General features: G+C 36.0%; 1 non-coding gene across 1 annotated transcript; it reads left to right on the plus strand.

The window, feature by feature from the left end:
• Nucleotides 1-31,839: 31,839 nt before the first annotated feature.
• LOC141663174 (small nucleolar RNA R71) lies at nt 31,840-31,946 on the plus strand. Its single transcript, XR_012551257.1, has one exon. It is a non-coding gene; the product is annotated as a small nucleolar RNA R71 (small nucleolar RNA).
• The last annotated feature ends 40,143 nt before the right edge of the window (nt 31,947-72,089 follow it).

The raw sequence follows: 72,089 nt of genomic DNA on the forward strand, positions 1-72,089 counted from the left end.
ACTAAAATAAGAAGAGATATGCATGGAGAAGAATTCTATGAAGAATAGAAGACTTGGAGGAAAAGATAACTAATTGATATATGTTAGGATACAGAAGTATATTCGATATCAATTAGAGATTATCTTGAAACTGTGTGGTATATAAACACAACATAGGGTTTACACTATAAGTGTTATCATTATCGAGAATATTATTCATTGTAACTCTAGCAGCTCTTGTGATATTTGTTCATCACTGAGAGAGAACGATTCCATTGCAATACTGTTTTATTGATAAGATTATTCTTTGTTACATACTTGTGTTCTTAATTCGATTTGATTGTATTATACACTGTATTCAATCCCCTTCTACAGTGTGTGTAACCTAACAAGTGGTATCAGAGCCAATCTGTTAACACATATACAGTAAAGATCCAGAACAATTATGTCTGAAGAAGAACAAACTCCAACCAAACCCACCAAAACTGAAGAAACTCCAAAGACTCAAATCCACAGTCGATATGAGACTATTAGGGTTCCCATGCTGAGACCTTCTGAGTATCCCATATGGAAAGTGAGGATGGCTATGTTTCTGGAAGCTAGAGATCCAGAATATCTTGTCAGAATTAATGAAGGACCACATAATCCAACCAAGCTCTCTGTTGTAGTTGCAGATCAGCCAGCAAAGACTGTACCAAACGAGAAAAGTGAGTATACATCTGAAGAGATCTCATCTATTGCCAAGGATGCAAAGGTAAGGCATTTGTTGCATAGTGCCATTGATAATGTCATGTCAAACAAGGTAATTAACTGCAAGACTGCAAAGGAGATATGGGATACCTTGGAAACAAGATGCCAGGGAACTGATGCAATTAAGAAGAACATGAGGACTATACTCACTCAAGAGTATGAGCACTTTGACTCAAAACCTGATGAGTCATTAACTGGTTTATATGACAGATTTGTCAAACTCTTGAATGTTTTGTCACTGGTGGATAAGGAATATGATCTTGAAGATCCTAATCTTAAATTCCTTTTATCTCTTTTAGAAAGTTGGGATTTGAAGGCAACTACTATAAGAGATAACTATACTCTTGATGAAACTACTCTTGATGAAATTTATGGTATGCTCAAAACTCATGAACTTGAGATAGTTCAAAGAAGCAAGAGACATGGGAAAAAGTCAAGGACAATTGCTCTTAAGGCTGAGGAGGAATCCCCCAAAGTGGTTGTCTCAAAGAAAGGCAAAGGAAAGGCTCTCATCACAAAGTCTGATTCAGATTCATCAAGTTCTGATAATGATGAGGATTCAGAAAAAGAAAGTCTATCTGAGATGGATGTTGATGAAGAGATGATGAGATTGTGTGCTCTAATGGTGAAGGGTATCACAAAGATAGCCTACAGGAAATTCAGAAGGGGAAAGAAGTTTTCCAAGAAAAGTGGAAGTTCTGATAAGAAGGGATTCAGAAAATCTGAAGGCAAAGCAGGAAAGTCTGACAGAGTAGATTACTCAAATGTTAAATGCTACAATTGTGGTGAGAAAAGCCACATATCTCCTGATTGCAAGAAAGGAAAAGGTGACAAAGGCAAGGCACTTGTCACAAAGAAGAAAAGTTGGGCAGACACTTCAGATTCTGAAGATGAGGTGAACTATGCCTTGATGGCAAATGCTGATAGCAGTTCTGATGCTGCTGAGTTTACCTCAAACAACTTATGCTTTTCATATTGATGATATTACTGAGTTGGGATCTTATCTTAAAACCATATTCATTAGCTATAGAGATCAGACTTTAACATGTGATAGGTTAACTTCTGAAAATCTGGCTTTTAAGAAAAGGAATGACTATTTAGAAAAGGAGTTAGTTATGTTCCATCAAACTCAGAAAGAAAGAGATGATGCTTTTTATGTTAGAGATGAAGTGTTAAAATTGAATCAATCTCTAAATAATGAGTTAGAAAAGGAAAAAGAGATTATCAGGACTTGGACTAACTCTGGAAGAACAACTCAGAATTTACTAAGTAGTGGAAACTGGAAAGAGGGCTTAGGCTATGGAGATGATAAAAGTGAAATAGGAACTGAACAAATTAAGCCAGTTATTATTAAACAGACTACTAAGCCAAAGGTAAATCCTGTTAAGTTTGTAGCTAAAACTGTAAAGTCTGATTCTAAAAAGATGAAAGATATTGATACAGAAGTTAAGCTAGAGTCAACTTCTGACAAATTAAAACAGGATAAACCAGCTCAAGTTAACATAGGCTTAATGACAAAGAAGCAGCTTAAGTATAAGCTGAAAGAAATTGAGAATGTAAACAAGGTCAAGCCACCAAGGAAAAATAGGAATGGAAAGGAAGGTGTGAATAAAAGCAATAATTATAAGCCTGTTCCTAATGCTCCTAGAAAGAAATGCTATAACTGTGGAAACTCTAACCATCTTGCTTCTTTTTGCAGGAAGAATAAGGATATAAACTCTTTACCTCCTAAATCAGGAGTTAAGAGTCAGTCTGTTAGGTTTAAACCACAAAATCCTTATTTTCATTGTGGTAGTTTATGGTATTCCATTTATAATTGTAAGGAATATCATAGTTTGTACTATGATTATTATCAAATAAAACCTTTTTTGAAGAAAGTTGCTTTAATTCCTTCTAGTGTAAGTTCTGATGCAAAGTCTGATACTGTAAAAGATCTTGGTGTAGTTTGGGGTCACAAATGCTATATTTCAACTGCTGGCATTCATTTATTGATTTATCAAAATATTTTTTATTAAGGTTTCATCGTGATGACCAAATCCCCTGACCCCAGATTTGGGGGCGTTACAGGTTGTTATCAGAGCTGAGGTTATAGTGAACGAAAAATGAGAGTGTGTATAGTTATGTAAGGATGCTTGAGCTCATATCAAGTTCCTGTTGGACTATTGGATATAGTACCAACTAGTTAGCTAAGATAGGCACATTCGTTTGAGATGGTTGTGTTGAGCTAGAGAAAACTCATGGCAGTTGCAAACTTCTCTGGTGGAATCTTCCGAGTCTACTACGATTCGACGACGACAAAGATTATCGATATCCTTGGAACATGAAGAAGTGTCTAGAATCGGATGACGAGTCAATAGAAGAGTTCAAATAGAAGATAAGTATTAAGACCTTGGAAATACCTTCTCTTTCTAAACTTCTTTTGACATCTCCCAAAAAGAGGTATATATTACATGATATAATCCCTAACAGCCGTTTTCAATCACGTAATGTGCCAGAGGCTGTCATGAAGCCTTTTCAGGTTTTGATAGCTCTACCAAATTGCAATATTGAAATTTCCACCTTTCTTATATGGTGGATATTTATTGGTGATACGACACCACTTAGCCATTTTATTCCATAATCTTGTTTTCTGGATTTCATTTTTCTCTAGAAATATTAGCTTTGAAACCTTTTCAGTTTTGATCCGAAGATTGCCCTAATAAGTCATTTATTAGAAATCCTTTATTATTCATTTGATTTTGAATTCATTTCATATTCTTTTATTCTGACTGAGATGAACAACCCTAACTATAGGGGGCACAAGGTATTCCTGTTTGTGTGATAGGAGTTGGATGGGATGTCATCACTTGTGTGTGTTGTGACTACAAGAAGGTTAACAACCTTTAGTAGTGTCTTAATTTGGGCACGCAACACCAAGTTCATTTAATCATATTGATCTATTAGTAATTCTTTCATTTCAACAATACTTTCTCAAAAATTCAGGTTTTTGGTAACCACGGTGGTGGGACACCCGTTATGATATGAAATTCTTTTCTCTTTAAAATTTCTTGATTTTATTATCTCAAATATACGAAGGTATGCCAATAAAGTTGGGCTGAGTTATCTTGGTCAAGTCAAAGTAAGGCTATGTGATGGGATGACCAATAACGGCAGTGGACTGCAATGCGATTAAAATATCAGTGGCGTATAACGAAGTCCGTCTGTTTCTTTACTTATCTCTCTATTTATCTCTATCTCTCTTTTTTTTTCTTTCTCTTTGTCTTTCTCTCTATTCTTTCGCTCCCTATCAGTAAAAGTGACTTTATGGAGAATTTGGTCAAATGGTATGGGAATAAATAATTGATTCTATTGGAAATAACGATGGTGCGAAGTGAATCTCCCGTGATAATGGTGTGGTGTAAGGAATTTCAATGTTATTTGAAATGTTGAGAAAAGTTACGTATGCAAGATGGAAAGTTGGCCAGAAGATCCTTAGTGCTCTCTTCTGCTGATTCTGAGGACATAATCCTTATAAGAGGGTAGATTGTAATATCCTGTATTTTCAGCAATTATTATTATTATTATTATTTGAATATGTATATGTGCTAGTCTGATTTAGAAGGAATAAAATGGTGGATATTTTATTATTGTTATGTGGGTTCGTGTCTTTAATTGGATTAATATGATAATTAAAATCTGGTATCAATATTTGTCAGTATTGTGAAAGTATTTAAATACTATTACTATTTCAAATATTTATATAAAAGCTGATCGTTTAATCGATATCTTTAAACTGAGTGTGTTTTCCAATTTTGGGGATCGAGTGGATATCTTACTCGCCTCAATATTTTATCTATGTCGGAAATATTTGGTAGTTTATGCTTGTACACCTAGGTATAGAGTGATGTTTAAAAATATTTAAAAATAATATTTTACAGCTATTATGGTACGTGTTAAATGAATTATTATGTGTTTAATTTTATTTAAAAATGTGTATTTCCATGATTTAACGAGCGGTGGATTTACGTGTGGTCCCGTAAGGACCAAAGTATTTTCTGGATACTCGTTACGTGTTTAAAATGCATTTATATGAAAGAACCCGCGATCTAGACGAATGTTTATTTGCGTTTTTACCGAGGTACATGTTTTATCTTGTTTTATGTGCATTTACATTCATTATATGTGTTTTCGGGGTTTTCAGTTAATTTAGAAAACATTTCAGTTTCTTAAAAATGATCGGAGTGAGCCTCGACTGGGACATCAAAGCCCACAATTGTGACGACTGAGAATTTTGTGACGTAATTAAGTCAATAAAGTATGTGTTATGTGATGTGATTATAATTATGTGACTATGCTGATTAATTGTCATTTCTGTATATTAGAATATAGGAGCGTAGATAAAAATGTTCCAATTTAAAGAGTCAGCTTAGAAGTTAAGTTGTGGTGTCGGGCCGTCAGGTAGAACGGAACCCGTCCTAACAAGGAGTTAAAGAATATAAAATGTGAATTATGTGTGATTGAATGAAATGAATGTTTAAATAAAGTATTTCGTCCTAAGTGATGTCGATTGATAATGATAATGAGAAGCGTAATCGAAATGCTGAGCGTCGGGCCGTCAGGCTGAACGTGACCCGGTACGTGTAAAAAGGATAAAAGATTAAAGAGGGATAAATTATATAATCAGACCTGAGTCGTTATGTGATTGTATATGTGTGATTGATTGACTGTGTGCATGACTATGTGCTCTATGACATTTTTATGGAATTAAGAGAATTATGTAAGGATTTATTTAATCTTCGCGTATTTTTATAAAATCATCCGAGTAAGATAAAAACATAGGATTTGTTCTGTTATCTTCATAGTGGTCCTAGAGACTTTTTAAAAATGATGAGTGAATTTATTTGGTGGTCCTTGCATTTTAAATTGATTTTTATGTAGAAAATGTTATCATTAAAGCGAACTTGCGAAATTCATATAAAATCAGCCGTCCGCTCAAAAATCCATTATGAGTAATGGTTAAAAAGCTAATTTCGAGATTTACGTTTTAAAATTATCATTCGTATCAAATTCATCTTTTCCGAGAGAGATATTTGCAGATCAAAATTGTTTTCTTTCAAGAATAAAAAGCAAATCAGAAACAAGATAACCCAATTACCATACTACCCCTCCCTTGGTAGTATATAATCACACCCACCCTCTCTTTTCTTTCTTTTTCACCCGAGCTTCTCTCTTCTTTTTCTTTTCTCTCATTTTCTTCAATCCTCTCGGGATTTCTCTCTCTCTCTCTCTCTCTCTCTCTCTCTCTCTCTCTCTCTATACACTCTCCTTCGATCTCTCACTTGTTCTTTGCTCTTTTTCGGTTAAAGAACCATGATTGTGTGAGACTTTGTGATATCTACCTATATACATTCATGCATGTCACTATCTTCAAGTTTTTGAGAAAAACCAAAGTTAGATTTGGTGGTTTTGAATTCGGTTTTCATGGAAACAAAAAGGGTTTTTGTTCTTAAATGATTTAGAATCAAGATATGTGTTTGCATGTGTGTATTACTTGAGAAAATTGGTGGTTGATGGTTGGAAACCCCCAAATGGGGACACCACCGAGATGCCACCGCGACCGGTGATGAACTCCGGTGAACCGGTGGTGAGCAATGATGTTAAACATTGAGCTCTAGTATTTAATCGACTATTTTGTGCTTGTATGCTTGGTTGGTTTGAAATTCAAAAAAAAAGGGTTTTGATATTTTTTTTAGTTAAGTTGATAAATACTTGGTAGGAATTAGTTGTTGAAGTTTAAGTTTATAAATTATGATTTGATTTGAATGATTGGATGAATTTAAAGCAAAAATAGACCATGCATGTGTTTATGTGAAGTAAAAGCCGCATAGGGATTTGATTTATCAAGAATGAATTGATTTTAGTTGATAAAAAAAAGAGATTGCTTGATGGTTGTTTGAAAATGATAAGTTAAATAGAGTGTTTAATGGTATTAGGAATGATAAATTCAAACATAAATATGAGATTGTAAGTTGCCTTGGTTTGAATTTTAATGATAAAAAAAGAAGAAGTAAATTGGTGTGTTGTTCTTGCTTGGATTCATTAGGATTTAGGATTATAACTATGGAAAGATGCTTGCATGCTATGTATGAGATCAAAATTTGAAATGCATGTCGTTGTTCTTGAAAATTCGAATGATATGGTTATTTTAATTGGAAATATTAAGTTGGATTAAGTGAAGGTTTGATTGATTATATGTTATGTGGATTTGGTATGAAAATTTGCTTGAATTTGGAAGGTGTTTATAGAAAGGCCGAATGGTTTATAGTACTTAAAAGGTCAAATTCTAATTTAAGTGCTTGAATCGATCATGGAGATTAGTTAAGGATTGTATGTGAGATTTTTTCCTAATTTGCTATGTTGGTTCGAATGAAAGTATAAGAGAAAGGGGAATGATTGATCTGTGATAACTATGGTTGTCATTATAAGTTTTGTCGTTTGTTTATTTGTATAAGAATTTCAAGTATAAGGACCTATGTGTACCAATATAGAGTACGATTTGATTTCGAGTCGAGATATGGATGTTTATAAGTCGATTGTCGAATATATATATAAAGGAGAAAAGGTTAATAATATATTATATGATGTGCTATGTGCTTATGTGTATAAGCTATACTCGTACATTTGAGTTAAGAGTATAATCGAGTGATCGTTCTGGGAACGAGAGTTGAGAAACTGATTAAGGTTTTGGTTTTGATTGTAGATTCGGAGCGTGAGGGCATTCAGGCTAGGAAAGGAAAGGATATACTAGGTGGCAGTAGTTCAACCTTCAAGAAAACAAATTCAGGCAAGTAACTATGATTACTTGTGTAAATGGTTATAAAAGAATGTTGTTCATACCATGTAGAGTATTGACCTGTTTAATTATGAAACCCTGATATTGATACCCTGCCTTTGTTCTTGATAAACTGTTATTGATAAGCTTAGTGATTCAACCCTTTGATAATCTGTCCTTTCTGTTGAAGTTATCTATTAAGCCATGGATTATATTAAACCCTCTGATTATCCTTGTTAACCCTGTTTAATGATACCTTGTTTTCCCGATAACCCTATTGATCCCTAAACAGATGTTGATCCTATTAACTTAAGTGCCTTGTTATCCTTGATACAGAATCCTTATGAATTGTTCCTTGTTTATCTTTGAATTACTCCCTAAACTTTGTTTCCTTAGAATCTGAATTAAGAATGAGTTTCGACTTGAAAAAGTCCGAATGATTTCAAAATTCTTGGTAATGATAAAATGAATTTTAGAAAACCTCTTTATTTTTCCAACTCAAGGTTTTCCAAATGAATTCCTGATGGATTAGATTGGGACGTAAGAGGCTAGTGGGACTAGTCCAGTCGTGGTAAGAGGCTAGCGGGGCTAGTCCAACTTAAGGCTGAAATTATGCCGATTGGTACCTTAAAGACCGGAATGGAGGTCGGTACGGGCTGATCACCCGTATAAAATGAAATGGAAAGATAAAGTGATCCAATCAAGGGTTCTAAATGATTATTTAAAAAGGGAACTGAAACTTTCTGTTCAGTAAATTGATTCTTGAAAATGAAAATGGTTTATATTGCTTTGAAAAGAGTTGATTATATTATTGCGAAGCTTAAAGCTTGAGAACCCTGATTCTTGAATTTGTTGATCATATGATTGATTCCATATATTGAAATACTATTGCTTTCCTCTATCGAAAGATATATTCTGATCCTTTAATGATTTATGACGAATGTCGGCTTTCGTCCTGCTCTGAGTCTTGTTCCTTGAAAGCCCCACATTATCCTTCAAAACCTTTCCTTGACCCAAAAGCTGGAAATCTCCCACCTAGATCAAATAAAGTAGAATGCCCTGTGTTTGGTAAAGCATATTGTGAATTGATATTGTAGAACTGTTATATAGTTACTTGCTGAGTTTTATACTCATTTGTTTTATTTTAATCTAACCATGGCAGTTAAGCAAGAAGATGGCCAGGCTTAGGCGCACTGCTCGTAAGAGCGTACCTGGTGGTCCCTACCGTGTTGAGGGCTTCCGGTTGCCAGAGCAGGTAGTGGTAATTAAGAGTGAGCTCGCGCCTAGAAGAAAATGTTTAAAGATACAATGGGTTATCTGTCGGTTCCCAGCCGGAATCGATATTGTTTATTTAATAATATTTTGGGTTTGTAAGTTATATTTTATGATTGGTAGTTGTAATCTTGTCTCATACTTTATCCTGTTGATCCTGTTAGTAGTTAATCGGGGTTTATGCTTATTTAATTACTAGATTAGAGGTGTGTGAGTCCTCATTTCCTAACCCCGAGATTGAGGGCGTCACAAGTTGGTATCAGAGATATAGGACCTAGTCCCTATGACAAGTTAGGATTTAAAAGGGGTATTTTGGGAATATATCTATATCGCGAGAGAGTTCGACTAATATAGTGTTGAGTTAGACTATTAGGTATAGTCTAAGGAAAGTGTTTATTGGTGAAGGAGAAACTAGAGTTAGGGTGTGAGTTAGCTGGAAGCTCTATTTAACCCTAACATTGTTTCTTGGTTGTTGTTTTGTATTTTCTCTCAGGATCCTAGTAGTGGTAGTGACTCAGACTCAGAGATTAGTTTGACTGGTACCCCTGTGGACCCCATTCCACCCTCTCCAGAGGAGCCTGTGTATGTTAGTTCAGAACTAGAGGAGGACCCTTCTGAGAGTAGTGAGATCCCTATGCAGATTTCACCCTTGAGGCCAGATTCAGAGACCCCTGCCCCTGAGCCAGAGTTCGAGATGCCTAAGACTGTACCTGTCAGTGTTGGTGGCAAGTTAGCCCATGATCGAGACTTTGTGTACTCCCGCATTCCTGAGTTGGGAGCTTTGGTGGATAGGTTGATTCGAGATTCTAGGCAGAGGACTTCAATAGTGATGAATGAGTGGAGAGCTAGGATTCAGATGGTGGAGCAGGTTTCCAGGAGGAGATTGGATGAGGGACCATCCACTAGTGATGCTGATGCTGAGGCCCAGAGGCTGCATAAGATCATTCGCTGGATGTTGGTTGTGTTGAGAGAGATACTAGATGACTAGACGGGACTGTTGGTTGAGCCCGTTGATTGTTGTTTTCAGCGCCAGTAGGCTTTGGGATACTTGGTCAGATGCCGGGCTCCCTTTTTCATTTATTTTATTGTATTTCAGATCTGTATCGTAATAGTAGTTGTTGGAAGTTAGGGGTAGATAGAGGGATATTTTCCAGTTTTTCCTCTGTTTAACCCTGCTATATTATTGTACCTTATTTCAGAACCTGTGATAGCCAGAACTATCTTTATGTACCCTTTGTTTAAATAAATCCATTGTCTTGCTTTCCATTGTGCACCTTAAATATCTCATAAACTGTTCTCAATACCATGTTTTAATACAACTATGTTTTCATATAACCATGTTTAAAGCTCATAAAACCCTATTATGTGCCATGATAAAACAACACTGATATGAAAATTATGTAGTAATAGGATTGCATGTGCAAATTGGGTAAAACTTAAAACCCACAAAAGAGATTTCATAGAAACTGTTGTTATATATATATGCCATGCCATCGTATTGCTAAATAATTGCTCAATCAGGTTTGTAAGAAATGGCCAACTCACCAGATCATCAAGATGAAGAAATTCCCACCCAAGACCCAGAAGTAAGCCCATAAACCACCATGATGAGCAGACTTGCTCAACTTTTGCAACAACCTGTGGCCCCTAAAGTTGGAAACTTTAAGCACTTCAATCTATTCATCCCCCAGAGTTCTAAGGTTTTCCAGACCCGATTAAAGCTCAGTCTTGGTTGAGAGAAATGGAAAATTGTTTTGAGTTAGCAGAAGTTAAGGATGATAAGAAAGCTCAGTATGCAAGTTATTACCTGAAAGATGAAGCAAGTTTCTGGTGGGAGTCTTCAAAGGCGTTGTTGAAAGGTAAAAACTTATCTTGGGAGAAGTTCACTGAGATGTTTATGGAGAAGTATTTGCCAAGCTATATGCAAGACCAGTTGGAAATGAAATTTCTGGATCTTAGACAGGAGGATATGTCAGTAGCGGAATATGAAGTGAAGTTTTCGGAATTGTCTAGATTCGTACCTGAGTATGTGAATACAGAGGCGAAGAAGGCTAAGAGGTTCCAACAGGGACTTAAGCCCTGGATTAGGAGTCAAATAGAAATGTTGGAGATCAAGAATTATGCTGCTTTGGTTCAAAAAGCAATGATAGTGGAAGGTGAGCGAGAAGCTGCAAAAAGAGAAAACGAAGGTAGAAAAAGGAAGTTTGAAAGCTCTGAGCAAGAGCAAGGAAGCTCAAAGTTTAGAGGAAGATTTGGAAAGAGTGGTGGAGGTCAGCACCAAAAGTTCCAGAAGTTTAAACCCGGCAACGGAGCTCAGAAGAACCGCTTCCAGAAAACTGGACAACCGGGGAAGGATAGCAAACCCCAGATTCAAGAATGCAGGAATTGTGGAAAGAGACACCCGGGAAGGTGTAATAAGCTGGATATAACGTGTTTTAAGTGCAACTAGAAGGGGCATTACTCTTCAGAATGCCCAAGTGGAGCGAGGAAGCCTGATTTGGCTTGTTTCAAGTGTGGTAAAGTGGGCCATATGGCCAGGAATTGCAAGGAGCCTGTTCAGAAGGCTAATGCTCTTAGAATTGCTAAACCGCCGTCTCTCCCAGCACCATCAGCTCAACCCAGAGCTAGGACCTTTAACATGACGATGAAAGATGCGGTGCAAGATGTGGACGTGGTAGCAGGTATGCTTTTTATTAATTCAGTAGAAGTAAAAGTTTTGATGGATTCTGGAGCAACTAGATCTTTTATCTCTGAAAGTATTCTTGATAAGTTAAATTGTGTTGCGTACCCTCTAGAACCTAATTTGATTATAGAGGTAGCAAATCAAGAGAAAGTTATTACTAGCAAGATTTGTCCTGAATGTGATGTGACTATAGAAGGTCGGCACTTTTCTGCTGACTTAATTCCTTTTAAGTTAGGAGAATTTGAGGTCATACTAGGAATGGATTGGTTGTCAAACCATGAAGCGCAAATAGAATGTAAAAGTAAAAAGGTGAAGTTAAAAACCAAGGATGGTGAAGAAGTGATATTTAAAGGAAAGAGGCAAGAGAAGAAATTTCTAACGGCTAATAAGGCAAGAAGATTAATACGTCAAGGATGCGAAGTTTATTTGGCTCATGTCGTGGACGTGGAGAAAGAATCTGTGAAGATCGAGGATATTCCGGTAGTAAGAGATTTTCCAGACGTGTTTCCCGATGAATTGTCTGGACTACCTCCAGACAGAGAGATCGAGTTTACGATTGATTTGGCTCCTGGTACGGAACCAGTGTCAAAAGCTCCCTATCACATGGCACCGGTCGAGATGAAGGAATTGGCAGCTCAGTTGCAAGAATTGTTGGACAAATGAGTGATCCGACCGAGTGTATCCCCGTGGGGCACACCGGTGTTATTTGTAAAGAAAAAGGATGGAAGTATGAGGTTGTGCATAGATTACCGCGAACTGAATAAGTTGACGATAAAAAATAAGTACCCTCTACCGCGGATGGATGACTTGTTTGACCAGTTAAAAGGAGCTTCGTGTTTCTCCAAGATTGATTTAAGATCTGGGTATCATCTATTAAAGATCAAAGTGGAAGATATACCCAAGACAACATTCCGAACGAGATACGGACATTATGAGTTTTTGGTAATGGCATTTGGCTTGACGAATGCACCAGCTGCATTTATGGATCATATGAACAGAGTATTCAAGCAGTATTTGGATAAGTTTGTTATTGTGTTTATCGACGATATACTGATTTACTCCAAGACGGAAGAAGATCATAAGGAGCATTTGAGGATTTCCTTGGAAATTCTGCGAAAAGAGAAGCTGTATGCTAAGTTTTCAAAGTGTGAATTTTGGCTAAAGGAAGTACAATTTCTTGGTCATATAGTTAATAAAGAAGGAATCAAAGTAGACCCAGCCAAGATAGAAGCTGTAATGAATTGGGAAAGACCCAAGACTCCTACAGAAGTCAGAAGTTTTCTGGGATTAGCCGGATATTACAGGAGATTTGTGCAAGATTTCTCTAAGATTGTCGTTCCATTGACAAAGTTGACGAGAAAGAACGAGAAGTTCTTTTGGACAGAAAAGTGCGAGGAAAGTTTTCAAGAGTTAAAGAAGAGGTTGGGAACCACCCCAGCGTTGGTATTACCAGATGACAAAGGGGAATTTGTGATATTCAGTGATGCTTCATATAAAGGACTTGGATGCGTATTAATGCAACACGGGAAGGTAATAGCATACGCGTCAAGGCAACTCAAGCCGCACGAGCAAAAGTATCCAACGCATGATTTGGAATTGGCAGCAATTGTGTTTGCCCTTAAGATTTGGAGGCATTATTTGTACAGGGAAATGTGTGAGATTTATACGGATCATAAAAGTTTAAAGTATATCTTTACTCAGAAAGAATTGAATATGCGACAAAGAAGGTGGTTGGAATTTATCAAAGATTATGATTGTGCGATAAACTATCATCCTGGAAAGGCAAATGTGGTAGCTGATGCTTTAAGTCGAAAATAAAGGTTGAATATGTTAACTTCATCAGAAGTATTGATCAAGGACTTTGAAAAGATGGAAATAGAGGTGCAGACTCCAGAATATGGAGGTGAAGCTATATATGCAATGTTGTTTCAACCCGAGATTTTGGAAAAGATTCGATGCTGTCAAGAGCAAGTGATGAATCGTGAAAAGGATAAGTTGACGGGAGAAGAAATTAAAGCTCAAAAGGATGGAAAAGGGATATACCGTGTTAACTCACTTATTTGGATACCTAATGTCGTGGAACTAAAGCATGAGATTTTGCAAGAAGCGCATAACTCGAGATTTTCAATTCACCCTGGAAGTACGAAGATGTATCAGGATTTAAAAGAAAGTTATTGGTGGCCAAACATGAAAAAGGAAATTGCGGAATGGATAAGTAAATGTTACACGTGCCAAAGAGTCAAAGCGAAACATCAAAGGTCAAGCGGATTGCTTCAGCCACTGGACATACCCGAATGGAAATGGGAGCATATAGCGATGGATTTCGTGGTAGGACTACCTAAAACCAAGTCAAATCATGATGCGATTTGGGTGGTAATCGATCGGTTGACAAAGTCAGCACATTTCTTGTCGATAAATGAAAGGTTTTCGTTGGAAAAGTTGGTCAAATTGTATTTGGATGAGATTGTGATGCGCCATGGAGTTCCTGTATCTATCGTATCTGATAGAGACCCAAGGTAATTCAAGATTTTGGCGACAATTTCATGATCATTTTGGAACTAAGTTAAAAATGAGTACGGCGTATCATCCGCAGAAAGACGGACAAAGTAAAAGGACAATTCAGACGATTAAAGATATGTTGCGAACCTGTGCAATAGATTTCAAAGGAAATTGGGACGATCATTTGCCCTTAATTGAGTTTTTCTACAACAATAGTTATCACGCGAGTATTGGCATGCCGCCTTATAAAGCGTTGTATGGAAGAAAGTGTAGGTCCCCTACTTATTAGGACGAAGTTGGTGAACGCAAGCTAATTGGCCCAGAGCTAGTTCAACAAACGAAGGAAAAGGTCGAAATGATTCAAAAGAGATTGATTGCATCTCAAGATCGACAGGCAAAGTACGCAAATCAAGAACGTAAAGATGTGCAATTTGAATCTGGAGACAAAGTCTTGTTAAAGATATCACCTTGGAAAGGTTTAACCCGATTCGGAAAGAAAGAAAAGTTGAGTCCTAGGTATATTGGACCATTTGAAGTATTGCGTCGAGTTGGGAAAGTGGCATATGAATTGGCGCTACCTCCGCAAATGCAACATCTGCATAATGTATTTCATGTATCTCTTCAGAAGAAGTATAATGCTGATGCGAGCCATGTGATCGAGTTGGAGCCAGTGGAAATCCAACCAGATTTGTCCTATGTGGAATAGCCAGTTCGAATTTTGGATCGAAAAGAGAGGACGCTTAGAAATAAAGTTGTACCTCTAGTTAGAATGTTATGGAGAAATCCATTAGTCGAAGAATCGACTTGGGAATTAGAAAGCGAAATGAAAGAAAAGTATCCCCATCTATTTGCTTAGATTAGATTCTGGGGACAGAATCCTTTTAAGGAGGGTAGATTGTGACGACTGAGAATTTTGCGACGTAATTAAGTCAATAAAGTATGTGTTATGTGATGTGATTATAATTATGTGACTAAATGCTGATTAATTGTCTTTTCTGTATATTAGAATATAGGAGCGTAGATAAAAACGTTCCAATTTAAAGAGTCAGCTTAGAAGTTAAGCTGTGGTGTCGGGCCGTCAGGTAGAACGGAACCTGTCCTAATAAGGAGTTAAATAATATAAAATGTGAATTATGTGTGATTGAATGAAATGAATGTTTAAATAAAGTATTTCGTCCTAAGTGACGTGTCGATTGATAATGATAATGAGAAGCGTAATCGAAATGCTGAGCGTCGGGCCGTAAGGCTGAACGTGACCCGGTACGCGTAAAAAGGATAAAAGATTATAGAGGGATAAATTCTATGATCAGACCTGAGTCGTTATGTGATTGTATATGTGTGATTGATTGACTGTGTGCATGACTATGTGCTCTGTGACATTTTTATGGAATTAAGAGAATTATTTAAGGATTTATTTAATCTTCGCGCATTTTTATAAAATCATCCGAGTAAGATAAAAACATGGGATTTGTTCTGTTATCTTCATAGTGGTCCTAGAGACTTTTTAAAAATGATGAGTGGATTTATTTGGTGGTCCTTGCATTTTAAATTGATTTTTATGTGGAAAATGTTATTATTAAAGCGAACTTGTGAAATTCATATAAAATCAACCGTCCGCTCAAAAATCCATTATGAGTAATGGTTAAAAAGCTAATTTCGAGATTTACGTTTTAAAATTATCATTCGTATCAAATTCATCTTTTCCGAGAGAGATATTTGCAGATCAAAATTGTTTTCTTTCAAGAATAAAAAGCAAATCAGAAACAAGATAACCCAATTACCATACTACCCCTCCCTTGGTAGTATATAATCACACCCACCCTCTCTTTTTTTTCTTTTTCACCCGTGCTTCTCTCTTCTCTTTCTTTTCTCTCATTTTCTTCAATCCTCTCGGGATTTCTCTCTCTCTCTCTCTCTCTCTCTCTCTCTCTCTCCTTCGATCTCTCACTTGTTCTTTGCTCTTTTTCGGTTAAAGAACCATGATTGTGTGAGACTTTATGATATCTACCTATATACATACATGCATGTCACTATCTTCAAGTTTTTGAAAAAAACCAAAGTTGGATTTGGTGGTTTTGAATTCGGTTTTCATTGAAATAAAAAGGGTTTTTGTTCTTAAATGATTTAGAATCAAGATATGTGTTTGCATGTCTGTATTAATTGAGAAAATTGGTGGTTGATGGTTGGAAACCCCCGAATGGGGGCACCACTGAGATGCCACCGCCACCGGTGATGACCTCCGGTGAACCGGTGGTGAGCAATGATGCTAAATATTGAGCTCTAGTATTTAATCGACTATTTTGTGCTTGCATGCTTGGTTGGTTTGAAATAAAAAAAAGGGTTTTGATATTTTTTTTAGTTAAGTTGATAAATACTTGGTAGGAATGAGTTGTTGAAGTTTAAGTTTAAAAATTATGATTTGATTTGAAAGATGCTTGCATGCTATGTATGAGATCAAAAATTGAAATGCATGTCGTTGTTCTTGAAAATTCGAATGATATGGTTGTTTTAATTGGAAATATTAAGTTGGATTAAGTGAAGGTTTGATTGATTATATGTTATGTGGATTTGGTATGAAAATTTGCTTGAATTTGGAAGGTGTTTATAGAAAGGCCGAATGGTTTATAGTACTTAAAAGGTCAAATTCTAATTTAAGTGCTTGAATCGATAATGGAGATTAGTTAAGGATTGTATGTGAGATTTTTGCCTAATTTGCTATGTTGGTTCGAATTAAAGTATAAGAGAAAGGGGAATGATTGATCTGTGATAACTATGGTTGTCATTTTAAGTTTTGTCGTTTGTTTATTTGTATAAGAATTTCAAGTATAAGGAGCTATGTGTACCAATATAGAGTACGATTTGATTTCGAGTCGAGATATGGATGTTTATAAGTCGATTGTCGAATATATATATATATATAAAGGTTAAAAGGTTAATAATATAGTATATGATGTGCTATGTACTTATATCTATAAGCTATACTCGTACATTTGAGTTAAGAGTATAATCGAGTGATCATTCCGGGAACGAGAGTTGAGTAACTAATTAAGGTTTTGGTTTTGATTGTAGATTCAGAGTAGGGCTGAGCATTCGGCCGGTTCGGTCCAAAACCGGACCGAACCGAATAGACCGAAAAATCGAATAGTCATTTTTTCTTGGACCAAACCGGACCGAAGTTATATTATAAACCGGACAGAACCGAACCGAAATAATTCGGTTCGGTCCGGTTTTGGACCGAATAGACCGAAATTTTTTTCAAAAAGAAAATTGCATTAAAAATTAAATCATAAATTATAAAATTTAAAATATAATTAAAGTATTGTGCTATGTAGAGTTCTAATAGTCTATGAATATAATTAAAAATTAAAAATTATGATTATAATTTGTAAGATATATGTAAAATGTATATAATATGAAAATATAGCCTTTATTATTTGGTCTATTCGGTTTATTCGGTCCGGACCGAAATATTTGTTAAGAGAACCGAACCGAACCGGATTTTATTTCGGTCTATTCGGTCCGGACCGAATAGACCGAATTTCTGAAAAAATTAGGACCGAACCGAACCGAATTAGCACGGTTCGGTTCGATTTTTTGGTTTCGGTTCGGTTTTGCTCAGCCCTAATTCGGAGCGTGAGGGAATTTAGGCTAGGAAAGGAAAGGATATACTAGGTGGCAGTTCAACCTTCAGGAAAGCAAATTCAGGAAAGTAACTCTGATTACTTTTGTAAATGGTTATAAAAGAATGTTGGTCATACCATGTAGAGTATTGAACTGTTTAATTATGAAACCCTGATATTGAAACCATGCCTTTGTTCTTGATAAACTGTTATTGATAAGCTTAATGATTCAACCCTTTGATAATCTATCCTTTCTGTTCAAGTTATCTATTAAGCCATGGATTATATTAAACCCTATGATTATCCTTGTCAACCCTGTTTAATGATACCTTGTTTTCCCTATCACCATATTGATCCCTAAACAGATGTTGATCCTTTTAACTTAAGTGCCTTGTTATCCTTGATACAGAATCCTTATAAATTGTTCCTTGTTTATCTTTGAATCACTCCCTGAACTTTGTTTCCTTATAATCTGAATTAAGAATGAGTTTCGACTTGAAAAAGTCCGAATGATTTCAAAATTCTTGGTAATGATAAAATGAATTTTAGAAAACCTATTTGTTTTTCCAACTCAAGGTTTTCCAAATGAATTCCTGATGGATTGGATTGGGACGTAAGAGGCTAGTGGGACTAGTCCAGTCGTGGTAAGAGGCTAGCGGGGCTAGACCAACTTAAGGCTGAAATTATGCCGATTGGTACCTTAAAGACCGGAATGGAGGTCAGTACGGGCTGATCACCCGTATATAATGAAATGGAAAGATAAAGTGATCCAATCAAGGGTTCTAAATGATTATTTAAAAAGGGAACTGAAACTTTCTGTTCAGTAAATTGATTCTTGAAAATGAAAATGGTTTATATTACTTTGAAAAGAGTTGATTATGTTATTGTGAAGCTTAAAGCTCGAGAACCCTGATTCTTGAATTTGTTGATCATATGATTGATTCCATATATTGAAATACTGTTGCTTTCCTCTATCGAAAGATCTATTCTGATCCTTTAATGATTTGTGATGAATGTCGGCTTTCGTCCTGCTTTGAGTCTTGTTCCTTGAAAGCCCCACATTATCCTTCAAAACCTTTCCTTAACCCAAAAGCTGGAAATCTGCCACCTAGATCAAATAAAGTAGAATGTCCTGAGTTTGGTAATGCATATTGTGAATTGATATTGTAGAACTGCTATATAGTTACTTGCTGAGTTTTATACTCATTTGTTTTGTTTTAATCTAACCATGGCAGTTAAGCAAGAAGATGGCCAGGCTTAGGCGCACTGCTCGTAAGAGCGTACCTGGTGGTCCCTACTGTGTTGAGGGCTTCCGGTTGCCAGAGCAGGTAGTGGTAATTAAGAGTGAGCTCGCGCCTAGAAGGAAATGTTTAAAGATACAATGGTTTATCTGTCGGTTCCCAGCCGGAATTGATATTGTTTATTTAATAATATTTTGGGTTTGTAACTTATATTTTATGATTGGTAGTTGTAATCTTGTCTCATACTTTATCCTGTTTATCCTGTTAGTAGATAATCGGGGTTTATTCTTATTTAATTACTGGATTAGAGGTGTGTGAGTCCTCATTTCCTAACCCCGAGATTGAGGGCGTCACAACAATTTTCGTATTTTTATTTTTATAAAATCATACATATTTCACATATCCATTATTTTTGCATTTTTGGATTATTCATAATTTTTGGGGAATTTTAACATAAATTTTATATCTATTCAATTAAAAATTATTCCCCATAATTATTATTTTTGGGCATATTTATTTTAATTAAGGAATAAAAACACCCTTAATTGATTCTAGGGTATTTATTTTTCCAAAAATATAAATAGCTGGATTTTCCATTTATTTTAATAATTATCTAAAAATTAGTTTTTATTTATTTATTTTATTTTCAGAAAATCAGAAAATCCTCTAATATTTATTCCGGAGCTTGTGAAGATCAAACACTGATTTTGAAATGATCTGAGAAGCAAAACCTATCATGTTTGTAGTCAAATTGAAGCCCTCAATCTGTTCTACCTGATTTCATCATCAAAATCATTCGAGGGTTGGTAATTTTCAAATTCAATTTTTAGTGTTCTTGATCGAATTTGGGGTTTTTAATTTGTGATGATTTTAATAGCTTCACCATGTTCTGTAGAATCAATTCATATGATTTTTAATGCTCGTTCTATTTCTAGTTTGCTTAATCGAGTTTTTAAGTTTTATGTTTTTTATTTTGATTTTTTTACGAATCATTGAAGTTGTGGTTGTTGATAATGATTGTATGTTTAGATTATGCGCGTTCATGGATGTGTTTTGATATATAAAAGATTTGATTTCGTTAAGGAATGAGTATAGTCTAGTTTCACCGGAACTGGGAGCGAAGGTCGCCGGAATCCATGGCGATTTTGGCCAGAATACGGGTTGCTTTACTCGCGGTCGATAACAGGATGATATAGAGACTAGGGATTTAATGTAGAACAGAATCAAAGCAAAGATCTGGCCGTGTGATTGTGTGGTGGGGCTGGAACGACGTCGTCGGAATCAACGAACGTCGCCGGATTCTGCCAATAATCCGGCGTGTTCATATGTTCATGGTGACCCGTTTATCGACCCGTTGACCCGTTTCCTGAAACCCGGTTTCAATCCAAAAATCCCCAAATCCTGTTTCTACCATTTTCCTTTTTATAAATTAATTTAAAATTCAGTTTTTAATTTCTAAAAATCACTTTAATTTTTAAAATTATTTTGGTTAATTATTTAATAATTAACTGAATTTTTTTAATTCCAAAATTTTATTTTCTTTTATTATTTTCAAAAATTGAATTTGATTTACTTATTTATAATATTTTTAATTGATTATTTATAGATTTAATTAATTGATTAATTCATTTAATCAATTAATTTTATTTATAAATAGTTAAATAAATTTTATTTATTTATAATTAATCCAAATAACTCCTAAAAATTATTTTGAGCTTTTAAAATTATATTTAGGTCAATAAAAATCAATTTATATTATTATTAATTGATTTATTCTTATTTTATTCATAATAAATAGACCGTTGATCCATTTAATACGAAACGAACACATCTAGACTCAAAAAAATATTCTGTTTTCATTAAAGACTTTCGAAACCCAAATCCTTTATGTTTCGAAAGATCGCTTGATTTGCAAGTCAGTTCTGAGTCTCGTAATTATCAAAAAGTTGTATTTCGACTCGATTTCCGTTTTAAACATACCGAGTCAAATATTTTAATGAACCGAATCATGTTTTATATGAATTATGTGATATGTGGATCATATGTGTAAATCCTATGTGAAATACATGTGTAAGTGGGTCAAGGTTCTTATATTTCACTGTTTTAGTTATGTGTGGGCTATCAAATGGCTAGACGATAGGGTTTTGATGCGCATTTCGTCGAGTAATTATCGTTAGACGATTAAAGTTGTATCTTTTAATTATAGATGCGGATCGTTCGAGTGGATCGGGACCAAAAATTGGAAAAAATGAAATTGAATGGTATTGGATATCCGGCTTCTAGCAATGTAGGAGCAGCACATCAGTAAATTGTTGAAATAGAATGACATTGAATTCATGAGATGACAGATTGAGATAATGGTGTTGCTGCGAGTGTGACTAACTATTAAAAACCAAAGGCAAGTTTTCTATGTTATTCTAATTCTGGAATAGTTCAATATTTTACATATCCAACTGTTTATGATTATGCAAATATTGTTTTTTTATTCTCATTTCAGAATATATAAATGTTTTACATATCGCTGAGTTAAATGTTTATCATGCAAGTACTCTCTACTATTCTAAGTTCAGAATAGTTAAGTGTTTTTACTTATCCAAATATCATATTTATAAATGTTTTATACTTTGTAATAAATGGTTTTGTTGCGAGTATTGCTGCTTAAGTGAATGGGGGAAAATAAAATTTATAAGGATATCGATTATTATGTTCCCTTTCAGTAAAAGGTTTTAAGATTGGATGGTTGCGTAAGAGACTAAGGCGACGGTCTAGTGTTAGCCATATACTATACTTGTTTATAATACCTCATGTAATAACTCGAATTCTTAAGACTTTGTAAAAATGCTTAATGAATAATAACCCTGACATACGGGGAATTTTTTTAGCCCACACTATATTGTGCATGAGAAATTGAGTTTCGGAGTTGATAACATGATTATACGTACCAAATGAGTGTATATAAACGCTATTAGTTTTCAAAGAAAACGAACTTTGAAAAAATAACCGTATTTACGAACCATCAAGGATTACGAGACTCACAATATAATTACGAAATTAAAACCCTATGGATTTATATCCAAGAACGATACTTTAAAACATAAAGTATGTATACGAAAGGATTTATACCGTGAACCGTTTACGAGAAATCATCACGAAAATGATTAAGCGACTGAGCAAACGTGTGAACGAATAAATAAATGTATCGAACCAAACTAACTAAACTAATTAACCATGGTAAGAAACTAACCATGATTAAATGATCAAATAGTAACCTAGCTATATAGGAATGATAACCTAAAGCTAGAAATAGTGAAGCTAAAACCTTAAACCAAGTAGATTAGCTTGTAACCTAGGAAGCTAGCAAGATTTGTTCAAAGATATGCCAACATACTCTAGTTCTAGGATATACACTAGAAGATATATAAATAAAATACAAATCTTATGCAAGAAGCATTCAAGAAACACAACACAAATTTTCTCTCCCCATTTTCTTCTTCTTGATTTGGCTTCTTCAAAAAGGGGAAGGAAATCAAATTCAAAAACCTCTCTTCTAGTCATGGCAAAAATGTTGGGTTCCGAGGCATAAAACACAGCGGATAAACGTAAATAAAACAAAATTTCAAAACCCAAGAACAGGATCCATGTATAATTGTGGGCAGATTATGGAGATAACAAATCATACCTTTCAAGAGCTTGACTTTCACGAACTCAACAGAGATCCTAGCTATCACGCTTTATGTCTACCTCTCGGAGAAACACCTCTATGGTATCCACACGAGCACCTCCAAGAACGTCTCACGAACTTGACTGCAGAATGGATGTACTAGCCTCCTTCTTGACGATCTAAATTGCCTCTGCCTCTCTTTGCTACTAGGGTTTTCTAAAAATGTACAAGCCTCTTTAACCTATCATTATCTATTTTTAATTTAAATTAACTATTCCATTAAGTGCTCTATTTGTGTGACCCTATAGGCTATTATTTAATTGGCAATAATTTTATTCTCTAATAAAATTATAAACAATGAGCGGTATCTAGTAATACATCATTGTTACCCAATTAAACAATAATTAAATCGTGATTAGATAAAACCTTTCGTGATTAATGTTTTTCGTGTAATATAATCCCTTTAACCATACATATTATAGATTAAACTCGAGGCATATATTTAGTCATCATCTTCAACATTTAATCCGGGTTTACTTGATCCATGAGTAGACTATCAAGACAAATCATTATTTGAGCATGGTTATGCTTTTTATAATCTCACTCAATCAAGAGGCCAATAATATCTCTCCTAATTTTAGGAGGGTTAAATCCTTTATCTATCATTCATATTTCTTATACGACTCATGATATACCCGATGCCCACTTTTACAATCACCCGATCAAAAGTAATTTTTAATGTAGTCAAAGTATATTAATCCTCGTATAGAAATATAATGATTTCAAGTCAAAGGATCGTTACACCATTATCATTGTGAGTCTTTCTTATTACTTTATTAAACATGAAGAATCTCATTGTGGGTCTTCCAGTACCATGTACTCTCACATGTACCTATGTATTGATTTTAGTATCCCCATACTTATAACCAATGAGATGTGTTTATCTTGTCAAACAACATACTATTCTATCTATGTATTATTATTGTCCTATATAATAATACTCGACTAGGGACCTTTAAGAATATAATATATTATATAATCTCAAGTTCAAGTCAAGTACTTAAACTATACAATGTGTATCATGATTTTAAGGACATTTATTATGCTAACAAAATATTGCAGTAATTAAGGTCATAATAAATACATTTATTGAATGATCAACTGACATAAAGATTTAAAAGAATTATGTATTGCCTCTAGGGCACCTACACTTACAAAAAATACTTCATTAATTCCTAAGCTTCATACATCCTAAACTAAGGTAAGATAAATTTTTAAGCTCATTTTATCAAGGTTTGATGGGTGAAAAAAAATTCAAGAAAGAGGATAATGAATAGTATGAATAGTAACTTTTCTTTGGTTTCTTGATTTTAATGTTTGATTTAGGTTCCAAAAACCCTACCAAGCACTCCCAAGACTTCACCATCATCAAGAACACATCTCAAGCTTTCAAGAAAGGTGTAAATCTTTGACCCATCTTTATTTAAGATTTAAGTTCAAGAATCTTTTGGAACATAGATGTAAACTTAGTTTTGGTGGTTGATTTGTTGTAATCTTGATGTTTAGTTAATTAGATTTAAGGTTGATGATTGTTGCCTCAAGAACATGATGTTATTGAGAGGAGTTAGTGTGGTGATGATGATTTGATGATTTTTGGTGGTCGTATAGAGATTTAAGGCGTAAACAAAACTCGGATCGTAATCGTAATCTCGCTAAAATGAACAAAACACAATATTAAGTTTCTGCAGAAAGTCCCGAAGATATAAACTGTAGTTTCTTGAAAAATAACAATTTATTATGATAGAAAAATGTTATAAGGATCGTTTAGGTGCTTGAATCGCTTGATTCCGATTTACGGATCAAAAGTTATGACCATTTTACTAAAAGTGATTTACGCGACAAAAACTGCTACGAATTACAAATTTTGGAAATAGGAATGATCGACTTAAAAATATTCATAAATCATGAAATATTTACAGAGAGTATTAAATAGAGTTTCTTAACTTCTATAAAAATTTCAAGTGAAAATAATGATTTTGAAATTTATAAAAATATCGGAACCAAGATCGCGCGATTAGAAAACCGTTAGAATTCATAAGCGGAGCCGACATTGAAAATGAAAACGGACATAAGATACTTCAAAAAAGAAGCGACCGTGACATATATAAGTACTTAAAGAAATAATAAGGGTAATATAAGTTGAGAAGATGAATAATAAGTAGCATATGAGTACGATTCACAGTAAATTAGGACAGGAACTAACGAAACGATTTATATTTATAGTTATAGATTTCCGAGCGGACACTAGAGCATCCTCCACCTCGAAATACCCAGGAAAGTTTACGAACCCAACTCCATATACTGTTTTGTTGTGAAAGTATTGTTTTATTATCATTTGCATAAATGCCATGCTTGCCATGATACCAAGTAATAGAGTTTTCGCATATTGTAGCTATGTTGTACGATATGTATATGTCGTAGAATGTTTATCGCCGCCATGAGCGTGATGCATAATTATAAAACCGAAAGTCGGTCGGAGTCTTAAAATGAAAACCCGGGAATCATTCCGGTGATGTTTTGGAGGATTAAAATCCGCAGTTATTTTATTTCAAGGGACTTGACGTCCACTTATGAAACATTAAATATTTCGAACTTTATTAAAATGATTTCCAAATATCGTATTCCCTCAACTATGTTAATTACTCGAATAATGAATATTATTTCATTTATTTTATTTAATATAGGAGAACTATTCTCAAATGATTATTTATTTTGAACTCGATTAATTATTTAAGGATTATTCAAACTATTTCAACATAAACTAGATGAGGAATATTATTTCAAATATTCTTTTAAAATATATAATTATTCGAGGTTTAATTATTTAATAATAATTATTTAATTATTAAAAATTTATACATGATTTATATATGATTGAAAAATCATAAAACCTGATTTAAAATACTTTCTGATTTTCGGAAAATTATTCGAATAATTTCAGATCGTCGGAGAATATTATCTCGACTTATTTTAAATATTTTGAATACAGTTTCAAAAGAAACTCCCCCATATTTAATTATCTGTTGACAATGGTCAACTCACATCCTTAGTACTTCCTCTAGAAAATCTTGGAAGTCCATATATATGCATTCAAATCAAAGTGTACCTATCAACAAGCAATATGCTTGGGGAACAATATAAGTTCCAGATATATGATGGGGTTCTTACAAGGACAAGGAGGGGTAGACTCCAGTACTTCGTGGACTGGGGAGACTACCAATTTACTAACACATGAGAAGGTATCTTATATACTAATGAACATATGGAGTATGCGTACCTAATAGGGATGGACGCAAAACCGTGTCTTGAGAGGGATAGACACGAAGTGTGTACCTGAGGGGGATGGACACAGAAAAAGCCCGAATGCGGCCAGGGTGATAACCGATAACAAAAGGGAATCGTCCTTCTACTAGTAGAAAAGGTTACTATTTCCGTAGTACGACTGATCATCGTATGCGGTGGCTCCAGTGAATGTCCTAAATTTTTCCAATTGGAATTGTGATGCAATACCGTAACCCAAGCCTAGGTGTTGGGTTTACCATTAAGGTATTAGTAGACTAATATGTCAATCAAAGAATTGTTTTCGAAAGAAGGTGTGAATCACTGAGGAAAACTATTTTAAATAAATATATTTATCGTATATGGAATTATACTTCGGTTATCATACAGTCATTTCATACTGTACATTATTATGCTGGGCATTATAGCTCACACTTGTTTTGTTAAATTGACACAACACAACAGTGAATTAAGATGCCTATCATGAAACTCACAGCCAGGAAACGAGTAGGAAACGACCAGCTGTTCCGTAGAATGTTTGGTGTTGTACCTCAGGTAGGTCGGATAGGACGGATTGGTTTTCAGTTATTTTTAGTCCGGCTTATTTACAAGTATGACTTATGTAAGATAATAAATAAGAAACGAATATTTGGCCGACAGACTAACCTTACTTAAAGGTTATTTCCGCGGTAAGGCTTAATCACTTTTGGTATTGTAATAATTATCACTTTGTAGATTGATTTTCTCTAGTAATGAATGGTTCGTTTCCAAGACAATAACCTATAAGTGTGTGTGTGTGTATGATAAGTGTGGGGTCATAAAGGTGTGAGTATTTATATATTGTGATACGAGATAAGTGTTATATAGCATTGAAGTTGGCATGGCCTCCTAGATCCCTGACCCCAGATTTTGGGGACCCACAGAAATGGTATATGAGCCTTAGGTTATCAAATTTTGGAAATGATAGGATGTAAAACACGTAGACATAAGGATAATAAATAATCAATTAGAGCTCAAGTCGAGTTCGTCGTCAGGCAACATGGGTAGTCTTGACAGTTTTACCCTCAAGGGAATTTCGACTCTAAGTTAATAACACCTTGCCTATTGTGTGGAGCCTATGGGGGAGGTTGACCCTGTTGATGATGTTATTGCCCCTAAGCGTGACCCTACTCCCTGTCAGGGTGAAAAACACACGCTAATATTCACACAAGTATACGCGTTCGCAAGTAGTATAAGATATAAATCAGATTCGTTCCCACATAGACTGGTTTAGGTTAAGTTTAATTTATGCACCTATGCAACAATGTATGGTTATCGCTCAATGCTAAGACAAATAAAAAATTGGGTTTTTATTAAACTAAAAGATTATACTAATTAACATTAACTAAGAGAATTGAGGTTGAATTACTATATATGACAAACATGGGATCCTAACTTCATTAAATACTTCATTCAAAGTCATTGTTATTAACCTTAGCATGTGATGGTGATGACACTAATCAGATAACACGAAACTGATAAACGCCAACTTTCGTTGCACGAGTACCATTCTACCAGACATCCACAAAAGAGATAGAAGCTGAATAGGCACCAATTATATTGAGACCCTATATGTCTATAGAATTTGACAACATAACGGTTTAAGCACAAGTTATCTATCTTGTTTACATAGGGCAAGTAAAACGGTTAGAGTTACCTACGAATCATGCATACAATACATGAACCTATGTTAGCATGGCAAGTTCTAAACCTCTATATTCCCTGTCGCTTCAATAGAGATTAACTCGCTATCTTATATGTTAGCTATGCACATAAGACGAATAAGCATAACCAATACTAGGATATCAATCACCACACACCAAGATATCAAAACAATTAACTATTGAAATCCATAAGTAAATCCGCTAGAATCCCATGATAACGATTAGCCCATGATTGAACTTATCGTCACCATGGGTTCCAATGAAAGCATGGTATAAAACAAGGTCTTAATAAACTGAATAATAATTAAAGTACGAATAAACGAGATCTAGGTTCAACAAGAACGAAAACGAGCATCCAAAGTTACAACTAATTCAAAGAATCACAAGTTGAAAATAAGATCTTCTTTTTCGGAGTTGTTATGTGCTTTTAGGTCTTCTCCTTGGTATCGCAATCTTTTCGGATGATGAAAACCTTTTTTTAAGTATATATACGCCCCTAGTGGACCTGGACCCTTAAAATCGTCAAATTCCACTCAAAAAAGGCTTTTTCAGCGAAATCAGCGACCAGCCGCGTCTTGAGTGGGCGCTCAGCTCTCTTGGCGGGCGCTCAGACAGCTTCTGGAAAAAATTCTGATGAATCTTGTTTTGGCCATAACTTGAGTTCTACTCGTCCGAATTAGGCGATTCAACTGCCCACACGAAGCTAACGAGATTCTCTACAACTTGACAATGGCCTTGGCTTCGAAATCTGATAAATTTTTATCATATTTCCTTTAAAAGCTCCTTTCTTCATTTAACTGATACCTGAAATGCAATAACACAAAAACACATCAAAATACCAACAACTTGATTCCAAAACACCAATTTAAGCTTGTAATAAAGCATTCCAAGTGGATATAAAATCCACTTATCACACCCCCAAACTTGAATCGATGCTTGTCCTCAAGCATAAACAAACTCAAATCTATAAAACAAACCTAATGCATGAATGCAACTAAATGATAATGCAATCGATCCCCTCAGAATAACCATAACCAAATGAATAAGCCAATACCTCTAAGAATGCAATGACTTAAAACAGAGTTCGAATAAATCCCACAAACCAACTCACAAACCAGAAACGTGCGTGTGTGGAATGCTGAATAGATATGCTTTGAAACTAGATCAATCACCATAACTTAATTATCCTCAAGGTAATCACAAGCTTATACGAAGAATATATTCTAGACACAAAATGACTTATAACACTTCAAGATTATTGGAGTTTATTACGGAATCATGCTTTTATTCAACACATAAAACAAATGTTTATTTGATCGTGCAATGAGTGAGGTCCACAAAAGATTTATGCAATGGTATCCATTTAGCGAGCGTTAGGTTAGCGAATCCCAGACTATAAAAGCCTTAGGTCACTAGGCACAAAAGAGCCTTAGGTCACTAGGCACAAAGTCCCCTAAGAACTTAATAACTCGAATACCAAAGAGTCCACTCGTGATCAATTGTGCATTGAAACCATATTCTCTTTTTCTTTTCTTTTCTTTTTCTTTTTTTTTTTAATTTCTGAGCAAGTGCGTTTCGCTCCATCTTACTCAACCCTAGACTACTCGCATACAATACGAGCCGACTAATAGCCATTTGACGCCTAGCCACAACTAGCAATGAATTCTAATTTTTATCTCCAATTTTTATCTTTTCATGTCTTTTATCATTAAGAGCATATCATGCATTCTAAGCATAAGCAATAGATTAACCTTGAAAACCATCAAACCATGACAACAATCTAGCCCTTAAGCATACTCTAAGACTTAGTGAAATTACAACTATTTCTAGCATGCAAATCAATTCATTAGGACTTAAACATCCCTCTATTCGTCATCACCACACTCAAATCAACATCAACTTATCAAATATCATAGTTTATCTTAAGGGATCATGCTAAATATGCATGCAAATGCAACTATATGAAATCACATTAAAACAAACCAATATGTCCTAAATGAACAATCATACAAAAATATGAATGAACTACAACTAAACATGCAACATGAATCTATATGAATCTATATGGACCCACACAAACTAATCCTTACAGTATCACCCCCAAACTTAAAATTTTCAATGTCCTCATTGAAGGCAATAATAAGGATTTCAGGCATACCTAGTCGTCGGAAGAATCACCCTCGTCGGGTGGAGGATCAGGTGGCCAATCAACCTCGCCACTAGTGTCTTGGAAAATAGTGCCCAAAGCCTGTGTCAAATTTGCAGCAAAATGACGGTGAATGTCGTGCATAGCCTCCATACGCCTAATTACTCGCCTGTACTGCTCATCACCAACACCAGTCCTATCAACTAACTATGGCACATGAGAAGAACCCTCTGTAGGCACTGGAAGATCCGTCCAGCCACCCTCTACATCGTCAAAAGTATATCCAAACCCCTTGTCAGGGGGTGCACCTAAGAATGAATAACTCAAGTGATCTGGCATTCCGTTGAGCTCAAGTGTGGGAGCTTCTTGAATAAATGGTTCAAAACGCTCCTCAGAAAATTTTAACTCTGCTAACCCAAGAGAATCGAATAGCATATCCAACTTCCTCTTCCACAGAGGTGCATTCAAAACCTGCAGTTGCTCTACTTTAAAGCACTCCTCTTTAGCTGTGGGTAACTTTATTTCCTTGAACACATTAAAAGTGACCTTTTGATCGTGAACCTTCAAGAAAGCTCTCCTTTTTGTACATCGATCATAGTTCGGCCTGTAGCCAAGAATGGTCTCCCCAAGATAATGGGAATCTTCTTATCTTCCTCGAAATCAAGAATTACAAAGTCATCAGGAAAGATGAGTTTATCCATCTTGACCAAGACATTCTCCACTATACCTCGTGGATAAGCGATGCAACAGTCAGCTAGTTGTAATGACATGTATATTGGTTTCGGATCAGGCAGACCAAGCTTCTTGAAGATAGATAAGGGCATCAGATTGATGCTAGCTCCTAATTCACATAAACATTTGTCGAACGACAAGTTTTCGATGGTGCAAGGAATAGTGAAGCTTCCAGGATTTTAAGCTTCGGAGGCAACTTCTGTTGCAGCACAGCACTGCATTCCTCCGTGAGAGCAACGGTCTCTAAGTCATCGAGCTTCACTTTCCGAGAGAGAATACCTTTCATAAACCTCACATAGCTAGGCATCTTTTCAAGAGCTTCAGCGAAAGGTATGTTGATATGAAGTTTCTTGAACACCTCCAAAAACTTCTCAAAATGCTTATCCAGCTTTTTCTTCTGCAGCCTCTTAGGAAAAGGAGGTGGAGGATAGATCTGTTTCTCCCCTGTATTACCCTCAGGAGGAGTGTGTTCCAGAGTACTCTTCCTTGATTCCACCTCTACTTCCTTCTGCACATCTTCTTCAACCAAAACTGCATTTTCTGAATCTGGAGATTTTTCAGGCTCTTCGTTTTGCTGAATTTGGGGGCTTGCGACCTTTCCAGACCTTAAGGTGATGGCGTTCACCTGCTCTTCAACTTCCCTCTTGCCTGGATTGGCTTCTGTATCACTAGGAAGCGTTCCTGGTGGTCGATTTAATAAGGCATTAGAAATTTGCCCTATTTGGTTCTCCAGAGTCTTGATAGAAATAGCCTGGCTTTGGCATATAAGAGCCTGGTTTTTGCACATAAGCCGCAACTCCTCCAATTCAGATTTTTCATTCGAAGATAGACCTGTATCATGATTTTGTTGTTGAATTTGGAGTTGTTGTTTTGGTGCAATTTGTTGCTGAAAACCAGGAGGGTTGAATAGCTTATTTCCAAACTGCTGGAACGGCTGTTGCATCACATTCTGATTGTTGCTCCAGCTGAAGTTAGGATGATTCCAGTTGTCAGGATGATAAGTGTCTGGAACTGGTTGCTACAATCTCTGAAAGTTGCTCACAAACTAAGCTGATTCACTAGATATAGCACATTACTCTGTCACATGCGGACCTGCACACATCTCACAAACACTAATTATTTGCTTAACACCACAGTTAGCCAGAGAATCGATTTTCATAGACAACGCCTTTAGTTGAGCAGTGATAGCCATAGCTGTATCCACCTCAAGAACTCCTGCTACCTTGCTCTGTGGCAATCTCTGGGCTGGATACTGATATTCATTAGCAACCATCAGTTCAATTAGATCATAAGCTTCCTCATAGCTCTTTTCCCATAATGTTCCACCTGCTGCTGCATTGAGCATAGGTCTGGACTGTGCTCCCAACCCATTGTAAAAACAATTGATGATCATCCAACCAGGCATTCCATGATGAGGACACTTCCTAAGCATCCCCTTGTAGCGCTCTCAGGCTTCATATAAAGATTCTCCTCATTGCTGCGCAAATTGAGTAAAAGCATTCCTGATTGCAGCTGTCTTCGCCATAGGGAAGAATTTAGTAAGAAACTTCTGAGCAAGATCTTCCCAAGTAGTAATCGAACTAGCTCATAGAGAGTATAACCAGCTCTTAGCCTTGTCCCTCAGAGAGAATGGGAACAGTCTCAGCTTCACAGCATCTTCAGAAACACCATTGAACCTGAAGGTGTCGCAGATCTCTATAAATCCCTAATGTGTGTATGGGGATCTTACGTTGGAGAACCCCCAAACTGGACTAAAGTCTGTACCCATTTAATTATGCCAGGCTTGATCTCAAAGGTATTAGCTGTGATAGCTGGCCTGATAATGCTAGATTGAATGTCATTGATCTTGGGTTGAGAAAAATCCATCAAGGCTCTCGTTCGTGCTGATGGATCTCCCATTGTAATGAGTACCTGAAACACAAACAAATAAACCGTGAAAGTAAAAGAATCTGAGTCAGTGAACTTTAACCACCACTGATGACAAGCATATAAATTAAAAATTAACACCAAGTCCCCGGCAGCGGCGCCAAAAACTTGTTAGGGCGAAAAACACGCGCTAATATTCACGTAAGTATATGCGTTCGCAAGTAGTATAAGATATAAATCAGATTCGTTCCCACAGAGACTGGTTTAGGTTAAGTTCAATTTATGCACCTATGCAACAATGTATGGTTATTGCTTAATGCTAAGACAAATAAAAAATTGGGTTTTTATTAAACTAAGAGATTATACTAATTAACATTAACTAAGAGAATTGAGGTTGAATTACTATATATGACAAACATGGGATCCTAACTTCATTAAATACTTCATTCAAAGTCATTGTTATTAACCTTAGCATGTGATGGTGATGACACTAATCAGATAACACGAAACTGATAAACGCCAACTTTCGTTGCACGAGTACCATTCTACCAGACATCCACAAAAGAGATAGAAGTTGAATAGGCACCAATTATATTGAGACCCTATATGTCTATAGAATTTGACAACATAACGGTTGAAGCACAAGTTATCTATCTTGATTACATAGGGCAAGTAAAACGGTTAGAGTTACCTACGAATCATGCATACAATACATGAACCTATTCTAGCATGGCAAGTTCTAAACCTCTATATTCACTGTCACTTCAATAGAGATTAACACGCTATCTTATATGTTAGCTACGCATATAAGACGAATAAGCACAACCAATACTAGGATATCAATCACCACACACCAAGATATCAAAACAATTAACTATTAAAATCCATAAGTAAATCCGCTAGAATCCCATGATAACGATTAGCCCATGATTGAACTTACCATCACCATGGGTTCCAATGAAAGCATGGTATAAAACAAGGTCTTAATAAACTGAATAATAATTAAAGTACGAATAAACGAGATCTAGGTTCAACAAGAAAGAAAACGAGCATCCAAAGTTACAACTAATTCAAAGAATCACAAGTTGAAAACAAGATCTTCTTTTTCAGAGTTGTTCTGTGCTTCTTGGTCTTCTCCATGGTATCCCAATCTTTTCGGATGATGAAAACCCTTTTTTAAGTATATATACGCCCCTAGTGGACCTGGACCCTTAAAATCGTCAAATTCCACTCAAAAAAGGCTTTTTCAGCGAAATCAGCGACCAGCCGCGCCTTGAGCGGGCGCTCAGCTCTCTGGGCGGCCGCTCAGCTCAGACAGCTTCTGGAAAAAATTCTGATGAATCTTGTTTTAGCCATAACTTGAGTTCTACTCGTCAGAATTAGGCGATTCAACTGCACACGCGAAACTAACGAGATTCTCTACAACTTGAAAATGGCCTTGGATTCCAAATCTGATCACTTTTTATCATATTTCCTTTAAAAGCTCCTTTCTTCATTTAACTGATACCTGAAATGCAATAACATAAAAAAACATCAAAATACCAACAACTTGAGTCCAAAACGCCAATTTAAGCTTGTAATAAAGCATTCCAAGTGGATATAAAATCACTTATCACTCCCGAGCCGGAGGTCCACCCATTGATGATTCAGATGATGACCCTACTAAGGATCCCCCAGAGGAGGGGACTGTTTTCCGTGCCCCCATAACTGATAATGTTGAGATGCCTCAGGGCGATGGCGTAGACTGGACAAACATATATATGTACCCACTCCCGACCGTTCACCCTCCTACACCTCAATCAAGGATACTGAGCCCTTTGCCCTACACTGATGAGGACGAGGATGACGAGATGGATGCATAGACCTATGAGGTTCATGACATATCCTCTAGTGACCCAGATTCACCTCTACCACCCCCAGCGAGCATACATGTAGCAGTGCATGACTGGATAGTGGCTTAACTTAACACTGAGATCACCGCGGCCTCTCCCCGCATTGTGGAGCTATGACAAGGGTTTACCGCCGAGAGAGCCATTAGGCTAGGATACCCAGGGGACTTTAGAGCTGCTTTCCCAGCCATAGCTCGCAGGAAGATTGATGGGATTGAGCTCCGTACCAGGGTACAGATAAGGATGACAGCAATGGGAGGATATATTTCAGTAGTTCCTGCAGAGCTAATATTGGCAGGAGCGACGAGGAGGGTTCGAGACCTCACACGCAGTGACAGTGACCGAGAGGACAGCGACTATTTATGGACCTTGTAAAGGGCTGGGTGACTTGTCACCAATTTTGTTAGGATAGCTAGTGGTAGATAGCATTCCTAGCCCTTCAGGGTAGCCGACTTATGTATTTGTATTTCAGTATTCAGGACAAGTGGTGATGTATTATATTCAGGTCATGTATGAACTCAGATAGTTATTTTATCCCCAAGATATAATCTGGGAGACCCTATGGTAAATATCTAGCAGTTATTAAGAAATGGATTTCTATATTTTTGCACTTATTAAAAACATGCTAGATAGTACATTACATGCTTACCTACGAATAAAAAAATTAATTGCTCCAAATGTAAAAATTTTTGAAACTTGATATGGGCCTAAAATTAGCCTAGAAGTATAATTAATGTTGAATTGATTAGACCTGATACGGTCCAATAACGAAGCCCAATTAATGAGGCCCAAAGCCCTGATTATTTATTAATTTCGTAATTAATAAATAGGGGGATTAACAGCTCATTAAATGAGTCCTAACGATGATGTAATTCTATAAAAGATAGCTTCAAGGCACCTACACCAACTAGGAATCTGATTCCTCTATTCTAGGATTTCAAAGTCTATCCAAAGTCTAAGAACTTGATCAACAAGTCTCTTATTCCTAGTCCAATTCAAGGACTCTCAATATCTATATAAAGGGACTCACCCTATCACTCAGAACTATATTTTGGCTTGATTCTCTAATTCCCATAGATACGTAGGCATCTCGTAAAGGCAGAGTTAAGCTACGAAACACGATAGCAGCCATTAAAGGCCTTGAGCTCCCGAACCTTAGTAATAAATATAGTAATTAATACACCCTAGTTTTCTATCCCAATACTTTGGGCTTACGGAACTACTTGTAGAGTCACTACCGGGGCTACTCCCTTCATGTTAGCTTATGGGGCAGAAGCAGTTGCTCGTGTAGAAATATTGCACTCATCTCCCCGAATCCAAGCTTTTAATGCTGAGGAAAATGAGGAAGGGAAAAGATTAGCCCTGGATTTAATAGATGAAGTACGGGATGCGGCGCACGTAAAGATAGTGGAATGTCAGAAGAAAGCCTCATTTTATTATAACCTGAGGGTAAAATAGAGATTTTTCAAGCAAGGAAATTTGGTCCTAAGGAAGGTAGAAGCCTCTGGTGTAGGGAAGAAAGGAAAGCTCTCTCCAAATTGGCAAGGGCCATACAAGATTAAGAGCGTTCAGGGAAGGGGATCTTACAAGCTGGAAACCATGGATGGAGAAGAAATACCCCGTACTTGGCATGCTCAAAACTTGAAAGTTTACTACCTATAGATTATACTTACTATAGTGGTAATAAGGTTCAAAAGCACCTGGAAGCTTTGCTTGCGCAGGATTTTAGATTTTAGTAGGATTTGCATTTTAGTTCGTGACTGTTAAGGGTTGAACCTATGCTATATAAGGTTTTGGAAAACCAGACTATATATTACTGAGTTGGAATGATTTCAATCTTTGGATATCCATGTTGTGATAATATTTTATGTGATCATGATTTTGATCACAAAAGGAAGAAGGCTTCAAGAATTCTTTTATTATAAAAAGTGCTCGTTGCACTACTCTTAGAACTGAGTAGTTCAACTTATTAATCATCCTCCTTAAAAGTACAACACTTAAAAAGTGCTGAAAAACTTATAGGGAAGGTTATGAAAAAGGAAATAGCATAAATAAACCCCGAAGGGTAATAAGTTCCAAATACAAATAAGTTAATACATAAAAAGCCACGATGGGCCAATAAGAAAAGGAAACTAATCTAAATCCTTAAACAAATCATCATCATCGTTTCCCCCATCAGTAGCAGTAGAGGGGGGAACAGGCTCCTCCCTCATAGGGTTGGCATCCCGAGAAGGAGAAGTTGTGGCCTCAACAGAAGTAATCAGAGTGGGGGATAGAGGAATATCCTCAAGAAGGGGTCCTGGCCCAGGAAAAGCAGGGACTGGGTAGGCTGCAAGAGTCACCTCCGGGATCTTCCTAATCTCCTCCACTATCTGCTCCCAGCAGCTAAAAAAGATCTCAGGAAAGTTAGCATCATACTCAGCATTCAGGACATCCTGGAAGTCCTAAGATGCCTTGTACTCAGCTATCACCTCAGCTCGAGCCCTCTAAGCATCTAGCTCCAGCTTACGAACCTTCTCATTTTCCTCAGCCAACTCCTTCTCCACCTCACGGAAGCGAGTGAAGTTAGCCTCTAAGGCCTTAAGGTACCTGTCCCTATCCCTTTCAGCAATGGTCAGGCTAGTCCTCACATCCTTCAGGTAGTGAAGGGCGGCCTGGAGATAGGTTTTCATCTACATAAACATGTTCAAACACAATAAGTTATGTAAAGAACGGAGAAAAGATCGTAAACACAGTTAAAGAATGAGTTAAGGAAGAAGCTTATTGAAGCTATGGCCTGAGCACCCAGACGCTCAATCTGTAGGTCATCAGAAGACTCTACTATCTCGGCCCTATCACGAGGCATAACCACGCTCTCGGACCAAACAGCAGCAGCCTCGGAGCTCCCCACTACCGTGTCCCTCTTCTGAAGGCCCCAAGTCACAGTGAAAGGAGAAGTATCCTCATCAAGGCTAAGGGGCCTCTCAGATATGAAGGTAATGACAGACTCCTTAACCATGACTGAAGGACCGTCTCTAATCCTTACCCGCTTGTCACGGTGAGTCTCGACAGTGGAGCCCTTAGCAGCACGGGCCTCCCTCTACTTAAAGATAGAGTCCAGAGCTGCCTTAGCTGCAGGGAAATATGCAAACATTATAAAAATAACGAAAATATTGAAGTGAAAAATGAAATAAAAAGGGGAAAGAAGTACACTCGGGACCCAGGTCGCTAAGACCTAAACTTTGCAAGTTGTCCTCTGATAGAATGAGAGAACAATGATATAAATTATCAGCAGTAATGGCCCTGATGGATGTATCTTCATCTACTCCCAGTTTTAAATCTCTTAAAGAGCCGTCTATACTTTTTGAGAAATTGGGCCGGAAAAAATGGTCCCAACTCTCCTCGACATCTAGATATACATAAAACCACTCGCTATTCCAAGTTGGATACGAGTCGGGATTGGTACCATAAACAAAACAAGAACGGGCCAAGGATCTATGAACTATTTTGACCCATTCTTGGTCCTCAGGAGCATTTACAAATTTAAACAAATAACGAAAAACACAAACGTTAGGCTCAAAACCGTGTGTACACGATTGGGCCATGTAACAATGAATAAAACGCCAAGAGTTGGGCGTGAGTTGGGTTGGAAAGACTCGGGCTTCAGCCAAAAGGCGAAAAATGAAGGGGTGTGGAGGAAGACAGAAACCAGCATAAAAGGTTTCCTTATAAACCCGAATGGCCCCAGGCTTTGGGTAGCAGGCCCTATCATTTGGGCATGGAGCCACGACCCTATAAGGGTGCAAAATGCCAAATAAACGGGCTACAGTCCCTACCTTATCAGAATCAAGTCTAGAAGGATAATTATATGCATCTAAGTGTAACATATTAGGGAATGCTTGCCCAAATTCGGTTAAAAGATCCCTAAGAGAAATAACTGAAGAATGGACGGGAGATTTTTTACCTCAGCTGCCCCTAGAAGGACAGGGAGCAGCTTGGGGAATCTGAGAGTGGGAAGAGTCGGAATCCGCCATGGATGATTAAAGCTCAAAACCCAGAAAGCTCTTGAAGATGAAGGAAGGAGATGAAGATTTAAACAGAATCTTTAAGAAAAACCCAGAAAATGGCGAGAAATACGGCGGTAGGAAAGTCCGGAAATCGCCTTGCGGTGGCAAAGAGGAAGAGAAAATATTGTAAGAAGAGAGAATTTTTTGAGAAATTTGAGTAGAGTGTGAAAAATGAACTCACAACTCCACTCCTTTTATAGTCGAGTAGAGGTAACTCAACCGATTGTTGGGCCAAAGAAAATGGGCTTTATAAGGGTGGGAAGCCCATAAAATTGAATATTAAGGGACCCTTCCAAATTTGGGAAGGATCTAGAATGTTCTTGGCCAAAAAACCTGAATTCTGAGAAAAAATCACAAAAATGAAATATTGAAGGCCAAACCACGTCTAGGAGACATCATTCCTAGGCGTGGTTAAAACCATGTCTCCTAGGCGGGGGTTACCCACGCCTAGGATATATAGAATCATAGAGTTAAGGGTTAAACCACGTCTAGGGGGCACCATTCCTAGGCGTGGTTAAAACCATGTCTCCTAGGCGGGTGTTACCCACGCCTAGGATTTAATAAGGCATGAAAGCCAACCACGCCTAGGAGACATAATTCCTAGGCGTGTTACAATAGTCGTCTCCTAGACGGGGGTAACCGACGCCTAGGAAGTATTGAGGCATGAAAGCCAACCATGCTTAGGAGACATAATTCCTAGGCGTGGTACAATAATTGTTTCCTAGGCGGGGTAACCCACACCTAGGATGTACTGACACATGAAAGTCAACCATGCCTAGGAGACATAGTTCCTAGGCATGGTACAATGATTTCTTCCTAGGCGGGGGTAACCCACGCCTAGGAATTATGGAAGGAAGATACACAACCACGCCTAGGAGATAAAATTCCTAGGCGTGGTAGGCAGGTTGTCTCCTAGGCGGGGGTGACCCACGCCTGGGAAGTAGGGAGGGAACCAACAGCGCCTAGGAGACAACATTCCTGGGCGTTGTTGGAAACATGTCTCCTATGAGGGGGTGACCCACGCCAAGGATGCATGTCACCATGAGAGCCCATTTTCTGATTATTTAATTAATCTGGAAAATGGGCCAAAAATCAGGAAAATTGCTAAAAAAAAATCCCAAAAATAGGGAAAAATAAGGAAAAAAATCCCGGAAAATTAGGGAAAATTAGAAAATATTTTTCAAAAATTATTTTTGATAAAATATTCTTGAAATATTAAAGAAACAATACCTGTGAGTATCATAATATTCTTGAAAATTAGGAAAAAAATCCTAGAAATTAAGGGAAAATACCTGAAAAATACTAGAAAATCCCTAAAAAGAAGGAATAAGGTATGGAAAATAATAGGGAGGTTCTAAAACAACCCTGAAGCCGTGTGCAAGGCAAATCGTTGTAAGTGTGTAGGTCGCTCCATACTTTATGCAAAAACGATACCCTGTAAGGGAACAAATGAACTTAACTTCTGCGAAATCTTTTACGGTTTCCCAGAAGTTGGGTGGAAAATGATATGGGCCTAAAATTAGCCTAGAAGTATAACTAATGTTGAATTGATTAGACCTGATAAGGTCTAATAAAGAAGCCCAATTAATGAGGCCCAAAGCCCTAATTATTTATTAATTTTGTAAGTAATAAATAGGGGGATTACCATCTCATTAAATGAGTCCTAGCGATGATGTAATTCTCTAAAAGATAGCTTCAAGGGCATCTACACCAAATAGGAATCTGATTCCTCTATTCTAGGACTTCAAAGTCTATCCAAAGTCTGAGAACTTGATCAACAAGTCTCCTAACCCTAGTCCAATTCAAGGACTCTCAACATCTATATAAAGGGACTCACCCCATCACTCAAAACTACATTTTTGGCTTGATTCTCTAATTTAGAGAGATACGTAGGCATCTCGTAAAGGCAGAGTTAAGCTACGAAACACGAGAGCAGCCATTAAAGGCCTTGAGCTCCCGAACCTTAGTAATAAATACAACAATTAATACACTCTAGTTTTTTATCCATAACATAATTGTATTGACATATTTCATTATCAGAGCGATGCCACCCCGTAGGAGAGGACCTAGGGCACGACCCGCAGAATCTGTTAATCAACAACCGAATGGACCTGACCACATAGTGAATGAGGAAAGTGAAGGAGGCCTAGACTATAATGAGTATGATGAGAAATAGTATGTAGAAGAAGAGGCTGAGGATACCTATCAGGGAGGGAACCCCATGAATGAGTTTATGGAACTTTTAAGGGAAAATCTGAACCAACAACCCATTCCACCACAGCCGCATATTACCCAACAGACTGCGCCCACTGCCTTCAGGGCATTCAAATCCCTCAAACCCTCAAAGTTTCTAGGATCTGCCGACCCCGTTGAAGCACGGTCCTGGCTCAAGGAAATAGAAAAGTCCTTCGAGATACTAGGTGTAGAAGCACGACACAAGACCATTTTCGCTTCTTACATGCTGAAAGGGGAAGCTAACTACTGGTGGGAGTCCCAACGAAACCTCGAGACTAATGCTGTGATTCCATGGGATAGATTTACCCGATTGTTCTTAAACAACTATTTCCCTAGGTTTATGGAAACTCAGATGGAGATTAAGTTTCTGGAGTTGAAACAAGATAGGATGACTGTGGCAGAGTATGAGGCCAAGTTTACTGAGTTATCATGATTTTTGCCTAAGTTTGTGAATACCGAGGATATGAAGGCGCGAAGATTTCAGCTTGGTCTGAAATAGTGGATCCAGAACCGAGTGGCAGTGCTAGAGCTGACATATTACGCTACCTTATTGTAGAAAGCCTCAATTGTTGAAGCTGGTAGTAAGTAAAGTTTGAAGGAGAAGGAAAATAGGAAAAGGTAGATAGGGAGTCAAGGAGGAGAAGGAGGAGGAACCGGGAACATGATCCTTCCAAGAAAGTTCGTTAGGGGAGTGGTGTCCCAATCTACGAGAGGCCACGGATTTAGAAAGACCCCAAGTGAGAGTGTTGGCCAGGGCGGTGGACAATCTAGGGCAACATTTCATAGCCAACCTCGTGCCCCAATACCAGAGTGTCAAACATGTAGAAGAAGACACCTTGGAGTGTGCAACCAGGCGAGAGCCCTCTGAAATGGTACATGTGCGACCAACCCGGGCACCTTGCCAACAACTGCACCCAACCCAATGTGACGTGTTTCCAATGTGGGAAGGTAGGGCACATGAGGAAGGATTGCCCGACATTAAAGCCCCCAGCTTTAGGGATGAGCAGAGCTGCATCCAACCAGCCCCCTGCTGCTAGGACTTTTAACAAGACTGTTCAGGACGCTGTCTGGAACACTGTCGTGATAGCAGGTACCCTTCTGTTAAATTCCGAACATGCAAATGTCCTATTTGATTCAGGAGCAACCAAGTCTTTTATATCTTAAGAGTTTGCTAGGAAATTAAAACTTAAAGCGATACCCTTACGTGAAATATTACAAGTGGAAATAGCAAACCAAGAGATAATTCCTGTAAATCAAGTACACCCTAAATGCAAATTGAAATTATGAGGGAAAGTCTTTGAGGTTGACTTAATCCCATTTGCGTTAGGAGAATTTGATATAATCTTAGGAATGGATTGGTTATCCAGTAATGGAGCGCAAATAGATTGTGAGTGAAAGAGAGTAAAGATAAGAGTGCGAAATAGAGAGGAAATAGTGTTCAAAGGTCAACGATAAACCCATAAATTTCTGACCATGCTTCAGGTGAAGAGATTATTAAAGAAAGATAACGAGGCCTACTTGGCTTATGTGCTGGATACCAAGAAGGAAGTTCCCAACATACAAGACATACCCGTAGTGAACGAGGATGTGTTTCCAGAGAACTTACCAGGATTGCCACCCGACAGAGAAATAAAATTTGCTATATAACTAGCACCAAGGACGACACCAGTGTCCAAGGACCCTTATAGGCTATCCCCAGTTGAGATGAAAGAACTAGCTTTTCAACTGCAAGAGTTATTGGATAACAGGATGATAAGACCTAGTGTGTCACTGTGGGGAGCGCCAGTACTGTTCGTAAAGAAAAAGGATGGAAGTATGAAGTTATGCATAGACTACCGGGAGTTAAATAAGCTGACTATCAAGAATAGGTACCCTCTCCCTAGGATTGATGACCTATTCGACCAACTCAAGGGTGCTGTACATTTCACCAAAATAGATTTGAGGACAGGATATCACCATTTAAAAATCAAACCATAGAATATACCCAAGACTGCCTTTCGCACTAGGTATGGACATTATGAGTTCTTAGTCATGTCGTTTGGGCTAACCAATGCACCCGCAACCTATATGGATTTGATGAATAGAGTGTTCAAAAGGTACCTAGATATATGTGTGATAGTTTTTATAGATGATATTCTGATCTACTCAAAGATAGAGCAATGAGAGATTATATACCAAGTTCTCAAAATGCGAATTTTGGTTAAAGGCAGTTCAGTTCTTAGGACATGTGGTGAGTAGCAAAGGAGTTTTAGTCAACCCCGTCAAGATAGAGGTGATCTCCAATTGGAAAAGACCGACTACCCCAACCGAGGTTAGGATTTTTGTGGGATTAGAAGGATATTACCGGAGATTCGTGCAAGACTTTGCCAAGATAGCCGACCCATTGACTAGACTTACCCGGAAAAGGGAAAAGTTTGTATGGACAAAGAAATGTGAGGAAAGCTTTCAGGAACTAAAAAGGAGGCTGGTGTAAGCTCTAGTGCTCACACTTCCCGATGAAAAGGGAGAGTTTGTGATATACAGCGATGCCTCACACAAGGGACTAGGATGTGTGCTTATGCAGCACAGAAAAGTTATTGTGTATGCCTCTCGGTAGTTGAAGGAATATGAGATCAGGTACCCAACCCTCGATCTAGAGTTAGCAGCCATAGTGTTTGCCCTCAAAATTTGGAGGCACTACTTGTATGGTGAGAAATGTGAGATTTACACAGACCATAAGAGCCTCAAGTATATTTTTACTCAGAAAGAACTGAACATGAGACATAGGAGGTGGTTAGGAATTGATTAAGGACTACGACTATGAAATTTTGTATCACCCGGGTAAAGCCAATGTGGTGGCTGACGCCCTCAGTAGAAAAGAGAGACTCAAAATGATGATGACATCTGAGGAGTTAGTTAAGGATTTTGAAAAGATAGAAACTGACGTGAGAATAATCAGCAAAGGAACATAAAGATTATTTGAGATTAAGCTAGTGCCGGAACTGACTGAACAGATACTAGTGTGTCAGGAAAAGAAGATGAATGAAGAAAGAGAAACATTGACCGGTGAGGAAGTCAGATGCGAGAAGGACGAGAAAAGGATCATGAGGTATGCATCCCGAATTTGGATTCCAAATATGCAAGAAGTAAAGGATGAGATGTTGCACGAAGGGCACAGCTCCAGATATTCGATCCATCTAGGAAGTACAAAAATGTACCGTGACCTTAAAGAATATTATTGGTGGCCTAATATGAAAAGAGAAGTAGTAGAGTGGGTCAGCAAATGCTTGATATGCCAGAGAGTGAAGGCTGAACATCAGCGACCGAGTGGACTATTACGGCCCCTGGAGATTCCAGAATGGAATTGAGAGCATATAGCCATGGATTTTGTGACTGGCCTACCAAGAACAAAAACCAATCACGATGCCAAATGGGTCATCATAGATAGACTGACCAAGTCCGCGCATTTCCTGCCGATCAACGAAAGGTACACCGTAGACAAGCTGGTAGATATTTACTTGAAGGAAATTGTAGTGAGACACGGTGTTCCTGTTGCCATAGTATCAAATAGAAATCCAAGGTTTAATTCCCGATTTTGGAGAAGCTTCCAGGAGTGTGTAGGCACCAGACTAAATATGAGTACCGCTTGCCACCCCCAAACTGATGGGAAAAGCGAAAGGACTATTTAGACCCTAAAAGATATGCTGGGAGTATGTGCCATCGACTTTAAAGGGAATTGGAATGACCACTTACGTACCCCTGATCGAATTTTCCTACAACAATAGCTATCACGCTAGTATAGGGATGCCTCCGTATGAAGCGCTTTACTGAAGAAGATGCCGCTCTCCCCTATATTGGGATGAGGTTGGAGAACATAAGATAATAGGACCTGAGTTAGTACAACAAACTAGGGAGATGGTGGGACTCATTATGAAGAGACTGGTAGCAGCTCAAGACAGACAAAAGAAGTACGCCGACCAGACTAGAATAGATAGAGAATATGAAGTAGGAGATTCAGTATTGTTAAAGGTATCTCCATGGAAAGGAGTAATGAGGTTTGGAAAGAAAGGGAAGCTGAGTCCCAGATTCATAGGGCCCTTTAAAATTTTGAGGAGAATAGGACCTCTAGCTTACGAGCTCTCCTTGCCTCCTAATCTACAACAAGTGCACAACGTGTTCCACGTGTCAATGCTAAGGAGATACCATGCCGATGCGCGACATGTGATAGAATATGAACAGGTAGATCTACAACCAGACCTGACCTACATTGAGTAACCGGTAAGAGTAATGAACCAAAAATAACAAGTGCTGAGGAACAAGACTGTGAAGCTGGTTAAACTCTTGTGGAGAAATCAAAATGTTGAAAAGTCAACTTATGAACTAGAAGACGCAATAAAGAATAGATATCCCCACCTATTTTTTAATTAATTCTGGGACGGAATCTTTGTTAGAGGGGAAGACTGTAGTAACTCCAATTTTTGAGACTTTGTAAAAATGCTTAATGAATAGTAATCTGACAGGCGGGGAATTTGTTTTAGCGCACACTATGTTGTGCATGAGAAATTGAGTTTTGGAGTTGATAACATGATTATACGTACCAAATGAATGTATGTAAACGCTATTAGTTTTCGAAAAAAATGAACTTGGAAAAAATAAGCGTATTTACAAACCGTCAAGGATTACGAGAATCATAATATAATTACAAAATTAAAATCCGTATTTATATCCAAGAACTATACTATAAAATATAAAGAATGTATACAAAAGGATTTACACCGCGAACTGTTTACGAGAAATCATCACGAAAACGATTAAGCGACCGAGCAAACGCGTGAACGAATAAATAAATGTATCGAACCAAACTAACTAAACTAATTAACCATGGTAAGAAACTAACCATGGTTAAATCATCAAATAGTAACCTAGCTATATAGGAATGATAACCTAAAGCTAGAAATAGTGAAGCTAAAACCTAAAACCAAGTAGATTAGCTTGTAACCTAGGAAGCTAGCAAGATTTGTTCAAAGATATGCCAACATACTCTAGTTCTAGGATATATACTAGAAGATATACAAATCAAATTCAAATCTTATGCAAGAATCATTCAAGAAAAACATCACAAATTTCCTATCCCCATTTTCTTCTTCTTCATTCGGCTTCTTCAAAAAGGGGAAGGAAAATAAATTTAAAAACCTCTCTTCTAGTCATGGAAAAAATCCTTCATTAATTACTAAGCTTCATACATCCTAAAATAAGGTAAGATAAATTTTTAAGCTCATTTTATCAAGGGTTGATGGGTGAATTTTTTTTCAAGAAAGAGGATAATGAATAGTATGAATAGTAACTTTTCTTTGGTTTCTTGATTTTAATGGTTGATTTAGGTTCCAAGAACCCTACCAAGCACTCCCAAGACTTCACCATCATCAAGAACACATATCAAGATTTCAAGAAAGGTATAAATATTTGACCCATCTTTATTTAAAGTTTAAGTTCAAGAATCGTTTGGAACATAGATGTAAACTTAGTTTTGGTGGTTGATTTGTTGTAATCTTGATGTTTAGTTAATTAGATTTAAGGTTGATGATTGTTGCCTCAAGAACATGATATTCTTGAGAGGAGTTAGTGTGGTGATGATTATTTGATTATTGTTGGTGGTAGTATAGAGATTTAAGGCGTAAACGAAACTCGGATCGCAATCGTAATCTCGCTAAAATGAACAAAACACAACATTAAGTTTTTGCAGAAAGTCAGGAATAAATACTGTAGTTTCTTGAAAATTAAAACTTGATTATGATAGAACATGTTATAAGCATCGTTTAGGTGCTTGAATCGCTTGATTCTGATTTACGGATCAAAAGTTATGACCATTTTACTAAAAGTGATTTATGCGACAAAAACTGCTACAAATTACGAACTTTGGAAATAGGAATGATCGACTTAAAAATATTCATAAATTATGAACTTTTTACAGAGAGTATTAAATAGATTTCCTTAACTTCTATAAAAATTTCAAGTGAAAATAATAATTTTTCAGTTTTATAAAAATATCGGAACCAAGATCGTGCGATAAGAAAACCGTTAGAATTCATAAGCGGAGCCGCCATTGAAAATGAAAGCAGACATAAGATACTTCGAAAAAGAAGCGACCGTGATAAGTACTTAAATAAATAATAAGTGTAATATAAGTTGAGAAGATGAATAATAAGTAGCATATGAGTACGAGTGACCGTAAATTAGGACGGGAACTAACGAAACGATTTATGTTTATGGTTATAGATTTCCGAGCGGACCCTAGAGCATCCTCCACCTCGAAATAGCCAGGCAAGTTTACGAACCCAACTCCATATACTGTTGTGTTGTGAAAGGATTGTTTTATTATCATTTGCATAAATGTCATGCTTGCTATGATCCTAACTAATTGAGTTTTCGCATAATGTAGCGATGTTGTACGATATGTATATGTCGTAGAATGTTTATCGCCGCCATGAGCGTGATGTATAATTATAAGACCGAGAGTCGGTCGGAGTTTTATAATGAAAACCCGGGAATCATTCTGGTGATATTTTGCACGATTAAATTCCGTAGTTATTTTATTCCAAGGGACTCGATGTCCACTTGTGAAGCATTAAATACCTCAAACTTTATTAAAATAATTCCAAAGATCGTATTCCCTCAACTCTGTTTAATTAATCGAATAATAAATATTATTTCATTTGTTTTATTTAATATAGGAGAACTATTCTCAAATGATTATTTATTTCAAACTCGATTAATTATTTAAGGATTATTCCAACTATTTTAACATAAACTAGTTGAGGAATATTATTTCAAATATTTTCTTAAAATATATAATTATTCGAGGTTTAATTATTTAATAATTATTATTTAATTATTAAAAATTTATAAATGATTTATATATGATTTAAAAATCATAAAACCTGATTTAAAATACTTTCTGGTTTTCAGAAAATTATTCGAATAATTTCAGATAGTCGGAGAATATTATCTCGACTTATTTTAAATATTTTGAATTCAGTTCCAAAAAAACTCCCCCTTATTTAATTAAATGTTGAAAACGGTCAACTCACATTCTTAGTACTTCCTCTGAAAATTCTCGGAAGTACATATATATACATACAAATCAAAGTGTACCTATCAACAAACAATATGCTTGGGGAACAATATAAGTTCCAGATATATGATGGGGTTCTTACAAGGACAAGGAGGGGTAGACTCCAGTACTTCGTGGACTGGGGAGACTACCAATTTACTACCACATGAGACGGTATCTTATATACTGATGAACATGTGGAATATGCGTACCTGAGAGGGATGGACGCAAAACCGTGTCTTGAGAGGGATAGTCACGAAGTGTATACCTGAGGGGGATGGACACAGAAAAGGCCCGAATACGGCCAGGGTGATAACCGATAACAAAAATGAATCATCCTTCTACTAGTAGAAAAGGTTACTATTTCCTTAGTACGACTGTTCATCGTATGCGGTGGCTCCAGTGAATGTCCTAAATTCTTCCAATTTGAATTGTGATGCAATACCGTAACCCAAGACTAGGTGCTGGGTTTACCATTAAGGTATTCGCAGACTACTATGTCAATCAAAGAAATGTTTTCGAAAGAAGGTGTGAATCACCGAGGAAAACTATTTTAAATAAATATATTTATCGTATATGGAATTATACTTGAGTTATCATACAATCATTTCATATTGTACATTATTATGCTGGGCATTATAGCTCACACTTGTTTTCTTAAATTGACACAACATAATAATGAATCAAGATGCCTATCATGAAACTCATAGCCAGGAAACGGGTAGGAAATGGCCAACTGTTCCGTAGGATGTTTGGTGTTGTACCTCAGGTAGGTCGGATAGGCTGGATTGGTTTTCAGTTATTTTTAATCCGGCTTATTTACAAGTATGACTTATGTAAGATAATAAATAAGAAATGAATATTTGGCTGACGAACTAACCTTACTTTTGGAATTGTAATAATTATCACTTGTGGATTAATATACTCTAGTAATGAATAGTTCATTTCCAAGATAATAACCTATAAGTGTGTGTGTGTGTGATAATTGTGGGGTCATAAAGGTGTGAGTATTTATATATTGTGATACGAGATAAGTGTTATGTAGTATTCAAGTTGGCGTGGCCTCCTAGATCCCTGACCCCGGATTTTGGGGTACCACACCTCGCTAGGCCAATACGTGCCTTGGGTACCCCTTTGTTTAGTTGGATATGCTTCGGCATACCGGTGTTGCTCTGTGGCTGATCACCGACGGCAACACACCGTCGTTCGAGGATTCCAATCTAAATTATTATATTATTTTTTATAATCATATAATAAATGATTTATCAAGTGTTTTTGCTTTGGATAAAATGTGAGATTCAGTTTTTGATTGATGTTGATACTTAATTTATTGTTAATATCAAAAGTGGTATCGATATATATGATTGATGTTGACTTCAATACTTTAGTACTGGTATGTTGTGAGCATCTAAGTTAGTATTCATATCTTATTTGATGTGACATCAAAATAAGTATTGATATCATGATTGGGGTTTTGAGTAAAATAGATATAAAGTTTATGATTCAGTCCATAATCACTATTTCATGTTGTTGTTTATGATATCCCGTTAACACTTTTTACGAGTTTTATTCTCGTCAAGATTAAAAGTATTGCTGAAGAATTTTTGCTCAAAAATATAAAAAGGGTTTTGCATACATTTAATCAGCAATTGTGATTTAATTGTTCTGCCCTATTTCAAATGTTGATTTTTATATCAAAAGACCATATATATATGTTATACTGAACTTGCTGAGCATTTATTTCGCTCATACTTTCCTGTTTTTAAATTTAACCTTCCAGTGAGGATTAGATTGCGCCGTTTAGCCGCGTAATTCGAGAAAGCAAAGAAGAAGCTTTTGGAAGGTGGTTGGTACAGGGTTTGCATACTAGCGTAAGTTCTATTGTGTAAAGTTGTTTATATTATATTATATTATATTATATTATATATTAGTTATGTTTTTTTATATTTGAGCCTAGTATACTTATTTTCGCAATTATACTAGAGGGTTAAGGTTTGATGTTAGGAGCAATTGATGATATTAAATAGAAACTATCAGAAGCATCAACGAATGATGCTTAGAAGCATCAACAGATGATGAGTGGAAGCATCAATGGATGATGATGACATCGACGGATGTTGGTATTCGACGGATGATGATGTCAACGGATGATGAAATCAGTATTTGTCACATCAGTTGATCTTTGAAAAGGAAAAGAAAACATGAATTTCAAGTCGGTGGAGAACTTTATTTTAGAAGCAAGAGTATAGGTTTTCCTCTTGTTAATAGAATAGGGTTCCTTATACATTGGTAGTTGTGCTTTATAAAAGCATAGTTTAGGTTCATGCTATATGCATTGCGACATTGTTATATCTTTCACATAACCTAGCAGCTCTCAAGGATATTTGTTCATCCTTTCGAGAGAGTACTTGTGTAACAAGTTTTTATAAGATTTATATAAAAACTGTTTGATTCTGTTGAAGATTTGTCTAGTTGGTCGTATTAACTGTATTCACCCCCCCCTACAGTTGATTAAGGGCCCAACAATTGGTATCCGGGCTTGCTGTTAACGTACAAACAGTTTAAGATCTATTAACGAATCAACCATGTTAGACAAAGGAGAAGTGTAATATCCCATATTTTCAGATATTATTATTATAATTATTTGGAGTTGTTTATGTGATTTTTATGTGAACTTTGGTAAATTATCTGGTAATTGGAGTGATGTTTTGGATGTTTATATGTGATATTCTTTGAGTATTTTAATTTTTATATGTTCAGAATAAAATATAGATAATTGTGATATTTTTATGGTAATTTTTGGACTGTTATACGATTTTATATTGATTTATGGGCTTATGAATTATTTTCTGAATAATTACAAAACTATTTTATAAAGCTGGGAATCCTCCAACTTTAACCATTTTTACGTTTTTACAACCCGAAACTCTTCCGAAAACTCCTTCCTAACCTAATCTAATAATTCCGGACATTTTCTGTGTTTTAACTTTTTCGAACCGGATTACGGTTTGACCCGTACGCGTCCTGGCGTGCTATTTTCGATACACTAAACATTTTGATAAAACAACAAAACCCTTATTATCGAAAGACGGGATATTTTATATTATTTTCTCATAGGGTATTTTATAAGAAGCTCGATTTTGATGATTACCCAAATCTGATATTAAATTGCATCGTTTTATAGTTACTTAGCGGCTAAGTAATCTATTTTCGGATCCTATATGATCCAATGGGATACTGGTTATATGTTGCATTTATATGAATCGATCTGTAATTTGGACGCGTGTTTATTTGCGTTACTCGTTTTATCTCGTTTTATGTGTGTTGAATGCATTTTATGTGTTTTGGGGTTTTCTGTTAATTTAAGTATCGCTTTTGTTTTCGAAAAAAACGGAACGGGACCCTACCAGGACGTTAAAGTCCACAAAATTTGTATTTTTATTTTTATAGAATTATTTATATTTCAAATACCCTTTATATTTGTATTTTTGCATTATTCGCAATTTTTGGGGAATTTTGATACAGATTTTATATTTTACTGTTTTTAAAATTATTGCCCGTAAATATTATTTTGGGGCTTAATTATTTTAATTATGAGAATAAAAACACCCTTAATTTATTGTGGGGATATAATTTTAGATTTAACATAAATAGCTGCGACAAATTTATTTATTTTATTTATTTATTTATTTAACAAAAATCAGAAAATAGAAACAAAACTCAAGAACAAGAGTTGGGAGTGTGATTCCTTCTTGAAAATAAATCGAATGATTTTGGGGGTTATAGGAATCCGTTGTTGGCGTTCTTGATATCAAATTAAAGCCCTTGAAGAGAGCTTTCTGTTCGTACCAAGATCATCATCTGAGGTGAAGTGTTATGTAAAATCGATTTTTAGTGTTCTTAATCTTGAAATTCAATTTTTGATTTGTAAGGATTTTTGATTGATTTCGATAGTACAGATAGCTTTAACATGATTCCAGGAGTTGATTCCATCATTTATTTGCACCGTATGATTGCTAAATGATATAGGCCGAGTTCTTGGTTATTTTGAATATTGATTTTGATTTTCAGAAATCTTGATTGATTGGTGAGTGCTTTTGCTTAAATGGTGAGAATACTGTGATGCTTAACTTTATTTTGATGATTTAAACGTGAATTTTTGTTGAACAATCATGGAGATCACCTTTTCGCCGGAAGGATTCAAGGTCCCGCCGGAATTAATGGAGATTGTGGTAGGGATTCGTTGCCGTTGTTAATTAGAGATCAATATTGTGTTTTCGGGACTATAGAGTTGGTTTGGAACGTTTCGGGATCAAAAACAACGTGTTTTAGAATGTTTTCGGCCGTTGTTTTGGGTCGCCGGAGCTGGTGAAAGCTCGCCGGTTTCTGGGCAAATTCCCAGTTTCCGGTCGAGTTCTTCACGAACTCCGGTCACCACTCCCCCCAAACCCCCGCCCTTCGATCCTCTTTCTGACAAACTGAACCTAAAAACCTGTTTGTGGGTTTCTTTTTATTAAAATTTAAAATATCTTTTCCTATTTTCAAAAATTATTTTCTTTTATTTTAAAAATCATTTAGTTTAATTTCAAAAATCATTTATTTATTAATCATAATTCCAAAAATTATTGTGTTACTTGTTTTAAATTCCAAGAATTATTTCTGTTATTATTTTTAAAAACCCATATTTTTTTTATTATTTATAATTTATTTTAGTTGATTATTTATAGATTTAATTAATTGGTCAATTCATTTAATCAATTAATTTTACTTATAATTGTTAAATAAAATATAATTATTTATAATTAATTCAAATAATTCCTAAAAAGAATTTTGAGCTTTTAAAATTTATATTTTGTTATTTAAAAATCAATTATTATTATTAATAATAAATTAATTATTATGTTATTCATAATAAATAAATCGTTCGTCCGTTTAATACGAAATGAACGCCTCTAGACTAAGAAAAATATTCCGCTTTCATTAAAAAATACTTTCGAGACCCAAACTCTTTTGTTTCAAAATGTCGCTTGCTTTGCAAGTGAGTTATGAGTCGCTTATTTATCAAAAAGTCGTATTTTTGACCCGATTTCAATTTTGAACGTACCGAGTCGAATCTTTTAGCGAACCGAGTCATGTGATATATGAATTATGTGATACGTGGATTATATGATTATGTGCTATGTGAATTACGTGTGTGCGTGGGTCAAGAGCTTGTATTTGACTGCTTTCTTTATGTGTGGGCTATCGTATGGGTAGACAATAGGGTTTTGGCGATTAAAGTTATATCTTTTAATTATATCTTTATGTGTGGGCTATCGTATGGGTAGATAATAGGGTTTCGAGTAATTATCAATTAGACGATTAAGGTTATATCTTTTAATTATAGATGCGGATCATTCGAGTTGATCAGGACAAGATGTTGGATAAAGAATCAGATGGAATGGTATTGGATAACTGGCTTCTATCAATCGCAGGAGCAGCATATCAGTAAATTGTTGAAAAGAAGGACGGCGATGTTTTGAGACCGAATGTCAGAATAGATGCGTCATTGTGAGTGTGACTAACTACTAAATCCCAAATTCAAGTATCCATATCATCACTTATTTTTCAAGTGATATTTATTTTAAATCTTCTTATGCAAGTATTGGTTTTCCTATTCTCAGTTCGGGATAGATAAATATTTTACATATCGCTGAATTAAATGATTCTGATTATGCAAGTACTTATCAAATTACTGGATTTATAAATGTTTTGGATTTTGAGAAAAATGATTTGGTTGCGAGTATTCACACCCAAGTGAATGGGGGAATAAAAATTTACCAAGGTGTCGATTATAATGACCCCTTTTTAATAAAAAGGTTTTAAGATTGGAATGGTTACTGGTTACAGCGTAGCTGATCGAGATATCGGTCCAGCTGTAATATCTTTCAAGGAAAATATATGCCTTTTCTGGTGCCCTATAGGTACCGTATGGCTGCGGGATACGGGTAGTACCTATATTTACGGTATGGCTGCGGGATACCGGTGCTGTTTCGTGATTGCTCATCAGGAACAACATGAAATATAATTGGTTCCAATCTAAACTGGTGTTTCTAAATTGTTTTGATATTTATGGAATAAATGGTTTATCAACTGTTTCTATTTTGGATTAATGGTGAAATGCATTTTTGATTCAGTTCAAGATTTATGCTGATATTTACTTTGTTGTTAAATATCAAAGGTGGTATTAGTATAGATGATTGATGTTAACTTCAGTATGGGATGTTGTGAGCATCAAAGTTCATATTGATATCTAATTTGATATGACAACAAAATGAGTATTATTATCAAGAGTTTGGTTTTGAATAAAGTTTATGAATCACTCCATAATCATTGTTTCATGTTATTGTTGTTTACGATATTTTCGTAAACATTGTTTTACGAGTTTTATTCTTGTCAAAGTATTGCTGAAGCATTTCGCTCGAAAATATCAAAAGGAGTTTTGAATACAGTGAGAAACAATTATCCGATTCTTTAATAAATCTTCTATTTCAGCAATTTTGATTTTAAAATGTTTTGCGCTATTGCAGATGTCGGTTTTATATCAAAATGACCCTATATTTGCTATAATGATCTTGCCGAGCATTTCTTTCGCTCATACTTGCCTGTTTTAAATTTAACCTCCATTGAAGATTAACTTGCGTTGTTTAGCCGCGTAATTCGAGGAAGCAAAGAAGAAGCTTTTGAAAGGTGGTTGGTCCAGGGTTTGCGGACTAGTGTAAGTTTTATTGTATAAAGTTGTTGATATTATATTATATTATACTATAGTTGGGTATTTTATAGTTGGGCCTAGTACACTTCTTTTCGAAGTTATACTAGTGGGTTAAGTTTTGAGTTGAGAATTATTGAAAAGAGTTTTAAAAGAAAGTGAAAAATTTATTTGTGGAATTTGGAATTCTTGTTTCTAGAACTGTAACCCTAAAAGATCTTGGATTAGTTTGGGGTCATAGATGTTAAATATCTTCCGCTGGTATTTGTATTTTGATTTAACAGGTTAATTTGGATTGAGGTTTATAGTGACGACCAAATCCTCTGACCCCGGATTTGGGGGCGTTAAAAGAAGAAGAAACACAGAATCTGGATGAGTAACAACATGAGTAGGTATGAAGCAATCAAGGTGCCAATCCTAAAAGTGCATGAATATCCAATCAGGAAAGTCAAGATGGCCATGTGTTTGGAAGCCACGGATCCTGAATACTTAAGCAGTATTAATGATGGTCCTCATAAACCAATAAAGGTAGCTATTTCGGTTGTAGGAGAACCAGGGAAGATGATGGACAAAGACAGGAAGGACTACACTCCTGAAGATATCTTGTCAATCATAAAGGATGCTAAGGTTCGACATATCCTACACAACAGTCTTGATAGTGTTATGTCCAATAGAGTCATTGGATGTAAAATAACAAAAGAGATATGGGATGATTTAGAAGTAAAGTGTTAACGTATAACTGTTATCAAGAAAAATAGGAGGACGGTGCTTACTCAAGAATATGAGCACTTTGACTCAAGGGACAGTGAATCCCTAACTGAGATCTAGGACAGATTTCAGAAGTTGCTGAATGACTTATCCCTTGTCAATAAAGAATATGACTTGGAAGATTCAAACTTGACGTTCCTACTTGCTCTTCCTAAAAAGTGGGACTTTAAAGTCACATCGATCAGGGATAACTATCAACTCGACATCACACCTCTAGATGAGATTTATAGAGTTCTAAAAACTCATGAACTAGAGATAGAGCAAAGGAGCAAGAGGAAAGGATCAAAACCTAGACCAGTTGCACTCAAAGTTGAAGAGAAGCCAAAAGAGAAATCTAGGAGGAAAATCTACTCCAAAGGGAAAGCCATGATTTCTAAGTCAGATACTGGATCATCAAATTCTGATGATGACTCAAATCCTGATACTGAATCAGATACTTATAGTGATCATAACAACAATGAAGATATGGATCAAATGGCTACCCTACTGGTTAGAAGTTTCAAGAAGATGGTCTACAGAAACTTTAAGAAAGGGAGAAGATTTTCCAGAAAAGGCTCTAGTTCCTCAAACTCTGATAAGAGGAACAACATAAGAGATACTGATTGGAAGGAAGCTAGATCTGGAAAACTTGAAAAGTCAAAAGAGAGATGTTATAACTGTGATGGACTTGGACACTTTGCAGCTGACTGCAGAAAACCTTGAGCTGAGAAGAAACAAGCTTTGATCTCAAAGAAGAGAAACTGAGATGATTCATCAAACTCAGATGATGGGATTAATTATGCTCTCATGGAAAATGCTGATGCTGAGACCAACACTGCTGAATTAAAGGTACCTCAATCTACTCTTGCATTTGATACAGATGATATCTGTGAATTAAGATTATTTCTTAAGACCCTACATGTTAGTTTTAGGGATCAAACCTTGGAAAACAATAGGATCAAGAGTGAAAACTCTATGCTTAAGAAAAGGAATTATTACCTATAAATTGAGTTGTTTTCCATGCTAAAATTCTAAAAAGAAAGAGATAATGTTGTTTATGTTAAAGAAAAATTGTTAGAGAAACATGCTTATCTAGAAAAAGGAGTTAGCTAAAGAAAGAGAAGTCATTAAACTTTGGACTAACTCAGGAAAGACAACTCAGGAAATCTTAGAAAAAGATTGTTGGTGATCAGGATTAGGATATTCAACTAGATCTTATTCTGATAAGAAAAGTGGAGAAGAAACTGAGAAAACCGAACCAATAAAAACTGTTAGTCGGGTCAAATTGAATAAGGTTCAAGTAAAGACCATTAAGTTTAATCTAAGTGCTAATAATGTTAAATCTATTCATGAGGAAAGTACTACCTCAACACCTAGATCAAACTTAATTACTGAAAAAGGTGAACAAGTTCACACCAACTCAGTAAATATTGGTTTAATGACTCAGAAACAGCTTAAGCAAAAGCTGAAGAATTTACACATGAAAGACAAGAGGAAATGGTCTAGGAAAAATAGGAATGGCAAGGTAGGTGTTAATAAGAATAGAAACTATGTAAACCCTCCTAATGCACCTAGAAAGACCTGTTGAATTTGTGGTAGCACTAATCATCTTGCTAATTCTTGCAGGACGAATAAAGAGATAAAAGTTGTTCCTTCTAAATCTGAGTTTAGAAATAGAACAGCTAGATATAAACCACAGAACCCTTGTGTTCATTGTGGAAGTGTTTGGCATTCTATTTATACATGTAAAGAGTTTCACAGTTTGTATTATGATTTTTATAAACTGAAACCCTTTTTAATTAAAGCAAATTCTGTTTTTGCTTGTATAAATACTGATAGTAAGAATGTTAACATAAACTCTGATATGAAGTCTTTTGCTGCATATGTTAATAAACTTAAAAAGGCCAAAGGATCCAAGCAAGGTTGGGTCCTTAAAAACACTAACTGATTCAAATTACTGATTGTAGGGTGACAGGAGGAATGCTCTAGTCTTGGACAGTGGATGCTCAAGACATATGACTGGTTATAAATCCCTGCCATCAGAATTTGAGGAGAAGGCTGGCCCAAGCGTTTCTTACGGAAATGGAAACTTAGGAAAAATCTTGGGATATGGCAGAATCAAAGTTGGAAATGTCATCATTGAAAATGTAGATCTGGTTGCAGGACTCAAGTATAATCTGATCAGTGTGAGTCAAATCTGTGACAGAGATTACCATGTCAATTTTTATAATGAGCATTGTGAAATTGTCAGTAAGTTTGATGGAAAGATCACATTGACTGGTGTGAGACATGGTAGTTTGTATGAAGTCTGGGTCTTCACAAGAACTGATAACTCAGAAGTTTTTCTACTAAGTAGAGCATCTGTGGAAGACAGCTGGAACTGGTATAAAAGACTTTCTCACCTCAACTTCAATAATATCAATGAACTTGTGAGGAAAGATCTTGTAAGAGGATTGCCCAATGCAGTATTTACTCCTGATGGCTTATGTGATTTATGCCAGAAAGCCAAACAAAGGAAGACATCTTTCAAGAGTAAAACTGAATCCTCAATTCTTAAACCATAGCATCTACTTCATGTTGATCTCTTTGGTCCAGTGAATGTTATGTCTATTTCCAAGAAGAGATATGCACTTGTGATTGTTAATGAATTTACAAGATACATATGAGTGTACTTTCTACAAACCAAGGATGAATCTCCATCCATTCTTCTTGATCATGTGAGGGAGTTGGAGAAAGGATCAACATATACAGTGAAGATCATCAGAAGTGATAATGGAACTGAATTCAAGAATAGCTCTATAGAAGAGTTCTGCAAACTCAAGGGGATAAAACAAGAGTTTTTGCTCCTGAAACTCCACAACAAAATGGAGTTGTTAAAAGGAGAATAGAACTCTGATAGAAGCTGCAAGAACCATGCTTGAAGAAGCAAGATTTCTTACCTACTTCTGGGCTGAGGCTGTGCAAACTGCTTGCTTTACACAAAATGCAACATTTATCAACAAGCATGGAAAGACACCATTTGAGATGGTGAAAGGAAAGAAGCCAAGTTTGAAATATTTTCATATATTTGGTTGTAAGTGTTTTTTTCTCAAAATTCATCTGGAGCAGCTTACCAAGTTTAATCTAAAAGCTGATGAAGGTTTATTTGTAGGATATCCGTTGACTACAAAAGCCTTCAGAGTTTACAATCTGAGAACAAGAACAGTCATGGAGTCTATACATGTGTCTTTTGATGACAAGAAGATAACATGTCTAGAAGATGCAGATGACCATGATAAGTTGAGATTTGAAAATGAAGTACCTTATGATGAACATTTAAATCCTGACTCTGATACAGTAAGTCCTGAAATCACTCAAAGCTCTGAAGTTCCACAGAACAATGGAAATTCTTCTGACACTGAAGCATATGTTGAGGGGGAACAACATGAATCAAATCCATAGAATATTGCAAGTGATACAACTCAAGGAATATCAGTAGAAAGATCATCAGACTCATCTTCCTCAAACTCTCATGAGTCAAATACTGATAACTATGGGAACACTGATTCAGGGGGAGCATCAGGAAACAACAGTGGTACCACTCAAAGAAATAATAGAGAATTCATGGATCAAGGGGAAGGTTCTTTTTCTAGGAGTCAACTTCCATCAGCAAAAAAATGGTCCAAGTCACACACACCTGACTTGATCATTGGAAACCCTGACAGTGATGTAAGAACAAGAAAAGCCACTCAGAATGAATGTCTCTACCATTTTTTTCTATCTCAAACTGAACCTAAGAAGCTTGAAGAAGCTCTACAAGTTTTTGACTGGGTCACAGTAATGCAAGAAGAGCTCAATGAATTTGAAAGGAATAAAGTCTGGACTCTTGTGCCAAGACCAAAGAACATATCAGTAGTTGGCACAAAGTGGGTGTTTAGAAACAAAAGTGACAGTGAGGGTATTGTTATGAGGAACAAAGCAAGACAAGTTGTAAAAGGTTACTCACAACAAGAAGGCAATGATTATGATGAGACATTTGCTCCAGTTGCACGGCTAGAGGCAAGAAGGATCTTTCTTGCCTATGCCGCTCACAAGAAGTTCAAGGTGTTCCAAATGGATGTGAAGAGTGCATTCTTAAATGGAGAACTCGAAGAGTAGGTTTATGTTGAACAGCCTACAAGGTTCATTGATCCAAAGTATCCAGATCATGTCTACTTACTGCATAAAGCACTCTATGGATTGAAGCAAGCTCCAAGGGCCTGGTATGAAACACTTGCTCTATTTCTGCTAAAGAGTGGTTTTACAAGAGGTACAATTGATAAAACTCTATTTTATAAATACCATGGTAAGGACTTGTTATTAGTACAGATATATGTTGATGATATCATTTTTGGATCTACTAATGATAAACTCTGTGAGAGATTTGCAAAGCTAATGCAGTCTAGGTATCAAATGAGTATGATGGGAGAATTGAGTTACTTTCTGGGGTTATAAGTCAAACAGACTAATGAAGGAATCTTCATAAATCAATCCAAATACACCAGGAACTTACTCAAAATATTTGGAATACAGGACTGTTCAACTGCATCAACTCATATGGCCACTGTAACTAAGTTAGATTTAAATACTGGTTCTTCAGTAGATATAACTAACTACGGAGGTATGATTGGCTCACTCCTATATCTGACTACTAGTAGACCTGATATCATGTATGCTACCTGTCTCTGTGCAAGATTCCAAACTGACCCTAGAGAATCTTATCTATTAGCTGTAAAGAGAATCTTCAAGTATCTCAAAGGCACTATGAATCTGGGATTATAATATTCTAGAGATTCAAATGTTGATTTTGCTTGATACCATGATAACATGCAAACTGTGCTAAATGATCTTATGTGAAAATTTCATGTTGAACTACTGATTATGCTTATAAGCTCTGTTATTAGTTGAACTTGTTTTGACTAATAGTTTATTTCAGTAGTTAATAAATCATGATAGGAGTGATTACTTGTTGTTAATGGTCAAACTTTGATTGATTATTTTTAATCAGAATAATGCTTAAATCAACATTGAAATCACAAGGGTGAAGTTGGCCTCAGATGGGAAATTTTTCATGGTTACAGGTGTTTACTGTTGAGTAAGATTTGGAACATGTTCGTTTAATGCTTAACCTTATTCTCGGGAACTGTGCATACAGTAACACATATTTACATGATTACTTTTTAAGTCAATCATATGTTTCCATGTGTCCTATTAAACTGAACTTTACTGAATTAGTGGAGAAAAGTATTGTATAAAATCAGTTTTTGATTCTAGACAATATTTTGGCTTATATGTGTTATTCTCTCTCCACTACTTTACCCTTCTCAAAATCGTAAACTCTGAAACCCTAGCTACTGCTCATAAATCCTTCTTGAAAAATTAACCATGACTTCACCTGCTGCTTCTAAACCATTTGATTATGGTGGTGCCAAGTTTGTGACTAACAACTATTCAGCTATTTTGTCTAACAACAGCGTGAATTTTGATTTCCACTTTTTCAGGACTTTCTGAGATCCAGTGAGATTGGGTTTGCTCTCACACCTCCAGCCACAATCTCTGGTGACCAGGTGCTTGCTATCTGGAGAACTGGCATATTTGATGATGGAGGAGCTAATGGATCTCCAAGCCTTGTTTTTGAACTTGACAATACAACAAGGATAGTACCTCCTCAGACGGTACGAGATGCATTGCAGTTGCCTACTCATACATCTTACTCAAGTTTGGTTGGAGATAATGAGATGAGGAGATTATTTACTGAGATTGGCTATGACAGTCTCAGTAAAGGAAGGAATGGAATTTCTTCTTTGATTACATCATAAAGGAATGGGCTAAGGAAGGAATGAAATTTCTTCTTTGATTATATCACAAAGGCGTTCAATAATAAATCCTCAAATTTTGATGCCTTGCCCATTATGACACAACATATAGGGTACTCTCTAATTCGTGGTTCACATTATGATTATGGTAGAGTAGTTATGTCTTTTATTGGTGATAGGATAAATGCTGATAGAAATATAGTATACTATGCTAGATTCTGTCAGTTGATTTTCAATGTTTATTTTCCTAATATCCCTATCCCCTCTAATCAAATTGTGTCTGTGTTTAAGTTGACAAAAAGGGCTTTTTCTGACTTCATTTCACAAGATAAAAAACGGTTGCATTTAGCTCTTTTGAGGTTACCTTTAGTTGCAAGGAACTTACTCTTAGCAAGACTTCCTGAAACTTATGGTTTGCTTAACAGTCAAAGTGCTAAGCTGCAGGAAATAACTATTGGAACCCCCCTGCAGTTCACCTCAGCACAACAACTCGAACACTAAAACCATCTCAAACAGAAGCCATCTCAAGTGTTTCTCAAAAGACACTTATTATAAAAGGACAGAAAAACTTTGTGCAAAAAGCTACAAATCCTGTTGTAGCTAAGTCAACACTTGAAGCATCTCAAGTTCCTCATTCTTCAAAACCTTCAGAATTTGTGAAGAGGAAACTTGTACTTGCTGGATTAGAATCAGATTTAGATGAGGACAATGCTACCTTATCTTCCAAATTTCCAAACCTTTCATCTGATTCTTCTCCAAAACTAGTTGTTTCATCAACTGGAAAAGACACAGCTGCTGATTCTCATACAAATTCCAGACCAAAGAGAAGAAGATTGGTCAAAGCTTACTACAATCAGCACTTGCTCAAGCTTAAATAGGAAGTTGCTGAAGAGACACAGAATGCATCAAATCAACATTCTGACATACAGTTTACTGCTGAGGCGCTTGTAGAACTATCTGAAACTCCAGTCATGCAATATCAACCGAGAGCAAGAAAAGTCTCTCATGAGCAAGCACAATCTAGTGTCAAGTGGCTACAAGGGAAATGATTTTTCCCTGGATCAAGCACACAAGAACCTCTACTCAAAGGGGTACATCAGCTACATCTTCTGATCCAATCACACAAGAACCTGCACCTCAAAGTGGTGCATCAGATATTGAAGCACAAGAGCCTCTTATTAAAACTACTCAGGAGTCTATTACTGTAATTGTGGAGGAGAGTACACAAGAACCTGGTTGTCAAAGTCGTCCAGCATCTCCTAATTCTCCAGCTACACAAGAACCATTGCATCAAAGTTGCAATGCAAGCCTTACTCCTACTGTAGTGACTCTTATTATTGATGCTGAAGGCAGATTTCATTTGTCTCACAGGTCTACTGATATTCTATCGGTACCACAGCTGAATGTTCGCACATAATCAGCCTCTTCAGATTCACAAGGTATAAATACTTGTATTACTTTATCAGCATTTAATTTAAATACTGATTTAGTTCTTTCAGAATTTATATTATACTTTTCATGATATAAATTCTATTGATATGATTACATCTAGACCTTACAAAGGACTACCTCTAGTTGTATGATCATAGATCACCCTTCTTCAAGCCACCTCTTATTTCTGTAGGACAATCTTTCTGAGCCTTTTTCCGTGAGATGTGTGAAAAAATTGAGAGAAAAACAAAATTTAAAAGAGGAAGGATCCTTCCTGGCAAAAGGAGAGGTAGATGATAGATAGGATTTAGTAATCCTTTTGAGGAAGCTCTGACTATTAAAAGTCATGAGATGTGTGGTGTGAGGAGTAGTGAGATTACTTTAAAATAATAGAGACATTAAGTTTAATTTGCTACATGTTTGCAGATGCTCAGAGTACTCAAGGAATAGATGTTGAACAGCAGTATGTTGCATCTCAGGAACACTCTAACGTATCAAAGTCTATTAATCTCCCTGCAAGTCTAAGTACTGATACTTTATTGCAGTCCATACATTCTACTATTCCACCACATGAGATAATCCCTATTTTTGTTAAAAAAACAGTTCATTCATTCTTCTATTCCATCAAAAGAGATAATCCTTGTTGTTGCTGAAGATGTAGTAGCACAACATTCTATTCATAAAGATTCATCCATTTCAGAATCACCACAACATGTTACAGGAATTGAAGTTCTGGAAGTTATTGAAGCTTTAATTCATTTATCTACAATACTTGAAGAGTGGAGATAAATGTTGAAGGTGTTGAAGCTTTTGAAGCCACTTGATCAATTTCTCATTCTATTCTGCATACTGAAGCTGAAAATAAAATTCAAAAATTAGTACAAGATCCAGCTGCTATTGAAGAATCTAATGATGGTAAAGAAACTCATGTATATAATGCTATGTTAGATCTTGAGGATAATCTTTTCTTTCCTGAAGATATGCCTATGCATGTTTAACAACAGAAAATGACAGAGTTAGATGCTAAGAAGAAGCAGAATTATTCTGATAATCTCTGAAATGCTTATTGGAAAGATACTACATATCCTATTTCCAGCACACGTGCAGTTGAACATCTGGAAATATCAGAACAGAAGATTTCAAATCCTGATGTGCTGAATCATCTGAAAGCATCTACTTTGGTTGTCAAGATTTCCAATCCTGATGTGCTGAATTATCTGAAAGCATCTACTTTGGTTTTCAGATCCTTACACACAGCTCATGAAGCAACAACTACTCAAAATAATCAGATTAAAGAATCATTGATTGCTTTAAAGCTTCTTACTCATCAGGAAATTCAGAAACAAATTTCACCAATAGTTGTCAGACAAATTTCAATTGAGGCCAGTCAAGCTAGATTGGACGCTAATCAAGCACAAATGTCTGATCAACTTACAGGGGTACAGAATTCAATAGAGCTGATTCTTTTTCTACTACTTGGTGATGATGCCAAAAAGGGGGAGAAAATTGTTAAATCTAAATGCAAATAGCTGTCATTGATAAGTACTGATGATGAAAATTATGATGGAGGTAATAAGGAAGAGCAGAAGGAGATTAAAAGAGGAGGCAAGAGGAATGAAAGAAGAGTTTAAGAATTGACTGTGACTACTAAAATGCAAAAATCTTCACAAGTCAAAACTGTTGTTAATGAAGACCAAGGTTTTCTGGAGAAAGAAGCTAGTGCTGAAGTAAGCCAATATCTTCAAACTCTGAAAGTTAAAGGAAGAAAGATAACCCTATTCTACAAAGATCCAAAGATTCAATTATTTGATTCTGAAGTAAGTAGAAGAATATTTACAAAGGAAAATCCTGGAGTTGATCTTAAACATCTAAGGTAAACAGAGGAAGACTTTAAAAATTCTATGAAGACAGCAAATGCTGATATTGCTGTTGTTTCTCAAGTACTATATGAAGATGATCCTTCTAACAGACCAACCAGAGGTATAGTTATAAGGGAAAGATCTCTCAGATCACAAGCAATTGGAACTGCTGACATGAGTCTTAAAGGAAAGGAGAAGATAGAAAAAAGTCAAAAAATTTCAAAGACAAAAGCCAAAGCTGAAGAAAATCTTATCGAAGCAGAAATCATCCAAGCTGATGATTAAAGGAAGATTTCTGGAAGCATTCTGAGTTGAGGAAGTGGAATTAACCTCTGACATTGCTCAAGTTAAAGAAGCAGTTCAGGATGAAGAGTTAAAGTCTGATATTCACTGAAGCAACATTGAATATGTATACTTGATTCCTGCATTTATATAGTTTTGACATCATCAATTGGAACTTGTCCATAATTTCATAATGAACAAGTAGGGGAGATTGTTAGGAGTAATTGATGATATCAAACATAAACTATCAGAAGCATTAACGGATGTTGATTACAAGCATCAACGGATGATGAGTAGAAGCATCAATGGATGATGATGACATTGACGGATGTTGGTATTTGATGGATGATGATGTCAACAGATGATGAAATCAGTATTTGTCACATCAGTTGATCTTTGAAGAGGAAAAGGAAACAAGAGTTTTAAGTCGGCGGATGACTTTATCTCAGAAGCAATAATATAGATTTTCTTGTTGTTAATAGAATAGGATTCCTTATACATTGGTAGCTCTGCTCTATAAAAGCATAATTTAGGTTCATGATATATGCATTGCGATATTGTTATATCTTTCGCATAACCTAGCAGCTCTCAAGGATATTTGTTTATCTTTTCGAGAGAGTACTTGTGTAATAAGTTTTTATAATATTTATATAAAAACTATTTGATTCTGTTGAAGCTTTGTCTAGTTGGTCGTATTAACTGTATTCACCCCTCCCTCTATAGTTGATTAGGGGCCTAACATTTGAAATTGAGAATTTTTGAAAAGAGTTTTAAAACAAAGTAAGAAATTTATTTGCGGAGTATGGATATCTTGTTTCTAGTACTATGACCTGAAAAGATCTTGGTGTAGTTTGGGATTACAGATGATATCTTTTAACTACTGGCATTCATTTATTGATTTATCAATTTATTTTGGATTAAGGTTCCATCGTGATGACCAAATCCCTTCAGCCCGGATTTGGGAGCATTACAGATCTTTTGGACCTCCAAATCCGATCTCCACCGTTTAACAGTTAGATGTCCAAATAAGAAGAGGCTGTCCAAAAATGAAGACGATCCGACCGTTAAAACTCCGGGGAATGCAAAAACAAGGAAGCTGACTGAACCAGAAAATTTCCAGCAAAGTTTTCATCTTCAACACCTGTAACTACCATTTTAAACAAACATATCAAGCTAACTTGTGGGATAAAAAACAAACTCTAACTAATAATATAGTCTTGAGTTGCCTCCCAAGAAGCATTTTTCTTTATTGTCTTTGGCTAGACATGAAACCAATCTTTACTTGACAATTTCACACGTGGCATAAAATTCTGCACGGCATCTCCTAATGGCCATTTAATTATCTTTTCCGGAACCACGTCTTTCACAACAAGATTTAGCTTCCTCCACTCATCAAAAGAATCTATTCCAGTGACTTCTAGCAAGATTTCTGTACAAAAAGAGTGAACAATATCACTCAAATTTGACATAAGCCATTCAACACTTATTTTGTTCTTCAATTTAATTTTAAACAAATTTTCTTTCTTGTCCATAGGTAATTCTGTTGAGATGATGATAGACAAAGTCGAAGAATAGATCGAATAAACCTCCTTAGAATAAGAAATCATCTTCAATGTCAAATGAGGTGCTTCTTCAATAGATGCTTTCAGAGGGTTGACTTCTTAAATAACACCTCCAATGTTTTAAAACAACGCGGTGTTTCTGCATCGTATGAATTAACCTCCGATAAAATTAGATGATCCTCTTCCTTATTCCCATGTCCAGAATTAATAATATTCATGTGCTGCTCTAACGTATCTTCATATAGAATATGCTCTAGTTTATCAGAAACTAGAACATCCTTAATAAATATTGTTGAAGATTCATCTGTGTAATTTTCAAGATCAGATGTTGCTTGAAAGACCTCCACCACTTTTTTGCTTTCAACAAGCATGGGTTCTTCCTACTCATTCTCATCGTCAAACCCTTGTCGTGATGAAGTTCCGAGATAAGCTTCTTCATTGATCCATGAATAATTGGGAAGCAAATAGAATCGGGATCAGAAGGGCAATAGTCATAGGTATGAGCACCACAACAGAAAATACACGAAATATTATTAGCTTGGCTCTGTGGTGCAATCACTGGTTTCCAAATAGGTTGATTCATTTCCGTGCATAAATTCTTAACCATCTTGTACATAGAAGATATTCTTTCCTGCAAGGAAAGAATTTCGCGGTCTCGAGCAGCACATTCTTCGTCATACATTATATCCATCTCATATGGTGAAAACATAACTCTTTGTTATTAAACCTGATAAACAATAAGAGATAGTCACTTAAGCACATAAAATCAAACCAAACTGCAATATAATTAATATATGCAATAAACACTATAACAGTCCCCGGCAGCGGCGCCAACATTATTAAATGATGATGTGCAAGTGTACACAATCGCAAACAAGTAATATAGTAGAGAATACCAGATTTCGTTCCTCAAGGACTGTCTATGTGTGTAAATCACAATTAATATCCAACAATTGGGTTGTAGAACACAAGAATTGTGTTTTGATTTATCTAATTAAACTAATTAATTAACCACTAAATTAACTAAATAATACTATACTGTCTAAGAGAGCATATGAGTTTTAGATACGAAAAGCTGAGTCAGGGTATTACTTCCCCCTAATATGTTCATGTAGGTAATAAAGCAGTGTAATAATACAGCAAGATCACAGCTCACTAGCTAGAATTCAATGGTTGTAGGTTCCTCTCAAAATCACTACGGTATAATTCCTATAAAATATCTAGCACATGTTTATGCCAATTTACTCTTCCGAATTTATTTAGGCACCAATTCACAAAGCTATGCATGGTCACAATATATGTCTATACTGCAACAATATTATAATAAAAAGATATAAGCAAGCACCATTCAAATATTATGTCAATTAACTATAACCCTCTCAGTATTATAATTAACTCATTAACCTACTAAAGTTGATCAGACTATAACAAATATTATCATGAAAATCACTTGAACGGATAAACTGTAAACTGCATATATAACTTCTTATCAAAATATAAACAATCTCATACTAGGGTTCCATAAAAATCCTAACTCATATAAGTTTAATTCATAATCAAGGTATCAAAATAATTCCAAGATAACCAACAGATGTTCATAAGAAAAGATAAATAAAAGATAAGAGAAAACAAAGTCAATTGAATGTCTGTAATTACTGAATTCTTCTCTGTTGATTGCTTCTTCTCCTCCTCCATTGTGCAGCTACTTGTCTCTTGCTTACTCTATATGTATTAAGTCTGGTCTAATCTAATAATCTATAATAATAGTCTTTTAAATGAATTGAAACAAATATATAGAGATTTTCTTATTAAAATTAAATTTCGAGAAAGTGGAAATTTGTTATTGACTTTTGGGCTCTAACTATGGGCTGATTCGGCTGGAACTTCAATTCAAGGCTACTTCTGAAATAAAACTCTTCTCATAAGTTTTTCGTGGACTTTTGAATCGTCAGAATCGGACTTCTAGAACTCCAGATATGGCCCAAACATTGTAAACTGCGCAGCTCGCCCATAAAATTCGATTTTAAATCAAATTAGATTCCTAATCTGATTTTGTAAACTCCAAGCATTCCTTTATTATAACTCCTTTATACCTACAATAAAAAATTAATATTTAGTAAATAAAAATCCAAATCAGTACAAAATAACCAAAATATAAGGACAATATTAAGATAAAGTGCACGCTTATCACATCCCCACACTTAGCATCTTGCACGTTCTCGGGCAAAGAATAAAAGAAAGGGTCTAAGTTCTAAACTACTATTACCACTTCTGTAGGTGATCACGGTTGCATTTAACATATGCAATAAGCCCTTTAAACCCCAAGATAGCCCTAGTGGACGAGTAAGGTCTCGTGAGGGCCTATAGTGAATGTACCCACAAAATTCTTTTTCTTTTCTGACTGCCAAGTCTCAAACATGAAATATATCATAGCACTCTACACATGCAACTTAGTGATATAAAAGCTTATAGATGTCACATAATTTAGTTCCTTAACTTTACACACCAACACAACTATTCAAGCATGCACACAGAGTCTCACAAGACTAAAATAATCATGAATAACATCAAAGTCTCAATCAACAAGAAAATAGCATGCTTTGGATAGAAAAATAACCTCAAAAACACTCAAAGAACACAAGTGTTTAGGTGTAACTGTATCACTCAATTTCAATCAAATGCACATGTGCTACCATAAGCTTGCTTGTCCACCAAAATCTCTAGAATTCGTGCATGTATAAATCAAAAGGTCTTTGTCAAAGGTTGTAATGAGGCTCAGGAAATGGGTAGGAGATCAAATAAATAGGCTAACAAGTGGCTAAGCTTGATAACTAGCAGAGCATGGTGTTCATTTTTAATTTAAGCACACAACATGAAAAATAGATCATATAAAAGTTAGCCAGACTCACTAAGAATTTTTTTTCATGGTACTTTTTGGGATAATAAGGTTAATCCTAGTGCCTTTATCATTTTTACACATAGACAATATCAATATGCGCACGACCTGGTTTAAAGCAAGTTCTAGAGCAACATGCACAATGACATATAACTCACAAAAAAAATAGATTGATAAAAGGATGCATCAATGATAAATTATCCCAAGATTTCACAGGTAATAACATGCTATACTCGTCAAAATTAACTACGACGTACATTCAAGTTTTGAATTTTCACAAGCACGTATAAGACATCATCATGCATGGGGTATTTTACGCTAAAGAGACATACATATGACAGACAAAATAAGTTTACATGGTGTATACTTATCCTTATTAACACGTTATATTGACTAGGCAATCAATTTTTTTTTTAAGTATTCTAATTTTTTGTTTTCCTAAATATATCACTCTATAACACGCAATTATGAACACATCATAAAGCTACACTAAGACAAAAGAAAGAAAACTCCCCAAGATTAAATATTGATGTTGTTGTGAGTATCCAAATGTGTACAAAACCGAAATTTTATGCACCATGGGTAGCCATGCTCTCCCCACGGGTAGTCCATCCAATCCAAGTCGCCTCACCATGGGGAGTCCAACCCTCACCGTGGTGTGCATGTCTTCTTTTCTAGACTTAATAAACCGATCCCATGGACCTCCAAATTTGATCTCCAACATTAAAACATTAGATATCGGAGTAAGGAAGATGCTATCCAAAATTGAGGACGATCTGACCGTTCAAACTACGGAAAAAGCAAAAACAAGAAAGCTGACTCGACCAGAAAATTTCCTGCAAATTTTTCATCTTCAGCTCCTGTAACTACCACTTCAAACAAACACATCAAGGTAACTTGTGAGAGTAAAAAAATAAACTATAACTAATAATATAGTCTTGGTTTGCCTCCCAAGATGCGCCTTTCTTTAATGTCTTTGGCTAGACATAAAACAAATCTCTACTTGATAATTTCACACCGTGGTGTAAAATTCCGCACCGCATCTCGTAACGGCCAATTAAATATCTTTTTTGAGACCACATCCTTGATAATAAGATTCAGCTTCCTCCTCTCATCGAAAGTGCTTGTGACATTGTCCTCACTCCATGTTTGTATACTAAGAGAATAGATGATATCCTGAATATTCACTACACCATAAAATGCCTACTGTAACACGAGAAAAATGTTGCATTAGGGGGTAAATATGTTGCTCTTGCCCCACTTTTAAGCTAAGGTAACATTTTCTTAAAGATAGGTTTTTCCATGTTGCCTTAGGGGTCTAAGGTAACATCTTTGGTACCTCAGGCAACATCGTGTTTTAACTTGTTAACATGTTGCCTTAGCTTGCTAATGCAACCAAAAGAGAGATCAGTTGTAACTTGTTTTTTATGTTACCTTAGATTTTTAAAATATTTTTAAAAAGTGGGCCCCACGGTGAGACCCACTAGCTGACATGGCAAGTGTGGGGCCCAAAGTGCTGAGTTGTCTTGATGACGTGGCAAGTGGGCCCATAGAACCTAATGTAACACTTTGAGAAGCTATTGTAACATTATAACTAGCTTAATAAAACATTTTAAACATAATATGGTAGCAGTTTAGGAGGCTACTGTAACACTTTAGCACAAACAAATTGAAATGCTTATTCTGTAAACTGAAGAATCCCAATTATATAATTTCATAACTACAAAATAATGCATTCAACCCAAATATTAAACATCCAAATATACAACCAAATTAAACGTCAAAACTAACTATAAACTAGTTCACATTTTTTACTCAACAACAACCCAAGATTATAAATTTTAAAAAGTATTACTAGAAGCTAATGCTTAAATTTGCTTCACTTTCTCCTCGACTCCACCATCCGGGCGTTTCCCTTTTTATACACGTGAAGCTTTCTCTTGTAAGTCTTCTTTGTTCCCTGAAATATTAACTAAGTTATTTGCATGAAAGAAATCGAACCAGCAAACATAGTTAATAACTTAGTTAATAACCAACAAACATGAACAAGGCTACCACCATCTGAACATGAACAATGCTACCACCATCTGAAATATTACAGGGCTCTTATGTAAATGTCTTTATGTAAATATTACAAGGCCGCTCCTCATCTCTCCTTGATTTTAAACATTTTGTCCTCCCCATAATTTCTTGTACATGCAAGTATGTGACTCTGTGCATATGTGCAGTGTGCACGAGTGTACGTGTATAGCGTGCATATGAGTATATTAACATGTATTTTGTGTGGGAACAACATTTTCTGGTTCATTATTATGCTCCTGTGAGATCGCTATCAATGTAATATCCGGGATATATCGTGTAATTATTTTTTCTATTAAATAATTATTATGTGTGTTTAGTATCTATTCTGTGAGTTAATTGTTAAGTGATATATGTACTTGAATATTCAAAAATAATATTAATTGAGTATTTTAATTTTTATATGTCCAAAATAAAATATAGATAATTGTCATATCTTCCTAATTATTTCTATATTGATTTATGGATTTATAAGAATCATATGAAATTTCTAAAATCTTTTTCCGGGTAATTAAAACCTATGTTATAAAAACGGGAACCAACCGACGTCAACCGTTGTTACTTTTTTGGAACCCGAAACTCTTCCGAGAAATCCTCCCTAACCTAATTGTAATATTCCGAGCATTTTCCATGTTTCGACTTTTTCGATCCGGCGTACGGTTTGTCCTGCGCGGGTCCAGGCGCAACATTTTCGATACAATATTCGTTTCGGTAAATCAATTAAACCCGTATTTTCGATAAACGGGAGCTTTTTATTAAACTATCCCAATTATCACTTCGTAGTACGTGTAACTGGGCGCTGAGACCAAGACCGCAGTACAAATTGTAATGATTTGGATAATTATCCCGAAAACCGATACCGTTTGGATCAGTTTTTATAAATAAACGTACCATTTTATATCCGGAATGATCCAACGGGATACTAATTTTCCGTAATTATAAATAGCCTTTTACCGTATTTTATTTCGTATAAAAATCATTTGCAGACAGATAAATATATAATTTTACAGAGAAAAATCATATATACATAAACTGTTCTAAGAATCAAACAGCAAAACGAAGGCGTTACCAATCTCTGTTTTCAAAGCT

The sequence above is a fragment of the Apium graveolens genome, chromosome 5 (genome assembly GCF_009905375.1).
Source record: "Apium graveolens cultivar Ventura chromosome 5, ASM990537v1, whole genome shotgun sequence".
NCBI lineage: Eukaryota > Viridiplantae > Streptophyta > Magnoliopsida > Apiales > Apiaceae > Apium > Apium graveolens.